This window comes from Buteo buteo, chromosome 26 (assembly GCF_964188355.1).
Source record: "Buteo buteo chromosome 26, bButBut1.hap1.1, whole genome shotgun sequence".
In the NCBI taxonomy this organism is placed as follows: domain Eukaryota; kingdom Metazoa; phylum Chordata; class Aves; order Accipitriformes; family Accipitridae; genus Buteo; species Buteo buteo.
In genome coordinates this window covers 17,342,739-17,412,487 of record NC_134196.1, presented here as the reverse complement: position 1 = coordinate 17,412,487, position 69,749 = coordinate 17,342,739, and the positions used below count along the sequence as shown (strand labels likewise).

At 51.0% G+C, this 69,749-nt stretch overlaps 1 protein-coding gene across 1 annotated transcript; it reads left to right on the top strand.

The window, feature by feature from the left end:
* The first annotated feature begins 40,686 nt into the window (after positions 1 to 40,686).
* LOC142044844 (electroneutral sodium bicarbonate exchanger 1-like) lies at positions 40,687 to 69,407 on the top strand. Its single transcript, XM_075057763.1, has 25 exons — positions 40,687 to 40,728; positions 47,953 to 48,148; positions 48,856 to 49,002; positions 49,459 to 49,594; positions 49,810 to 49,970; positions 50,905 to 51,090; positions 51,199 to 51,287; positions 51,420 to 51,577; positions 51,956 to 52,043; positions 52,549 to 52,695; positions 52,853 to 52,944; positions 53,278 to 53,452; positions 53,589 to 53,722; positions 54,265 to 54,510; positions 54,615 to 54,720; positions 56,544 to 56,657; positions 56,996 to 57,157; positions 57,776 to 58,027; positions 58,834 to 58,902; positions 59,463 to 59,618; positions 59,718 to 59,769; positions 65,426 to 65,584; positions 67,595 to 67,929; positions 68,501 to 68,833; positions 69,381 to 69,407. Exons 1-25 carry the CDS (start codon positions 40,687 to 40,689, stop codon positions 69,405 to 69,407), a joined length of 3,762 nt encoding a protein of 1,253 aa, XP_074913864.1.
* Positions 69,408 to 69,749: the final 342 nt, after the last annotated feature.

The following is a 69,749-nucleotide window of genomic DNA, read 5'->3' as shown; positions in this document are numbered from 1 at the left end:
TCGCTATGCAAGATATGCGGTAACAGCTGAAAAATCAGTTATAGAAGCCAATACCTTGCCGAGCACAACTTCAGCTCAGAAGGCGGAATTAGTGGCTTTGACAAGGGCTCTAGAATTGAGTAAAGAAAAGAAAGTAAACATCTGGACTGATTCGAAATACGCATTTGGTGTGGTCCATGTCCACGGGATCTTATGGAAAGGGAGAGGATTATTATCCTCTCAGGGGTCCAACATTAAATATAAGGAGGAGATTTTGCATTTATTACAAGCAGTACAGAAACCTAGTGCAGTAGCAATCATGCACTGTAAAGCACATCAATCAGGGAACACAAAAGAGATTGTAGGGAACAGATTAGCAGATAAAACAGCTAGGGAAGCAGCCAAAAGGAATACTTTACAATTGGCATTGATTCCCACAAGAACTATTGCATTACCAAAGGAAAAACCTAAATATTCAGAAGAGGATGAGAAATTGGGGAAATTATTAAATGCAAGGAAAAATCTGGAAGGATGGTGGGTGACATCAAAATGACAAGTAGTGGTCCCACCATTTGTAATGAGGGAAATAGTGCAGACAAAACATAAAGAATGTCATTGGGGAGCAGAAGCATTAGTAACCTTTTTGAGAAGGCAAGTAGTATCAGTGAAAATGCTAGAAATAGCTAAAATGACAACTGCTACATGTGAAATATGTTTGAAAAACAACCCAGTAGTAAAGAAAAAGGTCCAAATGGGGATATTGAAATCAGGAATGGAACCAGGGGACTATTGGCAAATAGATTTTTCAGAGTTACCTCGACAAAATGGGTATCGATACATTCTGGTGGGGGTTGATACTTTTACAGGATGGCCAGAAGCCTTTCCCTGTCAGACCAACCAAGCCAAGGAGGTCATTAAATGGTTATTACAAGAAATCATCCCGAGATTTGGAGTACCTATTGGAATCTCTTCTGATCGAGGTTCCCATTTTGTTGCAGAAGTGGTCCAGGGTGTTAGTAGAATTTTGGGAATTACATGGGATCTACATACACCTTGGAGACCACAATCTAGTGGAAAGGTGGAAAGAATGAATCAAACATTGAAAAGACAAATTAGTAAAATATGTCAAGAAACCAATTTGAAATGGCCTCAGGCACTCCCATTAGCCCTTTTACGAGTTCGGGTCCAACCAAAGAGTGGGACACTGATTAGTCCTTATGAGTTATTGTATGGAAAACCTTATGAATCTCCTGAACCAAATTTGAGCATACATTTAAAAGGAAAACAAGATGTGTGTGACTATTTACTTTCTTTAGGAAAAACTTTAACTGCGCTGCGGAGTGCGGTTGTTTAGAGCAGACCTCTGTCTTTGGAAAATCCGGTACATGACTTCCAACCAGGTGATTATGTCTATGTGAAGACATGAGCTTCTGAACCTCTACAAGAACGCTGGAAAGGACCCTTTCAAATATTGTTGACTACTTTCACTGCTGTCAAGATTGCTGAATCAGATGCATGGATTCATTATTCAAGAATAAAGAAAGCACCAACAGGGAATTGGAGGTCTAAGGAAGTTGGTCCTTTAAAACTGAAACTTTATAGATAAGTTGCTATGTACTTGGGAAAATAATTGTGTAAAGCTTATAATATTAGGGTTACTATTAGGGATACTGTCAGGGGCATTGATCCTCTTGTGTGGTATAGGCTGTGAATATTTCCTCATAAGTTGCTGTAAGCGTAAGATACAAAGCAGATGTAAGATTATAAAAGTAGAATCATGAATTGACATGGTAAAGGAATAAGTAGTGTGAGGTAAACAAAATGAGGCGATTATTGCTTAAATTATTAATCTTGATATCAGTCGCTCCTGGGATGTTGATTCAGGATAATCTAGTTTTACAATTGATTCAGGGTTTTGAAGAAGAAAATCAATCATAAAGCTATGATTATCCAAGTTATTGACATCAAAATGGACAAACAATCCCAGAGCTTCTTTTAGCTTATAGTGAATAATTGATAAATTACAGTGAAAGTACTGAAGTGATTTTCAAAACTTTCAAAGGGGGGAAATGTTACCAATACTTGATAAAAGTTGAAATTTTTCTTAAGTCAGGTTTGGTTAAAAGGGTAAAAATTGTAGAAAATAGGGGTTTGAAGCTCACAATAGCTATAGAAACTAAGGAACATACAAAATGTGCAGTATGCAATCATAAAAGAATAAGTCTTGTCTAAGATCGGTTAACCATAGAAATTTTGACAGATTTGTTAGGTTGTAGTGTTTTGTTTTAAGAAACTAAGAGAGATTGTTATGGACCTTAGTTCCGTTGCTTAGAAACCCCACTTTGATCAAGATTCCAGTTAGTGGAATTAAGTAAGATTAACCAATGAATGTTTTAGTATAAGAATATTGATAAGGTGGTGTGACTGAGGGCCAATCACTAGAAACGTTAAATTCAAGAATTAACATTGAATGTACTTTCATGTAAATCTAATACATGATGGCAAAATCGTACTGCGCAGAATCCCATAAGAGAGGTCAACTCTCGGACAAGGTGAGGAAGACTATGGAAGACCACCAGAGGGCTTCTGAAGACCACCAGAGACTTCACCACGCCTGCATAAAAGGACATTTACATATGCTAATGATTTATCGGACAGTTGATGATTATGTATGACATTTCCCAGGCATCTAGTGAATATCTATAACAGGTGTGTATTTAACCTGCATGATCAAACCAGACAGGTGCACACACTAGGTGGAGGGATCCCTTGTGTGCCCAGCGCTGCAATAAAGGAGTGCCTGCTTCTTAACTTCTCATTGCCGTTAAGGAGTTTTATTCCGGTTTTCGGCGACGTTACCACCCGGGACCCCCCCCCAGCTGTTTCCAGTGTTTTAAAACACACCGCAGAGGTGATTTTTTATGGAGTTCACTTGACTGTCCTGTTCCCATTATCAATACCTTCAGTATACAAAAATCAGAAAGTCAAATATCAGAGCCTAAGTCAAAATACCAAACAGAATCAATCAGAGATCTAATGTCATATCCAGAATCAATAGTCAAATACCAAAGCCTTAATCAAATTACCGAGACCAAACCAAATGAGTATCTTTGCCTTCAACCAGCGAGACGAATACCCTTTACCAGAGGAGTACTTCTACCAGAATACCAGATTTTTAAGGATCCTTTTATATTTCTTCCTTGCTGACTTCTCTTAGTCGGGCTTACAGGTAAGAGTACCAGACCAGAATACCAGAACCAAGTTAATCAAAAGAATGCCTTTAAATAAAATCTTACCAGTGGCCTTGGCTTGTGAGCCCAGGGAACAGGGATCAAGGGTCTCCCCAAGAAATCTCAGTGCCAGCTGGAGGTCCTGCGATCCCAAGTCCATCGAGTCTCAGAAGCCTCGTCCCATCTGGGTCACCAAAATGACACCGAAAAGCTGGTCGAAGAAACTCTCAAAGACTCGTTTTGGCGTTTTAGAAAGCAGGCATTCTTTATTGCAGTGCTGGATGCACGGGGGATAGTTCCACGTAGCGTCCACACCACAGCTTTAGCACAAACAGGTTATACAGAATAAGTAATTGCATATTAATCGAATTAGTGTACATATACATAGAAACGATCGCAACTGATTATCTTAGTACTGCCTACATCCGATCATGCACAATGAAGGATCCCTTTGAGTCGAAGGGCTGCTTTTGCGACCACCGACCCATTGAAGTTCTTGCTGGCTGTCCTTGAAGTCTTTATTCTTGTCCTTGTTCTTTGATCTTGAAGCTTAATGCAGCTTCAATCACATGTGGTCAGTTTCAGCATTGTTCTCATAGTGTACAGGAACATCTAGTCATAAGAGCAAAGAACTGCAAAACTTATGAAGATTTACTAGTTAGTCCCTTGACTACACTCTTGTAATTATCTCCCCAGTTACCCTTTGTCTCTTGTTTCAGCCATGATTTTAATGCATGATCATTTATCAAATCTCACTTAGTCATCTAGCAGCAAACCAGTTTTCATAGAAGGTACAAAATATTAAAAACATAAAAGTTTGAACGAACCACATGAAATGTATGGACATATGCTATCAAGTTCAGTTATACACATTCGATTTCCAAAGTTCTTCCCCAAAACTATTACCGGGAGTCGCTTATCTCGCACAGTTTCTATCGGGTTGAAGTTCCCCCACTTCGAATTAAAGGTCCAGTGTTCTTTTCTTCTACAGCACATGCCCAAGGGGGGGGTGTGTGTGTAAGTGTTTTGGTCGTGAATTGAGTTGGTGGTCTGATCTGCCCCTGCTGCCTTTACCTTTCCTCCGGTTATCCAAGATTTTTGCTGACTTCGTGCCTATTAGCAGCTTTTCAGCTTCTCGGCGCCTCCTGGGGTAGGATGGTCCCTTCTTCTCAGCCTTTTCGTTCTCCTTCAGGGGCCCAGTCGTTAGCAAGGCATGCCTTGTACAGACAAAGGATCTCTTATTTCACAAGACCTCTTCTTAAGTAAATCCCTCCTTCAGTCCATGGCTTCTCTCTCCAGTCCATCCTCTTTTGTTACTGTGAAATATGTTCATCTGATTCGTGTCACTATAAACAATGCTAGGGCCGCATAATAAAATGTGACCCTCACTGTCTATGTAACCTTTAACCATTTTGTGGATCCTCGTCTAACCGCAGGCCGGGAGGAGACAGATGATACGTGCATAGTTCGTTCTCTTTTTGCCAGCCCAGAGCCGGTTTTGTTGTGAACTATCCTGGAGGAGAACTGAGGCATTTGGATGTGTGTTTGGCCTCAGGGATTGCAGTGCTTGGGATCTCGATGGGCCATTTGTGGTGTGCATTTGTTGAGGGGGAGGTGTCTGTTGTGAACTTGTTTGGGTCCTGGTGACCGCAGCCGGTGCTGTGCAAGGTGAGACCAGTTTCTGGGAGAACTACTGCACCCCCACAACCAGGAGGTGGAGAAGAACACTCCTAGTATGAATATGTAACGAGCGTTGGACTACAAAAGAAGCTGTCTTGTTTTTCGCGGCGCGCGTTGTGGTAGAGCAGAAGCTCCCGGCGCGCCCAGCGCTGTTTGCTTGCCTTTATTCATTGAATAAATTGTTAACTTTGATTGGAATCCTGTTTGGGACTAAATTCATTTATAACAGTTACTCCTTTGGAATCCAGTAAGATGGAGGCCTGCTGCCCCTCTGCTGAGAGAAGCCTCTTGACTGAGGTAAGCACCGCTGCAGCCCTTGGCTGCTCTTCTCGGGATCTGCTCCCTCCCTGTTTCGGGGTTGTTTGTGTGTGTGGCGGGTTTTTTTTTTTTTTTTTTCCTTTGTGTGGCGGGGGAGGGTCCGCAGGGCCGTCTCCTGGGAGAAGCTGCTCGAAGCTCCCCCGGCTCGGAGCCGGACCCGCCTCTGGCCCAGGCCGAGCCCCTCAGCGACGGCGGTAGCGCCTCGGGGAGAAGAGATTTCAGAAGGGGAAGGCCCCGTGAGGGAGTCGGGGGAGTGGGACGTGAGAGGAACCCCTCTGCGGATGCCGAGGTCAGGGAAGGAGGAGGGGATGCCCCCGCAGCCCGCGGGGAGGCGGCAGGCTGTCCCCCCCAGCCCGTGGAGGGGAGCGGGGGAGCGGATGTCCCCCAAAATGGCCGCGACTCCCGCGCTGGAGCAGTCTGTGACGGAAGGACTGCACCCTGCCTGTGGAAGGGACCCGCGCTGGAGGAGTCTGTGAGGAACTGCAGCCCGCGGGAAGGACCCACGCTGGAGAAGTTGGTGAAGGGCTGTCTCCCGCGGGAGGGACGGACCCCCCGGCGGAGCAGGGGCCGAGCGCGGAGTCCTCCTCCCCCTGAGGAGGAAGGAGCGGCAGAGACAAGGGGTGAGGAACCGACCCCAGCCCCCGTCCCCGTCCCCTGTTCCCCTGCGCCGCCGGGGGGAGGAGGTGGAGAGAGCGGGGAGTGAGTGGAGTTGAGGCGGGAAGGCGGGAGGGCTCCCCGGGGGGAAGCTGTTCTCAGGCTGGGTTTTGCTTCCTCGTAGCCTTGTTGTGATTTGATGGGTAGCAGGTTACGTTGATTTGGTTTCTTCCTCAGGTTGAGCCTGTCTTGTGACCGTGACCGCGAGCGGGGAGTGATCCCTCCCTGTCCTTGAATTTGAGGAGCTGTAAGTCAGGTCTTCTGTTCTTCAGGGGTGGGGAGGAGATCTGACTGAAGGGTGCTAATTGTACTTTGTCAGTGGAGCTAGGCTTACAGATGAGGATGGGTTCTCTGAATGACATGCAAGAGGCGCCTGGTGACTCTTGGAAGTAAGTGTAAAAAGGCCATCCATAGAAATATTTTTGGCATTTGAATGTCTGCTGGGAAAAGTTGCAATTTCAGCAGAAAAGAAGTATGTTTTTTTGATAGGCGCCCTTCAGTGATATCTCAAATCTGTAATTTAAGCACTAAGAAACGCAACGATTACTATTGTATTGATTTGGTACTTTGTGTTCTGGTTAGTTCTTTGGCTTCAAATACAGGTACGCCAACACATGCTAAGCTCTAAGTTGATGTGGAGAGGATGGTTTTTACTGAGATGTGAAAACTCCCTGTTCTGTAACCAAATCTTTTTATGGGAAGCATTGTGGTCTTGGACTTGGAATGAGCTGAAAGTTAGTGCTTATTTCCACTTGGAGCTTTATTTTGGGTTTTCAGGCTTAATCCCAAACTGGTGGTGATGCAAAGGTAAAAAGATGAGAGAGCGTCTTTGTTTTGCAGACTGCTGAGAGGCTGGGCAGTAGGCCTATGAATGTATTTTGCTGACTGTCTGGTTTTGCAGGGTTTAAATGACAGAACTGCTTGTGGAACCCCATTATCGGTGGGCTGACCGGCAACCTCAAGGCAAGGCCAAAGCCGACCATCATCAGTGGCCCGAGACCTCCTGAAGAAAGCTTAGCAGATGAACTAGCAGCAGTGGACAGTCCTGAGGCATTGGTGAAAACATCTTTCAGGTCTGGCGGATATGAGCTTACTTTTGTTTATCCTTGAGAGGATATGTTTTTAAGATGAAGTCTGCAGTGTGGGTTTGGTGGGAGAAATCGGTCCCGAAGGATTCCGCAGTGCTGCGTATCTGTACTGAACAACAGTGAAAAAAGAGGTCCATAAGTAATACTGGCTGGACTTGTCCTTTACTTCTCTGACCTCGTTAGCCTTCCTAAAAGATGAAGAACTAGACAGATATAAAGTCTGTAACTAGTCAAAATGGTCAGGAGAGACAGCTCACTCTAGGAAGATGTCTTTGAAGGTTGGCACTGTTTCTTCTGAAAGTGGTTTAGTGGTGAAGACTTGCGCTTTAGGTCAGATGATGTGCTTTATTGATGCGAGGGAGAGCTAACCCTTTTCCTGTTGATGTGATGTCTTGAGAACTGCCTAGCATTAATTTATTTTGCCAAGGAGAAGGATTCTGGCCAGGGGCTTGCAAGCAAGCGATCGCTGCTGTTGTAAAGTGTGTGATAGATCTATTGCTGGGTTTTCCTACCTCTTATTTAATCGTGTGGACGTACCGTTGTCCGATGTTTCTTGGAGGCATGTTTTCTGAAAATGATTTTCTCAAAGTGAGGTAAACTGGAGACGCCGAGTGATCTTTGACCAAAATGTGAAAATTGGCGTGCCCAGCAAAAGCGGAGTGAGTGGCAGAATTTATTTTTTCCAAGTGTTTTTCGAGCCTTTTTTTGGTCGTTGTTGAAAACCTACGCTCTACTTTTCTTTTCTAGTACACATACATGTGTGCAAGCATGAAATGGTTTTTGCTTTGGATAAATTTCTCTTGACTCCCGTGATTTTGATTATACCTCAGTCTGTCAAACTTATTTCAGTCTTCGTAGAATTGTGATTTTGAAGGCGCTGAAGTTCAAGTCATTGTATTAGGTGGTAATTTCAGATACCTTGTTTATGCTGCTTGACATTTAAAAACATGTTACCACAAAGTGAGTTTGTCAGTCTATATAAATGAATCCCGTAATTCCATGGAGCGTTTTCATCCTTTAATATTTCCATTGAAATGATTCAGGACAAGTGTTTCAGAACCTTCTATGGTTTTATGGTTTTATGGTGAGCCCTGGTATTGAATGGCTTTTAAACACTTTGTGTCTCTGGTATTTAAAATGTGTAATTTCAAGAGATCTAACTCTTTTTCAGCTTTCACTTCTGATACCAGATTCTGGGTATCTGCAGTCCTTAGGTTGCCGTCGTCACGATAATTTCAACCTTTTTATATGCCCAAATAATGTCAGAGCGTTTCAAGTGGCATGATTTGATCATGTGAGTAGGGGTGACTCTTGGAAGAAGTGAGCTTGTACATAGCATGAAGGGTTGGAAAATGTCATTAAGCAAGATAGTTTTGCTCATGCAGTTTAAGTGTCTTTATAAACATTACCGAACCTTTGTATTTCACCAGTAGAGCAATTACTGTACAGTGTGGCATTTTTGGAGGCTTTTATAGATGGGAATCCAAACAAATTGTTGTTCCAAAGTAAATTTTAATTGTCTAGTTTCATAAAGAAAGGAAGCCCCGTGTGCGCTTGAGCTGTGCAGGGGAGTGGAAGAGAAGAGGGTACGTTGCAATTACTGTCTAAAGACACGAGAAAATAAAAACACTGTGGTGTTTTGACTGAGTTTGGGATCTTGTTGATATTATGGTGCAAACTGGGGCTTAGGAGGCAGTAGCATCTTTTGTATGATGGGCTGCATGTTTGATTCATCAAGGTCGTCTGTGGGTGGTGATCTTCAAGTGCTTCCGAGACAGAGTTTGCCTGGTGTGTCTGAGGGTAAGTGATTGCCTGGCAAGCATGGGCTTTCCTTGTTTCTTGTTTACTAGAGGCTAGTGGAAGATCTTGCTACCCTGTTGCCTTTTGGGGACTGAACTGTACTTTCCAAGTTGTCCGGTTCAGCATGTCTTAATTGGGAATCTGGTGGCTGAATCTCAGGGGGTGCGTGGGGCCACGTTGGGCTTGCATGAACTGGTTTTACAGAGAGAAAAACCAGGCCTTGCTTTCGAACGTGACTGCTACGAACTGTAAAATGCAGCGACTCCCTTGCTAGTTCTGATTCACTGCTGTTGGAGCAGTGTATGGCGAAACTATCCCTTCCATGCGCAGCTAGAAAGAGAATGCCTCTCCAGTGTCAAAGGAGTGATGCTTGCTTGTGATTGCATATCTGTTTACGTGAATACATACAAGCAGCATGAAATCCCAGCTGCCACCTCTTGTATTAGATCTTGTTTTCTACTGTGCGGTACTTATTGTTCTGTAGCTTGGAAAATTAGGAGGAGATCTATGTTTGATTTTGTTCCGCTTCCAGATATGAGCTTGAAATGCATTTAAACCTTATGGAAGGAGGAATGTGACTATTTCAATCATTTTGGTTGTACTTTTCCTGCGGTAATAATCCATCTTTAAGATGTAAAGCAAAACCCAAATGAAACCGACCCCCTCTCTATACCCGGCATAAGTCTAGTGCACGATCCCTCCCTAATGAAGAAGTGTTCCGAAGGGTCTTGATTGTCTTATACAATTATTTTACTATCTCTTTTCTGAAGATACCAAGAACCAGCCCCAGATTGGTCTATGCAAGGCTGATTACCTTTCTAAAGAGAGAATTGAAAGAGTTTGTAGTATCATCTTGTTTGGAATATTGCAGTGAGGGAGCAGTTGTAAGTAATTTTGTGTCTTGACTAGTTCTACTTCTCCAGTGCTTAAAATGTAGATTTAAAATCCATTCTCACTGGCATTTAGTCTGTTTGCCTAGTAAAGGCAGGGGAGGCCCCAACTGGAATTACATTTGAAAATACAGTGGACTATGGAGAATGGTGGATTATCCCCTTTTGACAAGGGAAAAAAGTATCATGAGACACATAGAAGTGATTAGCTTCTTGGCCCACACTTTATGCAACAAACCCGATATATCCACTGTCTTTCTTTGCACCAAGATGCAAGTTCACAATTACAGGGGCTGTGATGCCTTTCTTTTTGAATAGCTGTGCGTGGATCAGCATCCATGTACGTACAATGGTTGGCAGTGGCTGTGGACTGATGCCAGTGTGGAATATTAGGTGGTGGGCGTACGGCCTTGTCCGGGCTGCGTGATCTGGTTGTTGGCTGGAGATGTCAGCGGTTGCCGACACTGAAGCCTGTAACTCAGAAACTCTCTTCCCGGATCTGCTTTTTGATCTGCTTGGTCCCTGTAAAGAGTAGTGGTGGTATTGTTCTTGGTAAGAATTAACAGTGGTAATTACTGAGCTCTTTGGGAGACTGTGTAGTAACTTTACAGCCTGCTTTAGCTTCTGTGTGCCGCTGCCTGGCAGCGCTACCCAAGCAGGCATTTTGATAATGCTGGGCTGGCACCCAGCAGAGGGAGCAGAGAAACGAGAGACAGTTTGGGTGCTGTTCTCCCAATACCACCTAGAAGTTTGTGGAAGTGCTTTATATTGGAGGGTAAGAGAGAAACTGCTGCGTTTGTCCCCAGACTGCTGCCTGGAGTGAACCAAGTCACCAGGGTGGCACTGTTCCAGCGGAAAACTCGATGTGTCCAAGATGTCATCATTTCTGCTAGACTTGATTGGTTTTGATGTACGGGAGAGACGGGCTGTTCTTTTGAGTCCGAAGACCCAGGACACTGGATTGGGGTATATGACTGCGGTGGTGCTTATGGGTTGTAATGGCTGTGCTGGATCTTGTGGCAGGAGAGATCCCATGGTACAAGGTGACGGTGACATCCAGGGAGGAGTGGAGATGCTCGCCTGAGACAAAATGTTCAGTGCAACCTGCCATCCTGGTCCAGGGCCTGTGTGACAGCTGAAGTTGGTCTGGAATCGTGGAGTAGTGCAGCTGGCTCCATCTAGCACGTGGGGGCTTGGGGCAGCAGTGATTCCAAAGTGATCAGCCAGGGTAGCAGGCAGCTGAAGAGTCAGCAGGTGAGGCAAAGACCCTCTGTCCTGTAGCAGACAAGCCTTACGGGATACCTATGTAGCTATACTGAACTAGGAAGTGATATATATCATCTGTTACTGAGGCCATATGTCCTGGGAACCAGAAAGGCACATTGAGTTCCTTCAAGGTCAGAGTGTTTTTAAGCTCAAGGCTTGCATGGGTTCTTAATTGCTGTCACCTTTCAAAATACTTCTAGCTTGAGACTGGTAACACCCCTGCTTACCTTAATAGCTGCTTTTCCTGTGTCAGCTGCAAAGTTTCTTTATCTTTCCAAGGAGGGTTTGCTTTGCTTCCCTTATCTGCTTCTGTTCTGCTTTGGGAGTCTTAAATGGCCCTGGCAGCTAATCTTCCTGTATTTCGGGTTCGGTTGTGAGTGATGTAAACTGTTGCTCATGCCAGCGACTGGCCATTTGATCGACAGGATAGAGAGGATGCTGCAGCGCTCCAAATGCGAAAACTTCAGTCACAGCACCGCGTGCTGGGAGTCAGCCCACGAGGCTCAATCATGTGGGTCAAGGTGGCATCAGTGGGAATAAGGGGTACGAGCCAGCCTTCCCCCTACCTTGCCTGAGTCCTAGCAAGAGCCCATCTCTAGTGAGCTGGTGGAGAGGGACCTACAGGACTCCTTTAGCACCTCTCACGTTTTGACACTCTCTGGGCAGCACCGAAGCTTGGCTGTAGCTCCCTAAGCTAGTATGTGAGGTCTGAAAATCAGAGAGGGAGGTGATGCTATGCGGGAGAGCTGTGACCATGACCGCAGAAGAACAGGAGTCGAGGGCTAGTCGTGGGGTAGAATAAAGCCCGCCTTCCCTCCCAGGTCTCAGTATTTGTTTATTGCCTTTTTCATTTGGATTTTCTTCTTCTTTTTTTAAAGAACACACAAAAATGAGAGATGACTCTCACTTGCCCTAACTTGTTAAAAAAAAAAAAAAAGACGACATTTTCTCATTGTTTTTTGTACCCATCTACTGCAGATTCAGGTCTCGCTAAACGCTAAAATGTAAGCAGTCTCTCTGAAAACCACCCTTCTCAACATCTTTTTCAATCCAGACTTGTAATAAGGCACTTTACTTGCATTAAAGTTAAATTCATCGGTGTTGTATTCAAACCTGTTGCTTGTTCCTGTTATTTACTGGTAGTCATTATGACGAATAAGAAGGGAAAAATGTTCTGTTCCTTAAGGAAATGGCTCCCATATCATTTGTCTCTCTTGTCTCTTCTTTTAATTGTGGCTCCCTTCTAGGTGCATGTCATGCTTTGTGAGAGCTGTGCACTATTTTCTTGATGGATTGAGATTTATGAGTCAGAGGGAGAATGATCAGAGGATAAAGATTTATGCCAGTTACTGTTCAAAGGCTGCATTCTCTCTCTATTTGCGTATATCCACAGGGGTCCAGGAGGAAAGTGTTTTTTCAGGCAGTTGAAAGAGAAATGGACTTCTCTGTCATTTGGGTTTGGGGTTTTTTTTGGTGTCCCAGTCTTCTTGTTCTTCATAGGATAGATGTATTATTGATGACAAGCAAAGCCGGAGATTCTGTCCCTGTAAATATCAGACACATGAAAAGACCCAAGTTGAGAAATTCACATGGACTGTGGAGGCATGGAGGCAGCAGTGTTTTGGGATTACCATATTCCCCAGTGGATATCTGCAAGTGTTGCACAAGAAAGAAACAACACAGAGAAAATGTAGGATGTGACTGATGCGCCGCTATCCCACGTGCTGCCGAACAGAGACAGTCTGTGACTTCTGTGTCCAGAGCGACTGTTTATTAAGGAGAAAATGTACAATTGTTTTGTATCTCCTTCAAGTGGCTTGGATTACGCAGTTTTGCATGCTCACAGCAGCATAATTCCTCTGGGAATGTCCACCCAAGGAGAACCGATGTGGATGTGCAGAGCTCTGAGGTGTCCTGAGAGTTGTGGAGTGGCAGGGCTGCAAGGCAGCAGGAGCATTTCTTTGCTCCCACACGATGCAGAGGCTGCATGCAGAAATATAATAGCAAATTATAGATCTTTGTGGGTCCCAAGCAGCGTGAAAAATCTGCCCGTTGTCCTTTTAGGCAGTAGTGGGGTGGAGGAAGAGATCTCCATAGCCATACCTGGTCTATGGGTTTTTTCCATGTGGGCAATGAAAGGATGTGCCTTGGCATTTTTGAAATCAGCATTTTCTGCTTGTGTGTTTTTCCATCCAGCCTGAATTTTCAGTGATATTGAAGCATCTTTTTACCTTCCCTGGTAATGGAAAAGAGTCTACACTGGCACATATCGCATTGTGCCCACCTCAGGAACATTGTGCTCGGTGAAAGACCTATGATGTAAATGAGCATCAGACTGGTGGATTTACGGGCAAGGAGTTGCACATACAACTGGACTGCTGTAAAACTTAGAGATGTTTTAAAACTAAAAAAGTGTTTTTAAAACCTGAAATCTGTTGTTTGTTTTGAGTGGGCCCATGTTTAGAGGTGGAAATTTTGAGTACAGTGTAAACCAGTTGGAATTACAGAAATGAAGGATCTCACCCAACTGGCTTACCAGTGGTGGAGATGTAAGGATAAAAATGAAACAAATTGCAAGTTAACCTCTTAACACTTTGTTATACGTGTGACAGACAAATCACTGATCTACCTGTGCTGATTCCCATTTCTCTATGATTCATGTGCAAAACCTCCCACTCTGCAGAGTGCGTGAAAGATGGTCAGCCTTTCAAGCCATATCACTGTGTAATCTTTGTATTAATCACAGAACAATAACTTGAAATAACATTCAGGGTAGGTGAAAACAGCATTGGACTCTAGCCTTTCTGTTGTCATCTTCACCTCTGGAAAGAAACTAAAAGTCTAAGGTGTGTTGCAGTGAAGCTTACAACTTGCAGTTGAGTGAGTAGGTGTATACTTGTTTTCTCACGTTGAGGTATGTTTCTTCAGCTATGACGTAAATAACTGATCATTTGAAATGAACACGTGCATATGTATTTTATAATCTGAGGTGTGTAGTTACAGGACAGTAAGTTCCATGCTGGTGGATAGCAGTATAAAGATAATATACAGCAGGTTTTTCCAATAGCTCACCTAAGTTTATGACTAGAAGACTTGCTTCCAACAATTACAAACTGAGATTCAGAAGAAAAGAAGCCATCAGTACAGTGTGAAGTATTTTCAATGCTAAACTGTGTGCCTGTGTTTTTCCTTTGGAGGCAGGGCTACAAACCATGCAGAAACACACAAGCATACTTGAAGAGCTGCTGACATTTACTACTTCCTAGTAATTTCTTCTGGAGAAACAAACAAAACCCCCATCAAGCCAAAACACACCCTAAGGGGCAATACACTTGTATTTGTCAAGTATGTACAAGTGGAGAAGGACTGTTAAGTACTCAGCTCAAAGGAGTCCTCTTAGCTGCAGATTTTTGAAAACAGTTAATAAAAGCGGCAGCTCTTGCTCTTGAGAAGAGTACTGTCCAGTTTCAGAAGGCAAATCCTCTTCCGCTTTCTCCCTTCTCACCCAGTAAATTCACTGTATCGCGTGCATCTTAGTCCTGTGTTTGTCCACGCTGTGGACAGAGGATGCAGCACCCATCCTGGATGCACCAAATGAGACTGTTTTACCCACCTCGTTAGCCTTTGCACAGGCATTGTCTCACAAGTGCCAGATTCTGTATGTGTGGGTACCTGTGGGAATCCGATGTATACCTAAGGATTGACCAGTTGATGTTGCCAAAATGAGACAGTATTCAAAGCGAGCTGTGATGAAAATAGCCCTACTAAGGTAAGTTGCTTTAAATGACTATGCCTATATGAACGAGTGAGTATTGATAAGCAATGCAGGTAATTAAGAAAGTGTATAAGAAAGGTCTCTGTGCCTACAGAGTGTCTGGCACAGGATGCACGTTAGGCACCTATCCATCAGGTAATTTTAGCAGAGCTTGCACTAAAGCAGACTCTTTTTTATTTTCTTTAAAACACTGAGCTTTATTTTTGTTAATACATCTGCCAAGGTTTTGATTAATTTTAGAAGTTCTGATCTCTAATTTGCCTAGTTCTTCAAGCTAAAGAGAACAAGCTTAATCTATGAATATTTACCTTCTGCAACGTGGTAATGCTTTCTACGTCAGCTTTTATGGTATGCAATTTAATTATGGAACAGCTGCATAACAGCTTGACTTAAGATCAGTTTTACAGAAACAGGACAACTTTAGGAATACAGATACGTAGAGCGTATCAATGATGGTTTACTAACTGAAGGGGACATGCAAGAGCATGCTGTGAAATATCATTCACAAAGATATTTCTAAGTGTACTAAGGTGAAATCGTACTGTACTCGGTGAGCAACCTCAAGTAGGATCCATGGTTGTAGTGCGAGGCAGAGGGGCATATGTGTAAAAGCGATGAAATCATACCCCAAGAAGTTATAAATAATAGGGAAGTTTGGTTAATGGGTGTAAACGGTGAATATTGGCAAACATAACTGCAATACTCTTTCTTGGGAAACGGAGAATGAAAGTAGCTCTGCTGCTATTTTGTTGCGAGTTTCTTTGACCTGTGAATCAGCCTGTTGAGCCACAAGACAGCTCTGGAGTAAATTATTGGAATTAAGTTTTTTCAGTTTTTCCCTGGTGCTGTTCAGAGCAGAAGGGATGAGATATATACATAGGTATGTATGTTCCAGTTTTGATAAAATGCATTTAAATCTTGAGTGTGTTAAAACTTTGGTCTCGTGGGGAGCAAAGCTTGGGTCAGTTAATGGGTTCTTGGGTTAGATGATGTCTGTCTGGCATTTGATAGCATTACTTGAAAACCAAACGCATGATTTATTTATCCGCTTTAGAGAAGCAGACCTATAGGAACATAGGAAGGCCGAGAATTACATGGACTGCGAAGTATTTTATTTGGGCTTTTGTCCAAAAAACCGCTGCCTTTTCAGTAAACTGATAAGATGTAAGGGCTCAAAAAATCATCGAGAGAGTGAGTCACCCAGACGGAGTGGAATTCTACCAACGATGCGTTCTGTGGTAACTCTAGTAATATGAGAGGTAGTTGTACCCATTTAGCAGTGCTATTTTTATTTCTTTAAAAAGATGCTGTTGCCTCGTACTGGGAGGAATCCAAGTCCCATAATGGCCCAACATTCCAAAAGTCGACGTGGGGAAGATCAGCTAGTGCAAGTAATTAATCAACAGGCAATACCTGGTGAGGGTGTGTTGGTACGGCTGGTGGAAAGCGCTCTCTCTGTGTGCAGTGGACAGTCTCAGCAGTACCCCGCTTCTTTGGAGGCAGAGAATGACACTGTCGCTCTTGGCATCTGTTTTGTCTGGGATGTTTTTAGAGGAAACGCATTTGAAAGTGTACTGGCCTGCTTGCACGTGCTGGAGAGGTAGCTTATGGCTGTTGCTTCCTTGGTCAGGAGAAGGAGGCAGCAGTGCTGTGCGTGGGGTAGGTGTGTAAGCAGGGGGTGAGCTGGCAGCAGGGCTCCTGCCTGCGTACTCCAGCCCCAAGTGTAGCCCTGGCCACAGGTGTCCAGATGTAAGTGTGGGGGCACAGCACGGAGGGAAAGGCCTTGCCCCTGTTGCCCCGAGCTCCTGATGCACCACTGCCTCGGCAGCCTCTGCTGCTCGCTCAGAGCCCTTCCGCAAACCCCACGTGTCCCCCACGTCCTGTCCCAGACTGCTTCCCACAGGGAGAATCTTCCCGCCCCGCTCCTTCCAGAAGGTGGAAGGGGAGTGATTTCGGAGACTATAGTCGCTAATACAGACTTGCCCAGCGAGTCGTCATCGCAGGCGTCTTTGCGCCTCGCCCTGTTTGGCAGCCCCTCACTGCAGAGCCCCTCACCCTGCTGCAGAGCCCCTCTTCTGCCCCCTCCCAGGCTCCCGCGCCTTCCAGCTCAAAAATCCTGTCTTCTCTTCCAGCCTCAGCTCCTGGCACCGATTTCCAACACTCATCTACCAGCTGTACTTAGAAAAATGTCATTCAGACAAGAGCCCCGCAGCTTAAAAAAAGAGGACAAGGCTGAGAAAGATGGACCCCTTGTAGACTTTGTCAGGCCCTTTATTCATCCTGTGATTAAGGTTGGGGTGACAGAGGTGTCGAACTCTGCAGAAGAACATTGCTGCTGTGGCAGAAGGTGCTTCCGAGGTAGGAGACATCTGGAGCCCGCACGAGCGCTGTTTGGAGGGGGGGCCAAGGGAAAAGGTGTTGGAGAAAGAAGGATGTGTTTCTGCATCTGGTGACCTCTGTGGGATTGTGCTTGTTGTCACAGGGTCATTTACTGTGTTGTTTCAAGGATGAGGTCTTCGTGCTTTTAGTCGGTTAGGAAAGCAGCGGTACTTTGGCTTACACTTCACCTCTTGTTTTTTCTTTCATACTATCTGCGCAGAGAAGGCACAGGCTGGATTTAAACTGGGGCTGCTGTTTTCTCCTGGAGATTGGTGAAACTTTCCTTGAACAGAAAGCAAAAGGAATTTGTTGGAGCTTTTGCAATAGCAGTGATGTGTCAAGGTTAGAAAAAGTCTAACTGCGAGCGGCAGAGGAATGCACTGAAGACGACTCAATATGAGTGATAGAAGTGATTCACTTTATTTGCACAGATAGGTCATATTTATACAGCTTACGATAATTATGCCTACTAGTCCTAATATGATTGGTACATTGCTAATGTTTATTCGTTACTAAAACACACCTACTTGTGGTTTGCAGCTATGTAGGTTCCGCAATTTTCTCATGGGAACTTTCTCAAAGTTGTCTATGAAACCTTGCCAAGGTCACAGTGGATGCAGTTACTTATCTCATTCTTCAGCATCCAGGTGTTGCTTGTCAGGACAGGCTCTTCTTATCTTCTTTTTTCCCAGCGCACAAGGACACAGTATTTTGTAAACTTATGCTTCGTTCCCACATAGCGGCTGGATTGCTCACATGCCTTTGCCCAGCCAAGAAATCCTCAACATCTAACTATGCATCAGGCTCCAGGGTCTGGTGGTACAGGAGAAAAAAGTTTGCCTGAAAATCAAAAATGTTGTCTCTAGAGTGCAGGAATGCGTTTTCCTTTTGACTGTCATGGGAAATGCAAAGCCAGGAACTGGCCCAGCAGTTAACTGATTTGGGGCTTGATTCTTCACCCTTATGCTGAGCACCTTATTTCAGAGGGCCTATTCGTGAAAGCAGCAGTAGTGCTCACAGAGGAGGATGCTGTTCTGTTCAGTAGAGTGGGCAGAACTATCCCTTCTGAGGCTGCCTGAGCTACTGCTTGCTTTGGAAAGCAGCACAGCAACCTTCCTTCCCCTCTGCTATTTTCTTTGTGGGATTTATTTATTAAAAGTGAACCGAAGGATGTGCTGTGAACAGCAGATTAACATGGCTATGCAAATGAAGGCCTCTGGTGTTTGATAACTTACTGAGTGAGTGTGATTGCCTGGTCACCAGCTGTTAGAGTGAATCCTGGCTGAGAACAGGCAAAGGGGAAAGTCATCACTAGATTAAATAAGAAAAAAGCAAATAAACCCATCGATAACTCGCCAACAAAATACTTACCTCCCTGTCATCCTCAGGAATCCATTTCTTGTAGTTCTGCAATTCACTGTTTTCTCTAGCTGAAGAAATGGTGTCATTATATTGAAAAAAAAAATGCTGAAAGGATATATCCATTAAATAAAATTTACATAGAATATCTTTGTATATAATGTTTTTTTTACCCAGGAATATGAAAGGTACCTTCTTCTAAAACAGCATGGTTGTAGATTAGTTCATGTATTCCTAAATACAGCTAAGTAAGCTGTCAACTTAAAGATTTGTCTAAGTTAGTAGCATTTCTCTTAAATACAGCCTGTTAATGTTAGCATAAATGAACGGAAGGAGATAAAGAACGCTGTGCGCAACTGTGACACAAGCTATGTTCAAGTGAGACTACTAAAAGAATTAGTAGCCTCAAACAGAAAGGGGGGAACTGATAGCATATTTCCATACATTCTGTATGGTATGTCTAAATATTTTGATGGTTTGAATATTTTGTACCAGCCGTGGAAACTGGTTTGCTGCTAGGTGACTGTAAAAGTGAGATTTGGTAAATAATTGAAGTTTGATTTCACCAGAGCTCTGATTGTTAAAGTCACTTTCCTTCGCCGTTTTTTTAAATGATGGCTGCATCAGCCGGACGGATGGCACTGTCGAGGGGCTGCAGCTGAGCACCCCTGGTGCTGCTCCAAGCCTGGATGTCTCATCTCTCCAAGGAAGCTGCACCCAGGAGCACTCTGCCACCTGCTCTTCCAGACCCGGTGTTTCTCATTCAAACTGAGATGACCCGTCGCGTTGAGCCGCGTGCAAGTAATTTCTATAGGATTGGCTTAACATGCAGTAGTGCTGTCTGCCTGCGCACGGTTGGCTTCCACCGCTGGTCAATGGGAGTCTCTGCTGACAACTAAAAATGGAATTGAATGGAAGGGAATTGCAAGTCAAAAGGGCCCTGTAATAATTTTAGAGTGCCTGAGGCACCATGCTGAAGCCCTGGCATTATAAATAAGGGTAATGTACTAGAGACTGAATTGCAATCAAAGCAGCTGTAAGAACGTGGAGTGTGCGCTGAGCTTCTTTAAGGTGCGTGGAGTTACATTATGATCTGTAGGCAGTGCAGGCAAATCAATATTTGCTCACGGACGTATGTAGGGACCCTAAAGCCTGTGATTAGAAAGGCTGAAGGGATGTGGGGAATGTGAGATGAAGGCTCCAGAGCCAGGAGTGAGAGAGCTGTATTGGAGCAGCCCGACCCTCTGGTTGTCTCAAAGTGTTTCCAGGGGCTGAACGGTGGAAGGGGCTGACTCTGTCCTCCCGGCTCACCGCGTCTCATCTCCTGGACCGTCTGTGTGATGATGCAGTCTGCTGACCTCTTGCTGCATTTCATGGTAATGTTTAAAAAAAACCAAACCAACCGCTGTTTATGAATAAGGTTGGTGGGAGGATGGGAAGAATCCGAATGTCCTGGGTGAGCTCACTGTTCCTGACATAAACTGGAGTAAATCCAGTACTGTCAGTGGGCCCGTGAGTGTTAACAGCAGCTCATGGCAAATTGCACGGGCTGCCCCAGAAGGGCTGGAGCTGAGTCGGAGGGTCAGGCAGGGGAAGTGTAAGGGTTGGCCTTGGTGCCTGCCGAAGCTGGGCAGATGCTGTGGGCCACCCTTGGGACAGCTGGTACAATGGCACGGCTTGAATAGCTCGATGGTGAGGCGTGATGGCAGGGAGGAGAGCGAGCGCTTCTTGAGTTGGGACTCACTGTCTGATTTCAAGTGCTGGTGGCTGAATTTACCAGCTCAGTGCCTTTATTCCCTTATAACCCTCTCAGCCACCATGGGCTGCGTGTGTCCTGCTTTGTGCCATGTGCAGGATGACAATCCCTTTTTCTGCAAAGGTGAATGGGCTTGGGAAGAACACCAGTTAAAGGGTGCCACGTACTGCTGCGTTTTGGGTGCAGACATACCCACAAATCTTGCTCCCACCAAATTGCATCCTGCAGGGAGAGTTTTGCTAGTAAATGGGTGTAAATGGGTGCAGGCAGACAAGGGGAGGAGGGTCCCTGCCTGGCCTGCAGCTCCCTCCCTCGCCATTCTTGGGGTGATTTGGGGTTATTTTGCTGTGTCAGTGAGGCAAAGCTGGGCTCTCCGGGGCTGAGGTCAGTGGGACCTGAGGAAGGCTGTGATGGTCTTGAGGCTTTGAAGGGCTCTGCAGCGAGCCCCGTCCCCGCTGGAGGGGACGCTGGTGGGGTTCAAGATGAAGGTGTTGGAGCCCTTGCTGTCGTGTGTGCCCGCGTCCCCCCCGGCCCCCAAGGTCTGTCGTTGTCGCAGGGGCTGCATGCTGCTTTCTATGTGGGGCCGTGCCCGTGAGTCCTGCAGGGACCTGTCTGTCCTGGCTTCCCCACCAAAGGGCTGCTTCCCCTGGGGAAGGGGAGAGGGGAGTCGTCCGTGTGCCGCCCCACCGTTGCCTGCCCCGCTGGTGGTGACTCGGCCCTGGGGGTGGCTTGGTTCCCCTCGGGGCTTTCCCCGGCTCGGATCTGGGGCTCAGCAGGGCTTTTGCACCTCTCGGGTGCTGTTTTTTGGTGCCCCCTGCTCTCCCTCCCCCTCCCACACAGGCAGGGAGCGGTTCTGGAGAAGGAGCTTTTAGTTGAAAAGACAAGAGAAAAGGTCCCATCCAAGCTGGTCTAACCCCTCCCTACCCCCCTCCCCGACCTCCCCTTCAACAAATACCCACGCCTCCTCTCCCACCCCCCACTCCCCCCATCTCCATCCCTCTCACCCCTGTCTAATCCCCACCCCCCACACACACCCCCACGTTGGCTGCAAGAGCCCTGCGCTTGCTGGGTGGCGTTGGCAAGGAGCTCTGCGCCTGCCTCTTCCTCCGCTTGCCTGCCGTGGCAGGTGGGGATGGTGGCAGGTCCATCCCGGCATCCTCTCACAGCTCCTGGGGCTCCATCCTGATGATGTTGAATATTTCTAGGCTCAGCATGATGTTGCTGAGCTCGGGGATGCAGTAGTCAGGGGTGAGCAGCTCCTCAGGCAGCGAGAGCGAGCTGAAGTCGCGGTTGGGGGTGGCTGCTCCGGTGCCACCAGTGTCCCCGGGCATAGAGCTCCTGCTGGGAGCATCCTGGTTGACCCCCACTCCATCCGGGGAGCAACCAAAGAGCACTAGGGCCTCTTGGAGAGGCACTTTCTCAGACGCTGCAAGTTCACCTACAGGCTCCCCAAGGGCTTGATTGTGGGGGTCAGCGCAGGGGCTGGGGGGGACGTCACTGCCTGGGGGTGCCCCCACATGGGTGGCCATGCCACAGGTGTTGATCTTGGCCAACGGCCCCTCGATGTCCTTGTGGCCGGGGATGGGTGTTGGCATCGCTGGGGGGGCTGGGGCCATCCCTCTCCCCTCTCCGCTGGTGCCAGCAGGGTCCCCAGGCATGGGGCCGCTGCTGGGACCATCCTGGCTGACCCCCACTCCATCCAGGGAGCAATCGAAGAGCCTTAGGGCCTCTTCCAGGAGCATCTCCTCGGACACTGCAAGGTCGCCTGCGGTGTCCCCAGTGGCTTGATTGTGGGTGGCAGCGCAGGGGCTGGGGGAGACATCGCTGCCCAGGGGTGCCCCCACAGGGGTGGCCGTGCTGGGGATGTTGATCTGTGCCAACTGCCCCTCGATGTGCTGGTAGCCGGGGATGGACACTGGCAGCTCCAGAGGGGCTGGGGCCACCCCACTCCTCTGATTTTTGTAGGGTGCGAGGTATTGTGGTTGGCCCTGGGGGGTCCCTGGGGCTGTCCAGGCCAGGGGGGCCCCGCAGCCCCCGGGACCCCACAGGGCAGCACCCAGCAGAGAAGCGGCGCCTTGGCCGAGCGTGGCGGTGGCCGGTGGAGGCAGGTGGGTGGTTGTCCACTGGATGCCAAAGACCCGGGGATCGAAGAGGCAGCCACATGGAGCCCTCTGCAGACCTGTGTGGGTGAGGGGGAGCCGTGCTGGGCCGGGGGGACTCTCCAGGGGCACCCGCCGAGCCGGCCCCCGATGGCCGACATCCCCCAGCTCTGGGCCAGGGGCGTGGGGAGCTTGTGGCTGGGGCGATCCCCATGGGGTGAGCTGCTGTGCCGGTGGGACGGGGTTGCAAATCAGGGAGGAGGCTCGCGTCTAGGAGGTGAAATGGGAGAGGTGGCCCCAAATATTTGGGGAATTCTCTGCAGATGAGCTTTCCTGGGCACGCACCGCCCAGGCGAGGGCAAGGATGCTCACCGGGGCTTGCTGAACCCCCATGCGAAAAGTGCCGGGGGAACGGGTGTGATGGGGATGGCGAAGGTGCCAGAGCAGACTGGGGTGCCATACCTGCTGGTGGTGCCTGGGGGGCCTGGGGTGCCTGGGCTGCAGGGAAGGGCTGCTCCCACGCGGGCAGGCGGCACAGGTTGGCTGAGCCTAAAAGAGAGAGACAGGAGTGATGGCCGGCGGTCACCTCCGCTCTTGGTCCCCAAAAGCATCCCTGGCCTGCAGGGGTTGTGGTCGGTCCCTACCTTGAGGGTAGAAGGTTTTGGGGAGCACGAAGGGCTGGAAAAGCTGGGGCGCCGGGGGGCCCCAGGGCCCACGCGGTGGGAGCTGCACTGGTGGCCGCGCCATGGTCCCTTCTGGCCGTTGGCTGCCAAGGACTCTTTGGCGTCTCCCCGGAAGGAATGCGGAGGCTCCCTGTGTTCCGCCCCACCCCCAAGAGCCTCCCCAGCTCGTCCTGGGGAGGGAAAGGGTTAAGGGAGGCTGGGGTGCCCCTGGGGCCTACAGGTGGCTCCCGGGGTCTGCGGGTGCAAATCCTCTTTGCTTTCAACAGTATTTTTCCGGTGGGGGAAGAAGAACAAGTTGATGCAGCCAAGCCGAGCGGGGACCAAGCTGCAGCCGCAGCCTCCTTGCGCCAGATGGCAAATGCATTTGTGACTGTTGCCCGTGCTTCTGTTCGCTGCGTTGACCGGAGCGAGGCAGAAATAGGAAAAAGGACCTCGAGGGCGCAAAGGAAGGTCACGCGGTGTCGCTCGGTGGCACGCTTTCCCCCAGCCCTTGCTCCAGTAGTGCTGTCAGGTCTTTTAGTCTCCTGATGGGAAAAGCAGCAGCTCTGGATCCCCCTCGGAGGGGGCGGCGCTTTCCCTGGGTGCGTGACACCCAGGAGGAGACGGTACCCACCGCCGCGTGCTCCCAGAAAAGCACTGGATTCTGCCCAACGTCCGGTGTCGGGGTGCTGGGGCTGTTTGCGCTCTACGGGACCCCAGGGATGGGGCTAGTACATCCCCTCCTCGTGCTTGGAGGATTCGGCACTAGCAAGGACACCCTGGTACCAAGGACACAGGCCTCTCGCTCCCGCTGTGCGAACAGTGTGTGGCCTGGGGAGTCGGGACAACTGCCGTGAACCGGAGGCCAAAGATCTCTCCTGGCCTGTATCCTGTTAATCAAAGAGATTGCACTCTGTTTGTGAGGCACCTCTGGCTGCAAGATTGTGCAAGGCCATCTGCTGCGTAACTTGTGGCAGGGACCGATGCTGGGGGTGTGAAGGCAAGCGCGCTTCTAAAACCATAAAACTCCGTTTCATTTCAGAGCGCAGCTGAGCCGCCCCGCTCCTCAACACTCTGCCATCTGCACCGCTGTGGCTGGGACCGGGCGGTGCTGCACATCCCAAAGGCCACCAAGTCACACCCGCGTCCCTGCTGCTTTGCCGGGAGCTTCTGCGATGCGAGCGATGTTCTGGGGGCTGATCTCTTGGACTGCAGCTACGCCATCCCTGACGGGCAGCTGGTCAGGAGGGTTGTGTCCCAGGTGGAATTCCAGCTCTCTGACGAGAACCTGGCCAAGGATGCTTTCCTCCTGAAACATGTCCAGAAGAACAAGATGGGCTTCGTCAGCATCAAACTGCTGACGTCCTTGAAGAAGGTAGGCAGCCCGTCGCGTTGGCCAGCCGGGGTGGGAAGTGGCCTCCACGTGGAGGATGCCTGGGTGTCTGGGTGTGCTCTGGCTGTCTGCGGTGAGGTGGACGGGGAGGTCCAGGCTCTGCTCAGGCTGCCTGTGTCCCGGCAAAGCGCTGGTGGTGCAGAGCTGGGCCCTGCTCTCTGCCTTCAACGTGCTGCAGCAGTTTGCCACCCAGGGAGGGTGGCTGGGGAAGCGGTGAGCAGTCCTCAAACCCCAAGCCCAGGGCTGGCTTCACCTCTTCTGCCCGTGGTTCCCCCAGGCTGCTGTGAGAGAGGAGAGCTCGTCCTCCGGCGGTGAGGCTCCTTTACGTTTGGGTTTGGGGCTTTCTCTTTTCTTTTGTTTTTCATCACGACTAGATGAATGAGCAGCGCAGTTTATTAAAGCAACGGTACAGGTGCTTTTGGATTGCCCGTGATAAATAGACTGTCTGCAAAGCACGTGCAGGTGGCAATACAGTTGCCTACAAGCGCATGAAATGATGAAAGAAAAGAGCTCTAAAGAATTCTAAGTTTCCCGGGGAAGCACTCGGTACAGCCGAGTGTTTGAATCTCATGCAATAGGCATCCCTGTGGCGGGGGGGGAGAGAGGCTCAGCTCATCGACTGATCCCAGAAGTCAGCGATGTCCTCCCGACTTGTCTGTGATGGTGTCTTCCCTGACATTTCTCCTCTCTTAAGCCCTTTTATGTTTTCTGAGTTTTTCGGTGGAGCTTGAGTGACTCTAGTCATACATACCTTTCCTTTGATTGGTATAAAGTTCTCTCGGTTTGCTTTTAAAGGTATACGCTGGAGAAAATTCAGAGCATGTGCTCAGTGGGGGGGTGGTCGCACCTTGGAGGTGGGTACCTTTGGGGGTGGAGGTGTGTTTTGGTATTATAATGAGCAGAGTTCACCCAAAAGACCTGCTGTTGTGTGTGAGTACCCCAGAAGTGGGCACGTGTGATAGAAACCAGAAGTGTAGGGCGTTAGCTCGACAGAACCGCCGTTATTTTACCTCCTTGCTTCAGTGGATTCAATGCAGGGACCAAGCGCTCTCATTCCGATCGTTCCGGTTGCCTACCCCTGCGATCACAGAGCCTGGCCGCGGGGTCTCGGCTCCGCTCCACCCTCCGTGTTACTTTTCAGAGTCAGCGTACCAAGCTTCCCCGGTGTTGCTGACGTCCAAAGTTGCAGGTCACGTTGCTTAGGGAGCCACCACGGAACCGATCCTTTACGTGTGCACTGCGTTCCTCCCCGGAGGTTCACCTTCCCTTGAGGGGGCGGCGGGAGGCGTGCGTCGTACCGACAAGTCACCTCCAGCAATCATTGCACGGGCTGTCGCTGTGCCCAGGAGGCCCGGGGGTCTCTCCCTGCCCTTGGCGGCCATGCCCTGGGCCCAGCTGCTGGGTGTCCCTGGCGCCTCCTCTGCCACTCGGCTCGCAAGGAGACGCCTGGTGCTGTTCCTCTTCTGTCGGGTCATGGCAGGAACCAAGCGTGCAGCGCAGAGACCGCCCTTATTCGCCGTCCCCTCTCTGCGCCAGAGCTACAGCCTATGTGGCCCCGCAGCCAGGAGGAGCAGGGACTTGATGTGGCTGGACACAACCCCTTTTCGTGGGGCGTAAGGGGGGTGATTTCGGCAGCCGCAGCCTGGAGGCAAGCCAAAGTGTAACCAGAGCCATAGGTTGGGATGGTGGGTGCCAACAGCCCGCCACGGAAGTAAGTCAGGCTTTGAGAAACAAGTGCGCGGAGGTGACCCCGGTGTGGTGGAAGGAAAGGTTGGTGGTATTCAGACGTGGACCATTTGGATCCGTGACCAAAGGCCAGCCAGGCAAAGGACAGACAGCTCTTCCAAACTGTCAAAATAGCCCATTGCTGCTATTGCCGTCACAACCCCTTGTCCCACTGAAACCCAGCTGTGCAGCCTTTCTATTAAACACACCCACTGGCCGTGTTTATAGGGGATACCAAAGGCGCTTCAGCCATGGGTGAAACTTCCACAGCTCACCTGTGACTTGAACCTTTCCGAGAGTTCTTTGCCTACCTCGGTTTGTGGGAAGATGTTCAGATCTTATCTGAAACCCTGGCAAGTCTCCTTTTCCTTTAGGATTTAGTATTTTGAGTACTGAGAGATTAAGAGAGGTACTCTCCTTGCCATTTTGTGCGTTGGTGCCAAAATGGATCTGTACCTTCAGACTCTGTAAATGAGGGCATCTAGGCCACAGACGTTCCTTTGGTTGTGGTGCTGCCAGAGGTGAAAGACAGGGGTTTGGTTCCCTCTGCAGGAACTCTGCAGAGATGTAGAGAGCATGCACGGTTTCCTCACCGTTCCTTACCAAGGCACCAAGGGACATTTGCTACCACACTGTCAGGGGAGGTTTGGACTTGACGTGAGGAGACATTTCTTTCCCAAGAGGGTGGTCACACCCTGAAACAGGCTTCCTGGAGAGGTGGTGGATGCCCCATGCCTGTCAGTGTTGAAGAGGCTTTTGGACAATGCCCTTAATACCATGCTTGAACTTTTGGTCAGCCATGAAGCGGTCAGGCAGGAGGACTAGTAGGGACTTGTAGGTCCCTTCCAGCTGAACTATGTTACTCTCACTCAGAATGTGAAAAGAGAAAAAGAAACAGGTTTTTCCCACTGTGTTGGAATTTGACAGAAAGTAAATTAAAGATGCCTTGTCCAAAGTTGCACAGCAGTTTAGCAATTGCATTTCAAACCCGTGTTTTGGTAGTTGAAGAAATTACACTGCCAATAGAGCTGTTTAGGAAGAAAAAGGAGTAGTTTTGCGGAGGATGTGTGAAGGGCTCTAGAAAAATATCTTTAAAGAGTCTGTGGGTGTTTCCCATGGAAAGCACTGATTTTGTTTGAAAGCTAAGGCTCTTTCAGCTTGGGCATCTTTTAGTTTTAGAGCAAAACCTTAGTATTTCTCAGAGGAAACAGGAACTTGTACAAATTGAGTCGAATCCTCAGCTTCCTATTTAAAAATGTCTTTAAGGGAAATGTACTATCAGGCCACAACTGTGCAATGGCATTAGTCCCTAAATTAATCCCAGATGCATACCAGTTCACAAGGAAGCCATCTACTTGGTTGTCTGATTTATGAAATCTCCCCTGGCCTGTAAGGCTCACATTGAATCCCATCCTACCATCACCTTTAACACACTTGTTTTACCCATGATTTATGCTTCATAAAATGACCTTCCATAAGTGTTAGCAACTCCAAGTCAGCACCAATTCTTTTGATAAAAATAACCTGCTACGATTGTCTGAGCAATCATAGTTAAATTATACCACCACTTCCATACAGTTCTGTAACAATATTCCTCTAGTGGTTCTGATACAACAGAGCTTCTTTATCTAACAGTTAATGGCAACACCCATCGATAAGTAAGGAACACATAGATCAATATACTTTTCCAGGGGAAAATATTTTAAAGACTGTCCATTAGTAGAAATCAAAAGGCAAAACCCCTCAAAGTCTGGAGGAAGATGCAAAAGTGCTTCTTTGCAAGAGGGTTTTCGTCCACTCTTACTGAAGTCAACTGAAGGGAAGATCTGAATAAAGCCACGGTGCCTTCTCCCACCCGACTCTGACCATTCACCGAGATCCAGTGCTTAGCGCTGTTCCCAAACAGTTTCCACTGAGACTGGATGAACTGTCAGATGCTACCAAGATTTATAAGCTTAAGCTCCCAGTCTCTCCTGCCCTTTCCACATCCACTTCTTCCCTTTCTGATAAGGCATGAATCATCATCAGAAATCACTCTCCAGCCCATTAACAAACTAAACATTGCACAGGCTCGTAGAAGTACACGGGTGACTATTGTTACATCTGCCTCCATATTAGAGGGATCAGCACTGTAAAAATACCTGCAGTCAGCAAATATTCACGTTGCATTTATGAGCATCTTCATTCCAGTACACCCATTATGAAACAATATTATCGTGGTAGGAAGGCTAGGTAGGTATTCCAGCAAGGAAGACTGCTTTGCTGCTATATTAATACCTTATATTATAGTGCAATAATCCTGTGCTCTACAGAGTCTCAGACTGGTTCATTGGAGCGGGGCGGGGGGGAAGTGTATGGCTTTAAACAGCTTGCAGTATTGGGTCAAAAAAGGCACAGATGTTGCAGCAAATCCTTGAAACAACATAAACTCACTGTGCTCATCTGAGCCTATCCAAAAAAGTATTCACCGTGGCCAGACCAAGGGTTCTGTGCTGTGCCTGGCTAATTCAACAGCAGGGCACCCTGTTTGGGAGAACCACTAATCCTCAAACGTAGCATTAAAGAAGATGAGACCAAGGCTACAGAGACTTTTGTGAAACTGAGCATAAGAAAAGAATCATACCTTCCTGAGCCTCAAAAGAATTTCTGCAAAATCTTAGATATTTCTGCGATGACTTCAGGAGATAATCTTACAGCAAGTGACTCCTAACAGAGTTTTCAGATGCCTTTAGGAATAAGGAAGGACTTTAGTAATCTCTCACCCTCATATGCAGTCTCGAGAAAGCATATGCCTGAGAAACAGAGGAAAACCAGAGTGAGGAGATGGGGAAGTCGAGAACGTTATTCGCAGTAGCTGCTCTCATTTGACCGGATCAAGACTGGCAGAGTGTTAGCAGAGGTATGGAACAGATGTGAAAGCCTCAGACGTTTCTGCCCAGCGGGTAACACTGTGGGATGTAAACGGTAAGGCTGCGTGCATTTTTTTCGCAACACAGTAAAAAGTGAAGTTAAAAATACCAAATCCACCAGACCGAAAAGATTTCCATCCTACTCAGGTGATGAGAGGAAAAAATCCTCTCAGGAGATTGAAAGAGAGGTACTCCATAAACACGCGCATCTGTGGTTCCCAAGCCCATCGTTCAAAACTTCTGTCATCAGTTTATTTTCTCCCATGGGTCTTCTCCAATTCAGTAGCTGTCACTCCAGTGAAAACCGCAACGCAAAGCTGACATTTATTGAAGGTGGGCAGGGCCCTGTGAACTCTACTGTGGCACTGCAGACAAATCTAAACATCATCTTTACTCACAAATTTCCATTCAGATCAGTGAAAGCAGAATTGCCTCTGAGGTGTGGGAATAATAAAGAGAAAATTCTCCTTTCGGTTGCACTTAAGAACAGGCTTGCAGAGGCACTGGTGGGAAGCCTGCTGGAAACCGAGGGGCCATGTGGAAGTCAAGGAAAGCAGAATATGCTTTCCACCACCTAGAGAAGGAGCATCTGGATGGGGGAGGAGGAGCAAGCAAGAGAGGAGGAGCTGAGACTTTGCCAGAAGAAATAGGAGGCCCCTGTGGTGCTGACCGCCCAGGAGTGCTCCGGGATGTCACGGGGAGGCTGGCACGCTGGTTCGAAGCACAGACCGCTTTCCCCTGCTCCTTTTCCACGCGGGCACCAGGACACGGTAAAGCAAAACCCGGGCAAGGTCAAGCAGGACTCGAGTGGCACGAGTGAAAGGGACAGGTGCCCCAGTGATCTTCTCTTCTGTCCTGCCAGTCAGAGGTAGGGGTGTGTAACCGAAAAAGCCAGTCGAAGAAACTCTCTGAGGCTCAATTTTGGAGTTTTAGAATGCAGGCATACTTTATTGCAGCGCTGGATGCATGGGGGATCGTTCTGCCTATCGTGCATACCGTTACCTACAGCAAGGCAAGCTTATATTGTTCTAATCGTATACTTATTTATGTTATCCTTGACATAGTGTCCGCCCTTTGGGCATGCGCAGTGTGGCTCATCTCTTTTTCCTAGTTAGCTGGCCTCGGCAGGTTTTAATGGCTGGATGCACCAATGTCTGTCCCAACGGCAGGTGGGGGACAGGGCTCTGCCCTTCGTGAGACCCCCAGCCCCTGGAGTGGCGGCTGGAAGATGGGTAGGTCAAAGGACCCTGATGGGAGCCCTGCAGGGCCTCATCCATTGGACCGACAGGCACCTTCCCTTGTCACACAGAGCATCTCATGGGCTGGAAAAGGGATGCTCTGGAGAGTTTCTGGCAAATCTCTGGAGAAAAGCTTCTTCCCGCCCCTCTCCCAGGGGCTTTCTTGGTTCTGGTGCCCTTCCCAAGGACAGCCCCACAGGTGGGTGCAGCCAGCATGGCAGGAAAGAACAGGCAGCAGCCACAGCGGTCAGCACGGCAGGAAAGCCAAGGATAAAGCCTTATCACCCAAGTGTGATAAAGCCTTAATAACCAAGCGTGCTGCTCCTCGGACAGGAGTATTCCTGCCTAAGCTCACCACACATTGCATTTCCCTGTGGCTTTCGGCAGGATATGAATGGCTCTTCAGTGCCGGTGGTCGCTCCCCTCTTTCAGTGAAAATTGCAGATTTTCTTCCTGTTGGACCCGCCTCAGTTCCAGTCTCTTGGGGGTTGAAAGCTGGCACAGCATGGGTGCCAGAGACGTTCCCACAGCTTGGCTGGCGTCCACAAGGAGGAGTCTGTCTTTAGCCACGATGGTCATTTCCAGGGAAAACAGCTTGTTGTATTGACCAGGACCCTACGCGGACAACAGAAGAGCAAGGATGCGGCCGTTTGCCACAAGTCCAGTGGAGCAGGCTGCTCAAACACAGCCCACGGTGACTTTCTGTGCCGCTGGGCCTGTGGGGACAAAGGATTAAGCCTGAATTACCTGCATGAAATAGAGCTATCGCTAGCCTCGTGCAACGGCACCCAGGAGCTGGTCCTGAAAACCACCAATCCAGGACACGGAAAGCTTTTAACCGCTGTGGCTATTCTGGAATAGACTGTGCCGTGTGCATCCATTTCTATTAACAACCCTTCTCCTGCAGCCGCAAAGGAGTTTGAGAGCTTGCTTATGGCTAAAGGGGGTTGGTGACCTGGGACGGTGGCTGAGGCTTGGGGCTTGCATTGCCTGTGACCAGCTATGAGCACAGAGTGACAGAGGAAAGACTTTCCCTGGGGAAGAGGCACCATGGAGTGGCTGAGGTGGAGGAAAGCTTCGCCCCGGTTTTGGCTGTAGGTGGAAAGCTCTGGATCAGCACGAAATTCTACGTCTCCTCTACCATGGCACAGGTACCGAGTCTTCTGTTGGTACCAAGTAGAGGCAGAATGTCAGGCAAAGTGGCTCATCGAATGGGAATGATCTAGGGAAATTTACTTGGCTATTAAAAGCCCCATTGCTCCAGAAGTTGAATCTTTTTTCTCTAGTCCTTTTTTTTTTTGGAAGGGGGTGGCGGGAGGGGCATGGATAATTTATCTTCATACCTACAAAACCACGCATTGTAGCAGTCAAGATGGAATACGCCTTTCTCACGTACCTTTTCTTTTTTGAACACGGTGAGTTCAATCTGCTGATCAATAGCCCACTGCGTTCAATAGACGCCTTGGATTTCTATCCTTCGGCTCAAGAGCTAGACACAACCTTCTGTCGTTGGTGTTAGCACAATTAATGCAGATAATCTGCTATCTTCTCCCTAATAATCTAGGCTACATACTACCTAACAATCTATGCGAGAGTACAACCTGATCCAGTGTTACACGCAACATCAGCACTGTGAAGAGCTGTGACATTCAAATGAAAAAGGAGACATTTTGAACACCTTGTAATAGCTTGCAGGAATACAAAGGGGAAGCACTGTGTAAATAATACCCAAACCAATATGGATTTTTCCCCTAAATTTCTGAACCTCCTGTGACAAGTGATGGCCTATCAAAGTGCATGTCTGCCCCCCCCTGCGCTGCACCACGTGGGATCTGTTCACATTCCCTGGTCTGGGAGATGGGGCAGAGCGGACCCTCCGGCAGCTTGCAGCTTGTGGCACAGAAGCGGGAGGAGAGGCTCATGCGCCGGAGGGTCCTGCTGTCAACCTGGAGGATCTTGACAGGCTGGAGAAAGGGGCTGACAGGAACCTCCTGTAGTTCCCCAAGGGGAAGAGCAAAGTCCTGGAGACCTGGGGACGAAGAAGCCCTTGCGCCAGTAAATGCTGGGGGACACCCAGCTGGAAAGCAGCTGTGCAGACACCTGGGGTGATGGTGGACGCCAAGTGGAGCGATTTCGAGCCAGAAAAGTGCCCCTGGGGCAAAGGCGGCTCCCTGCCTCCTGGGCTGCAGGAGGCAAAGCGTTGGCAAGAGGTGGAGGGAGACGGTCCTTCCCCTCTGCTGGGTCCGTCCAGCCCGCCCGGGGCTCCCCAGTGCCAGGCAGAGACGGCCATACTGGAGAGAACTCTCACCCACTGGGTGGGTGCCCCTCCCACTTTCCGTTGGGCTCAGAATGTTGGTCGCTGGGCTCGGAATGTTGGTCAGTTGGAGCCCACAGCCACCAGAGACAGCAGCACGGAGCTGTGCTGGCACGCAGGAGCGCTGGGAGGAGGCAGGATCCGGCCGAGCAGCACCTCGCCGGCACCGGCACCTCGCCTCCCATCCCCGCTGTCGCCGAGTGGCCTGCGTCCTTGGTCCACGGCGAGGGTCCTCCTCTCCCGGGCAGGATGGGCCAGGCCAACTGCTGCTGCGGCTCCAGGTGGGCTCTCCCTGTGCCTCGGGGGCACGGCCGGGACCCGCGGTGGCAGCGGCCTTTCTCATGCCCGCCGCTCTCTGCTCTGCAGGGAGGCTCTCGCCGACGCCGAGCTGGTGCTGAGCGCGGACGTGCGGCTGACCCGGGGCCGCAAGAGGAGCGAGAGACGCCTTCTCCTCCTCCAGGAGGAACTGGTGATCGCCAAGTTGCAGTAAGACCCTCAGAGCCCAGCTGCCTTTCCCCCAGCCGCCTTTCCCCCAGCCCTGGCCCTGGCCCCGGGGCAGGGACACCCCGGCACCAGCCCCAGGCCCCGGCACCTTGGTGGGTGCTGGAGGCGCCCATCGCTGTCCGTCCGTCTGTCCCAAGGGCAAGTGGGGGACGGGGCTCGGCCCGGGGGGATCCCCAGGAGGTCACCTCCAGCTCACCGCCTGCCTCTCCTGTCTGCTCTCTGCAGACGCGGCACCAGCGTGCGCCCACAGCTCCGCCTGGCCCTGGACCAGCTGTGGGTGCTGAGCGGCGGAAAGGAGGCAGCGGGGGACGAGGAAGAGGAGGAAGGCGGCGATGAGGACAGGACCTCCGTCATCCTCGTCTGGTCCACCGGCTCCTGTGTTGCCGCTTTTGGGTGAGTCGTGGTGCCACGTCCCATGGTCGGGCAGGAGAGGTTCACAACCGTGCCCACGCCATCCTGTGAATGGCCTCTGCCCTGCGTGCAGAGCCTGGGCAGGGAGCGGGAAGCACGCTGGCAGGGAGGGATGGGGGCATTGCCAGGTCCTGCATCCCTTGGTGCCCTTTGGGTCCCCAGAAGAGAAGGGCAAAAGCAGCTGCTCTGGCAGGACACGGGGAGCCAGGGCTTGGGCAGCGTCTCTGTCCTGCCCCACGGGGCTTTGTCCCACTCCGGCGTCCTTCCCCACGGGGCAGGGCTGCACAGGCGCCCGCCTCTGCCCACGGGCTGGGGGGCAGCGGGTCCTGACGCTGGTTCTCCTCTCTTTCTGCAGCTCCCGGGCGCTGAAGGAGCTGTGGGTGGGCACGCTGCTGGGGTAAGCCGCGGGGATGCTGCAGGCACAGCCGGACGGGGGAACACAGCTCCCCAGCTGGGGAGAGGTGCCCTCGCAGCTGCGGGCAGCTCTCGGGCAGAGCTGCCTCACAGGAGAGAAGGGGCAGCTTGGGGCTCAGCCTGCTCTCTCCCTGTCCCTTGCCGGTGCACAGGACACCAGGAGGAGCCAAGAGAGCCCGCGTGACCCGTCTCCCCTCCCTCAGACCCCTGGAGAAGGAGCTGAGCTGCCGCCACACCGTGAGTGTCTCCCCGGTCTGGGCTCTGTCCCCGAGCCCTGGTCCTGAGGCATTGCTGCTCACCTTCCTCCGCTCCTTCTCTCTTGCCCAGTGGAGGACATTCAGCACCAGGAGCCTGGAGAGGCTGATGGAGGGCCAGGCAGAGGTGAGAATGGCTGCCTTTCACCCGTCTCTGGCTGTGCCGGCGTCTGCGGCCAGCGGGGTGAGCTTGTAAGGCAGAGATGGAGGGAGGGAGCGTCCCACGGTGCCACTCGGGGAGCGTAGAGGGTTGGGGAGCCACCAGGCATGCCAGCACATCCTCGCTGGCGGCGCTGGGGGGAAGCCTGCCGTGTGGGGCAGAGAGCCCAGGAGGGCAGAGGGTCCCAGCTCTGCCGCGCTCAGGCTGCTGGTGCCGGGTGGCAGCTCGCCGGTGGCCCTTTCTGCTGCGGGGATGCTCTCTAAGCGCAGCCTGCTTCTTGCAGGATCGTCCCAAGCAAGGGCAAAGGCCACCGACAGCCCCATCTATCAAAGCTGGGGGACTTTGCGGCTCACCAGGTGAGTTCTGGAAAGAAGCACATTGTCCTGCAAATGGTTGAGCTGTGCTCACTTGTCCTTTGAGTGTCTCCATGCAGGTGCGGCACCCCAAGGGAGGACGTCACCTGGACGAGCAAGGACACCTGCTGGGCAGCAGCCGCTGGATGTGGTTCTGCGGGGACCCAGAGCCTCTCCTGCTGCCCACAGTTTGGAGGAGGGCAGGGCGAGGGCTGGGACAGGTTGTCCCGGTGGCATGCCGGCTCTCAAGAGCTTCCGAGCTGGAGCCGCTGAGCTGGAGCTGTGGTTCCAGCTGCTGGCTCCCTGCCCATCCTGCCTCAGCCCTCAGCACCGTGCTGCAGGCAGGGCAGGCTCCGGGAGTGCTGGCCCAGCTGTCTCCATTGACACGCTCTTGCTCCATTTTCCTTTTCGGAAGGAGGGAACACCATCAGGAGGAGGAAGAGGATGGGGCTGCCCTGGCCCTTTGCTCATCGGAGGACCCTGGCCGCTGCCCAGGCGCCAGGGCAGGTGGGCTCCGGCTGCAGCAGGGCGCTCTTTGGCCAGCCCCTGGCAGCCCTCTGCGGGGAGGACGGCTCCCTGCCCCGGCCCATCCAGGTAAGCCAGCCTGGGCAGGGGGTCCCCAGCCCTCCCTCCCGCTGCTCCAGAGGGGAGGTGGGTGTCCCCAGGAGCTCCGGGGATGGGGGATTGGGCCCTTCACCCCCAGAAGACGCTTCTGGTGCCAGCCCCCTTTGCGGGGGGCAAGGAGCAGGATCTGGGGCAGTGCTTTGGTCACTGCTGTTGGAAGGCAGCTTCTCAGCCAAGCAACTGTCCTCCTGCCCCTCCTGCAGGAGATGCTGGCTGTCCTGCACAAGGAAGGACCGTCGACAGAAGGGATATTCCGAAGAGCTGCCGGCAGGACAGAGTTTCGTGAGCTGCGGGAGGCCCTGGACCACGGTGCGGATGTCGACCTGGGCAGCCAGCCTGCGCTGCTGCTGGCCGTCATCTTGAAGGTGAGCGCTTCTGACCTGCAGCTGGAAGAGCTCCTGGCTGGCCTGGAGTGTTTAGAGGCTCACCTGGAGCCCCTGGCATTGCAGGACTTCCTCCGAAGCATCCCCGCGAAGCTCCTCGTGACAGACCTCTACGAGGACTGGATGGCAGCGATGCAGAAGAGCGGCAAGGAGGAGAAGGTTGAAGAGCTGAAAGCGTAAGTGTGGGCAGCAGCCTGCCTGTTGAGGAGGGACTGGTAGAGGCCTGGGACTTGCCTGAAAAGGGACGGTCTCCTTAAAAAGCTGTGTCTTCTGACAGCTTGCTTTTGCTGGGGTGGGCTTAGATTTCAGGGGAAAGGGCACGGAGAGGGAGCCTTCCCTTGCCTGGGCTTGGGTGAAATGAGGAGCTGGGAAGCAACGCCGTGCTTCCTTCCTGAAGCGCAGGAGCACTGGCCGCTGGCTGAGAGCACCCGGAAAGCTGCGCAACCCACCTGTGTTGGGCAAGCTTTGGGGACAGCTGTGGGCAACATCTGCTCTATTAACGTTGAGTTCCTGTTCCCTCAGGGTGGCCGAGAAGTTGCCTGGAGCCAATCTCGTCCTCCTCAAGCGGCTGCTGGCCCTCCTCCAGCACATCGGCCACAACGCCTCCAGCAGCAGAATGACCGCCAGCAACCTGGCCATCTGCCTTGGGCCAAATCTGCTGAGCCCACCTAACGAGGACGTGCTCCCCCTCGAGGCCATGCTGGCGGTGACTGAGAAGGTGCGCTGTACTGAGCAGCCGGCTGCAGCCTTGCCGGCCCATCCGAGCTTGGCTGCTCAGAGGTCCCTGGCTGCCTCCTCTCTTGAGCGAATGCTGGTGGGGTGGCTGCCTGCAAGAGCAGCCCCACAACCACAGCCTCCTGCGCAGAGGCAAGGGTCGGGAGTGGGAAAGGCTGTGTGATACATTTTCAGGCACCTGGGTTGAGACTGAGGGTTTGATGTGTGCAGGTGAACGTGCTGGTGGCGTTTCTCATTGAAAACTGCGGTGACATCTTTGTGGAGGAGATGGCTGGCCGCTCCTGTCCATCAGCCGGGGAGTCGGCAGCCCCCATGGACAGAGCCACAGGTATGAGGAGGAACTGAGGGCTGTCCCAGGCTGGGGCTTGGGGTACCAGAAACCTCAATGTCGAGAAGACAGCTGGTGTAGGGCTTTGGGTGGGTTTTGCTTTAGGTGTGCTTTACTTCCAAGGAGTCACTTTGCTGCACGTGCTTTTCCTTTCTAGACCTGCATTTGGAAGAGCAAAGTGGCCCTGCAGGCAGAGCAGACAAGGACCACCAGGCAGAAGCCTTGCTGCACACACCACCCGCTTCTCTGCTGGATGTCCTCAAAGAAGCTGGGGGAGACGCGGTGGTGGAGTCCGAAATGTCAGAGGTATGGCAGCTCCATCAGGGGCTACCCTCCTACCCGAGACACGGTATCCCCGTGTTTGCTGAGCTGCCAGAAACGAACCGAGTGTCACACACCCGTGTGAACCCTGTGTTCCAAAGTGAGGCCCTTGGAAGAACGGGCTAATGCAAACCAGCCAGAGGGATCTTCTCTGTAGGGCTAAGGCAGCATTTTGCCAAACAGTCGCCTGCTACTCCAGGGTGTCCCTTGCCACCTGCTGACTCTGACATTTCTGTTGTAGGCACCCGTTGCTTTGGCTCCAGCCACCCCAGGGAGCACAGTAGACTCCCTGGGATGCACAGAAGGACTAAAGAGCGTTTCAGAGGAAAGAAGGTGAAATGAGTCAGCTTTGGGTAAATCAAGAACTGATTCTAGTTGATCCTGGCTTTACCTACCTAATCATACTGTGGGATGGAAAGGTTTGCAGGCTCCCCCCAGGAGAAGGAAAACGGAAAGAAAAGAAAGAGAAAACAGGCCTGGGCAGAGGAGAAGGAATGCCAACGAGAAAAGAAAAGAAGGAAGAGAGAAGGAGATGGGGACTTAAAAGAAGCAGGAAGGTCCAGCAGGTCAGGAAGCCCAGGTGTGTACCAGGCTCTGCTGCCCATCTTTCCCAACTCTCAGCGCTGCTCCAAGTCAGTCCGACCCGCTGGCAAGGGACGGTGCTGCGCGGGGCTTGGAAATAACTCCATGGCCGCTCCCCAGGGGCTCCCCATCGAGCCCTGCTGCGTGGCACAGGGGCCCTGTGCATCTGTGCACGCATGCAGGTCTCCAAGTGCATTACCCGTGGGGATAAGGTGCCAGAGCCATCCCCTGGTTGATGCCAGCCATAGCTCTCTCTTCTGGGCTATGAACAATTCCTCGTCAACGGTGTTCCCCAAAGAAAGGGGAACCAAGTCATGCCTATTCCTGCCTTCATGGGTTTATCAGTGCTCTCTGACTCTGTCGTTGTAGGTGCCGTTTCCCTGTTACGGGCTGAAGCCCTGTGACTCCCGGGCCCGCCCCCCGCCGCAGTTGATGTTTGCAATAAAAGGATCTTTTCTCTCTTCTGAGTGTGTCTGCCATACGATATTCTGGACTAGGTAGATGGGGTTTTGTGGTGAGTCCTCGGGGAGGAGTCTGGGATCTTGCCTTGTCCCAGCATCCTTTCCCGCAGGCATCAGGGTTGAGTTCAGGTGCTTTAGGAGTGAAACCAAAGCACAGACTCACACAGGAGGGTGGAGGTTGGAAGGGACCTGTAGAGTTCCTCTGGTCCAACCCGCCTGCTCAAGCAGGCTCACCTAGAGCAGCTTGCCCTGGACAACGTGCCCTTGGGTTTTGAACATCGCCAAGGACGGAGACTCCGCAAACTCCCTGGGCAACCTGTGCCAGTGTTTGACCACCCAGACAGGAAAAAGTTGTTTTCTCATGTGCAGCTGGAGCATATCATGTGTTTTCATTTGTGCCTGTTGCCTCTGGTGCTCTCAGTGGGCACTCTTGAGAAGAGCCTGGCTCCCTCGTCTTCATTCCCTCCCAGCAGATTTAGAGAGATAGATAGATAGCTAAGACACCCCCCCACACACCCCCAGGCTTTCTCTTCTCCCCACGGAAGTGTGCCAGCTTAAAAGCAGCAGGGAAAAGTCGGCTTCCTTGAGGCTCCTTGTTTTGCAGGTGACCTGGAGACGTGAGGTTCCCCTGCCAAGCTGGCCCAGGGAAGAGAGGCGGAGGGCTGGAGGGCACAGCTGGACTCCTGCTCCTGCAACAGCAGGGACTCGCTGGCCAGAAATGGCCCCGAGGACCCCGGCAAGGGGCTGTGCTCAGTGCTGCAGAGGAAGGCGAACCCCCCCGGGACCTGTGCCAATCTGCCCGGGGGAAAAACTCCTTCCTGAGCCCAGCCCTGGTGCCCCGAGCAGGGTCCGGGGAGCTCCTGCGGGGGAGCGCGTTTGGGGTCGGCAGCCAGGGACCTAGAGAGTGGTTTTATGAGTGTGAGTGAATTTGCTTTTGCAATGAGATGTGTACAGGCATTGCCAGGGCCTGGCTTTACTCTGGAAGTGACTGTTGTTAGCTGCTGCAGAATTGAAGAGACTGTGCTATGAACACCACGCCAATTAGGCTGTCTCCAGACCTGAAGCTGCATTAAATCTCGTGCCACACTAGTCTCCTTTTTCCTTTGGAGAAGTAGGCCGAGTCTTTGAAATTCTGCCACATGACTTTATTTTGGGATGAATTGAAATGCAGTTGTTTCTTTAGCTTTGCTTATTAGCATTCTGCTGGAATAGTGTCAGATCCAGGAGGATTAACCTTCCTCCTTGTTTTGTTCTCTGTGTTGATTTTGGAGAGGAAGGCGTGTTGTCTGTCTTGTGGTGTCGTGTGGTGTTCAGAAGATGCTTGAAACGTTGCTCTTGTCTGTGACCGAGCTCTTTCCCTCAGCGTAATCCCTTTGGACAGCACTGCCAGTAGTGTGCGTACGTTTCTGAGCAGCCTGCAGGTGTTTGATCTCCCGATGGTAGAGAGAGCACTGCATTTGTTTGAGTTTGGCAGCCTGTCATCGCGCCTTGCTTTCTTCCATTCTTTCCACCCTCTTCCCCTCATCGCCGCTTCAGCGTCCCTTCCTGAATCGTACTTTTGTGTCCCTGCTGATTCCTGAAGACTTCATGACCACAGCATAAGTCTTGGGTGGGTGATATCTGTCCTTCTGCTGTGGCGCGCTGTGTAACTCCTTTCATTAACTTCTTCCATATTAAGCAAGGAGAGGGCCTTTCTGAAGAGGAAGGAAAGTTCTCATCTCTGACCGAGTTCTGGCTGGGGCCCCTGAATGTGGAGGATATGAGAGTGGCTGCCTGCCAGACCATATACCAGCGAATACTTGCATGCCGTAATTCCTTACACTCCACCCTATTTCCTTATTTCCAAGTGACACTTGTGCGACATTTGTTTACTTCTTAATGGGTTCAGCTTTTCTTTGAGACCTTCTCTCTCCCTGTGCATTGTATTGTGGGCCGATACCTGGCAATGAACAACTTTTGAGAAGCTGGCTTACAAAAGATGTCGTTAATAGGTGCGAACACAGTTTGATGCAGGCAGTACCCAACTCCCAGCATCACAGGGCCTAGCTCCAATGCTGTGAAGGCCCGTTCCTCTGCAGGTTTGCACTGTGGAGGGGATTGAGAGACACGTCCTGCCGGTTCCTTCTTTTAGTCCCTTGAGCAGAATGGCATTGCGATAGGCTGGAAGAGAGAGGTGCTGGTTTGAGGGCACCTTGTCAAAAACCCCAGTCCTAAAGGTTAGTGAGGATTGACTGAAAAGATCTGATCTCTCATCCTTTGTATCCTCAGATGCACAAAATACAAATGGGCAGAAAATTGAAAAGGAACAGTCCTTGTGGAAGACTGGATGTTTTTTAAGAACAATAAACTGGGAATTCATCTGCCTGCTAAGTATTTTCTCTGTGCAATGGGAATGATGTTTTGTTGTTGTTTAAACTCTTACAAGGAACGTAGCTCTGTTGCTTTTTGGCTGGGGTGGGACTAACTCTCTGTTTGTTTCACAGCGGTCTGGATCTCGACACCACTGAAAGTGCTGTCAAGGAGTTAGAGGTAGGAGATGAAGCAGGTCCACGGGAGCTTAGCTGAATGTTAGGCTGAGCAAATCTTTTGTTTGTTATGGGACGGAGGACGTTTTGTCAAATGCAGCATTTCAAGTGCGAGTAATGGGGAACTTCTCTAGAGAGTACGAGGGTGAAAAAAATGACGTAAATGAAAAGTGTCATCAACAGGCAGCATTAGCGCGAGTAATGCTTTTATCAGAAATACTTCAAAGAAGCTACTGCCTGTTGAAATTGGACAAATGAAAACTCCTATTTGTGGAGCTCGTTGCACTCCATGCCTTGCTGGTTCCTGTTCAGATTCGTTCTGCAGTAGCACTTTCCCGTGGTTTCGCTCTCAGCCCCAGACCTGACCACTGCTTTGAACTTCTCAGGCTTGACTAGCTGTCAGACCCTCCTAGTTTTTCAGGAGCTGTGGCAGTACTGGTGAGCTAGCTTGATAGCAGCTAATCTAATGCTCAATTGCATGTGCTTTCCTCATAGCTGTGGGAGCCAGGGGACGTTCTTTTAATGACGCCATTACTTTGTGGCCAAGCTCGGTGACAGCTGATGAGTTCTGTTGTTGTCATCTTCTTCCTGAGACAGAAGAAAGCCCCTGCCATTCCCGAGGAAATGAGACCAATATACTGCCTGCTTAAAAATGCTCCTGTTAGTTAAGTTTAAACAAATCTTCAGAGTACAGTAGTAGCATTGTAAATAGTATTGAAGAAAGTGTGCTGATCTTAACTGATACAGAAAATTATTGGTTCTTTTTTTTTTTTCTTTTTCACTTTTGAAAATACTGAAAGGTATTCCTAGAAAAAGTTTCCCCTTTATAAAGCAGGAGTTTGTTGGAGCTGAATTACAGTTCCTTTGTAACTGAATTGGGTCAATATTCTGAAAAAGGGGAATATGTTTATTTTTGAAACAGGTCAATACTGCATGTGTTGTGCTGGCAAGGAGGAGGCTTCTTAAATGTAGAACTTCTTAAATTTAAAAGCACACCTCCACTCTCCATAGTAATGCTTCCATGTTAATTCAGGGTTAAGATATTCATTCACTTCAGTTTCTGTGAATCTGTTAGGGCAGCATGCTCTGAGGTGATGGGAGGGAGCAGGGGGAAGAAGGGGAAGAGGAAAAGCAAAATATCTGGAACCTGCTCTTCCATGACTCCTGCAAACTGCAATGTTATTTTTTTCCCAAGCCTGAAAACTGTACTTGACAGTGGAATTGTGGCTATCTTGTTAATATTCTTCCTTCCTTTCTTATTTTGGCCTCTCCAGGAAGCAATTCGAGTAATCCTCGGAAATCTTGATGATTTACATCCATTTTCTACAGACCACTTCACTATCTTTCTGTGTACCCTTTCTTTCCTACTTGTAAAAGAAAAGATCCAATGACTTGTATCTGTTGGGCATTGCTTAATTTGACATTCCTGCCTAGTAGTGCGCAGATCTTTAGCTGGAGTACGAGTCCTTTGAGCTTTGCAGTTTTACACTAGCTGAAGATCCTCCTCAGTTGTTGCCTTCACCAGAGAACTGATGTACGTAAAAAGAATGTTTTGCAGTGTTTTCAGATGGCCACCCCTGCGTTCCAAATCTGATTTAGCCAGAGAAAACAAACGTGTATATGTAAAGTCCCAGGAAGCCCACGTAATGCGATTGCAAGGAAAGCTAGTGCGTTGTTTCAAAAGGTTAATAAAACGTAAAGCGCTCCTTACAGGCGCAGCAGTGTTGGCCCACTAGTAGAGAAGACCGCAGTAGTTTTCTTGTAAGGTACATTAGGATTAAACATTGTAGTTGCTGTAGTGTAAAGGGTTAAGAAGAAGTTACTCTCCTGAGGCTGTTGTTGCAGAGAAAAGTAAGTTAGTTGAAGGAGAAGCCTTTTCAGTCCTAAGGTGTGTCAGTTTGTGAATCGGATCAGGCCCTTTGGCATCATCACCTCCCGTGATTCCGAGTGCCCAGGAGTAATGAACACCCACGTGTTTCCGCCTCCAAGGCATTCCCTTCCAGTCTCGGCAGACTGCGTTATTGCCACCCCTGGTCCTAGCAGGCAAGAACGAGATCATCCTCTTTCCCTGTCAGAAGCTGGTATGTATGAGAGCAACTTATTCCTCTTACTGCCAGGAAGAGAAAGTAGCCCAGAGCATTGTCAGAGAGGAGGCACCCAAACAAACGAAGCCTTGTTGTTGGTTTGCTTCGCTAAAGCGCAGCCAGTTTTGCCTGCGTGCTTGAGGAGGGTTTGATTCCCGAGCTTGTATTTCTAGAACTGGGAAGTCCATCCACCTGCTCAGCCAGCACCGGGCCCTGCGGAGAACTGCAAGCTCAGAGGCCTGGCGTGATGAGTTGTCCTGCAATCTGTGTGTCGGGCTCCTCGCTGTAGCATACCTCTTAGTTAATCACCAGCTGTGGGAGTCCTTGAAGCCAAACTCAAACAAACAATTTCATCCCTTAAAGGAACTGATTGCGTCAGCGTTTCATCTAGGCAAATCTTGGGCTCCATCTCTGGTCCTCAGGATGTTAGTTTCTGCTAGCAAATGGAGTAAAAGTATTCATGTTACCTGTTTCTTCCTGAGATCAGAGGCACGTAAGGAGACTGCTGCCTGGCATCACCCATTCTTGCACGCGTGAGCTCCTAGGTGTGCGAACTGCACCCCCAGGAAGGAACGTCTGTAACTGTGGCGTTTGTCATGTCAATTATCTTTTGTCCTCCCATTTTGAACTGTGAAGTGAATGTAATGACGCTACTCCTGTGAATCCTAGTCCTTTTCAGTTTTTTAAAAAATTACTTTTTAGTTAGGAAAGCTGATGAGGTTTTATTCACAGGGTTGGGAGCGCCTGGCATGTTGTTTCTTGCGGGAAGATGTCAGGACTGAAGCCAGATACAGTTAAGGAAACACAATGCTATTAATGCAAGCAACTGATGGGAGAGTGTCACCTGGGTGAGTGTTTCTTGTAATGTGTTACTAGCGCTTTTTCACCAAGTTCATACGGACAGATTGTAGGTGCTCCCTTCTGCATATACGTTCAGTGTGGTATGACTTTTGAAGCTTTACAAGAGGACTCCTGCTCCTTTGAAATGTTAGTGCTATGTTCTTAAGTCTTATTGTTGTTCTCAGATGTCAGTAAATGGGAGAGAGTATCGAAGATGAGATTCAAACATGAGAATGTCCACCTCGTGCCTTATCCCTACATTTGCACGATGTATCTAGAACTCGGCTCTATTTCAGCACGGCGTATCTTGTGGTAATTCACTATGGTTATGTTTGGATAATGTCTGGAAACATCTATGATCTATGTCTTGCTTTTCCCTTTCCCTTCCTCCACTGTGTCTTTGAATGAGAGGGAGCAAAACTGCGTGCGGTATGGCTGTACCATGGATTTGAAATAGAGCATAGCAATGTGTTCTCTTTTGTCCTGTATTGCTTTTTTTGAAAATGTCTGGAATTTCTCTTTGCCTTTTCACCCACTGCTGACTCTTCAGCTAGTATTTTTATGAAGCAATGCCCAGTGGCTCCCAGCCTTCATTCTTGAATGTCGGTAACTAGGCTGGAGCCAGCACATATATATATGGAACATGTGTTTTTCTTCCTTATGCTTGACTACATTTGTTGACGTTGAATTTCACGCTCTTTGTTTCTGTTTTCCTAAAGAAAGAATGCATTTGTTTTTCTAAATAATGATAGTAATAATGGTAATAATGTCTTTTGTATAATTAGCAAATGTTGTCACCTCCCTAGTGTCTCATTTTCCAGGTTTTCTATGAATTCCCTGAAGAGCCTCAGGCCCCAGCTGAGACCTCTGTGGGACTCTGCATTGAACCTCCTCTGTTGTGAAAACTGAGGTTTTTTTCTTACTGTTTCCTGTTCTGATGATTGGTCCCTGGGAAAGGCTGCAGCTGGTCTGTCTTGTGAGCACTTAGTAGATATTCTGGTCTCCCTTATCAAATGGACAAGTAGTCCAAAGCAATTGTCCCCATCCCACTGGCTTGTGTTATTCACAGCCAGGAATTCTGAAAGAGCTGTATTTGCAGTTCTTCGGTTTCAAGATATCATATGCAAGTCCAGCATTGTTTCTAAGTCATTTATCTTGTTCTCAGGACGTGTGGTGCAATGCAAAAATGTACTATAAAGTTGGTTAAAGAAAGTCCAGTCACCAAATATTCACCAGATTTTACAATACCTCTGTTACAGGTAAAGAAGTAAACAAGGGCAGTGATGAGCTTTTAAGTTGCGTGTGTGGTTCTCTTTTGTGTGTTGTTTTTTTTTTTAAAAAAAGTGATATTCCAAGTAGTCTGGAGAAGCAGAAGATATATCTAGGCAATGCTGTAGTTGTCCTGTTTCTGGGTGTCAGTCAGGCAGTGTAAGGTGGGAGTGAATTCTCACCTAGAACCATCCAAGTTGAGGGAAACCTTCCTGTCAATTCCAGCGGACTTTGAATGAAGTCCTGCCTGAGGACATGAGAGCCATGCTGGCTTCAGTTAAATGTGTTTTCGCCAAGTCTGAGCTGAGCTGTCAAATGGTTTCTTCGCTGTGAGAGTCTGTATGAGGTCAATAGTGCTGAATAATGAAGTAGTTTCCTAAGTGCTGCATGTGTCGAAAACAACCAAGTTAAGCTTCTTTGGAAAGTAGTTGTTTAGTGAGATCTCAGGGTGGGTTTGTTTTCAATACAGGTAAGTGTCTGAAGATGGAGTGAATTAGTGAAGGTGTCCTGTCCAAATTCCCCCCGAGGAAATCCCGCTCTCTCTGCTAGCATTACGTTCCTGCTAATTATGTTCCTAGGCCCTCCTCTAAAAATGGAGCCAATAGGATGTCCTGGGAAGCAGTAGTTCTTCTTTAAAACTGTTGAGCATAATTCTCTGGATGGCCTCTCAGTGCTTACCTTCTGTTTGAATAAGGCAGCTAATCTTTTATTCCTGAGTCATTTTTTGGTTTTTGTTGTATAAGCCTGGACAATGTTGCGAAACACAGATGTATATTAAGTCTGACTTTTGTTCTAAAATAGAAAAGTCAAAATCAAATTTTATCAATACCAAGTTTGCAATGTTTTGAAGGTCAAGAGAAGAAAAGAAGTGTCAGATAGTGCTGCAGTGGAAGAAGTGGTGAAGAGGAGAAGAGTGGAAGTCGGAGCGGAGGCCTCATGCCCACAGTCGGGTGTGGGCAGGTCAGTTGACTACAAAATAGTCTTCTGGGGCACATATCGATGTTTTTGATGTCTCTTGCACCTTCCTCGTATTTCATTCCTGTGTAACCCTTTGGCCCATTTGTCGTCTTCCTTCTCTTCCCTAGGTGACAGAATCTAAGCAGCATTGCCCACGTTTGGGGAAAAGTTGTCCTGTGCTTTCAGGTTCCCATGCCGTTAACTAAAGCTCTTCCCCTCTCACTCCTTTGTGTTAACGTTACCTGCAGAATCACAGCGGGATGAGAACTGGGCGGCTCAACAAAGCGGTGCACTGGCTTGCACACCTGAGGCAGGGATGACAAGGGAGGAACTGGGAAGAGTTTTCTAGCTGCCTCCCAGCCTGCTCCTCTGAGTCGGCTGATGACTGCTGCCTCTCGGCTTGAGGCAGAGATCTCTGTCTGTGGCTTTCACAGAACCGTTGAGGTTTTCGGGACCTTTGATATCATCGAGTCCAAGCCCTCCTGCTCAAGCAGGGTCACCCAGAGCAGGTTGCCCAGGACGTGTCCCCTCAGGTTTTGAGTGGACTCCAAGGGTGGAGACACCACAACTTCTGTGGGCAACCGGTTGCAGTGCTCGACCACAGTTGCAGTCAGAAAGTTTTTCTTGTGTTCAGCTTTAATTTCATGTTTTGCAGTTTGTGCGCTTTGCCTCTTGTCCTGCCAGAAGGCGCTGCTGAGAAGAGCCCGGTTCCCTCTTCTTCATTCCCTCCCATCAGATGTACATGGATAAGAGCTCCCTGAGCCTTCTCCAGGCTGAAGGGTCCCAGCTCTCCCAGCCTCTCCGCATATGAAAAGTGCTCCAGTCCCTTCGTCACCTTTGTGGCCCTTTGCTGGGCTCGCCCCAGTGAGTCCCAGTCTTGTCCTGGGGAGCCCAGTCTGGACAGAGCACACAGACTGGCCCCAGCAGCCCTGAGCAGAGGGGAAATGATCCCCCCAGGCCTTGCTTTCTCATTCAGTGCTGTCTGTAGGTACATGCATAAATTTGCATGTCTGAGCAGCCTCTCAGGCTGTTGTTGCTGGAAGGGTCTTTCATTCCGTCTAGCTGGCGCTCTAGGCTTTCACCTGTCTCCTGTCTTTCTGCTCTTTCTTCTTGAGCTCTTGGGGTATTTCTCATGGAATGTTAAGTGGTTAAAACGTAACACAAGACATGGTTATTCAAATGCATTTGTCTCTTGTTTCTCTGTGCAGCCTGATGAATATCATGGCACTAAATGACTCATTGTTATTCCTTGTATTGCAGATAACTAATTCTTGTTCCTCAGATGCAGCTGTCCTAGGCGGGTAGTATGTTTCACCGGAACTGTTGACCCAGGTGGAAAAAACAGTCTTCTTGGTTCTAGCTAGCAGCCAGGATAAACTACTGTGTAGCAGGGTTTTTTTCTGAATCTACCCATTGATCCAATAAGATATTCTTTTTCCCTACCGTATTTGTGCCTCCTGTTATCCTCAGGATGCTAGAGCTTCAGCTCTACTGTTAGAAAGAAAAAGAGAGAAAACATGATGCTGCTAGTGGGCTTTGCTTCTCAGGAGGGTGAACGAGCCTGTGAAGGGTTTTCCTTCTGCACACTTTTGAGCCTGACACCTCTCATGCAGGAAGTTTCTCTGTTCTGGAGAGTTTTTGCTCAAAGCAGAGCTGGCTTCTCCCCAGGCACTAAGTTTTCCAAGCGGGAAGGCTCTAGGGGTGCATGGCTTTAAGTAGCTGCCTGGATCCGCATCATAGCTTGTGATTTCACAATGGTCCCTATTGTGTCTCTGGAGTTGGTGCACACTGGGTGCCACTTAGCTCCTCCCGTGAGGGCTACTCCATCAGTTCCTGGGGAATCGGGCCCCCTGACTGACCTGGAGGTTCAGTTGTCCCCGAAACCCAGTGACTGACGTGAGGATGAACCCAAACGGGGGTTACAAAATGACACTTCTGGAAGAGTTACAGGTAGCACGGCCGGGGCTCAAAAGTGCAGTTTTGTGGGTTGGGGTTGTTTTTTTTCCAGTTTGGAAATCACTTTTTTAGACAGGAACCTCAAGAACAAAGCAGGAGGTGGGTTTTTTTGGTCTGAAACACTCATCCCTCTCCTGCTGTATTAAAGACGTCCAGACTCTCGTGGTATACAGTAGAGGTGATGTTATGGGCTGTTTTATTTGCGTATGGGAAGGAAAACCTCCTACAAGTCCGTGGTTTTAGGGCTGTGCCTGAAGGAGGAGGAGGCGGCACGTAGAGGCGTGATGGCTCGTGGACTCGCGTGGACGCAGGGGTGGGTGATGGCTGGGAGGACGTAAGGGAGCTCTCCACCCCCAGCCCCAACTTTTCCCTTCTTGTCGTTGCTAAACAGAGACATGACGAGGAGGCAGTGATTGACCGGGGAAGAAGGAGCAACACTGTCAGTGTTCGCTATGAGGAGGAGGAGTTGGAAGGTGAGTCTCTGCTGAGATCCTGGTAGAGGAGCCACCAGCCCAGCGTGTTTTCCCATTGCACAAAGTCTCTCCTGTGTGCCTTGTCGGGTGTCACATCACGTGCAGCAAAACGTGCCGCGCTTCTCAATGAAGCAGCACAGTTATTGTCACGTTTTTTACTATTACGGCTTTTTAAACGGAGGGAAAAAGCCCCCCGGGAGGCCACGGTGTGAGTTGTAGCCACAGGGCTCGATAATTCACGGCTTTTTTTCTCGCAGAGGCTGCTCCTGGCTTGGAGAGGTCAGGAGAATCATTTCAGGGCTGCAGACGCGGGGCTGTGATTTTCTTTTTTTGTTCTGGAGTTCATTACGATGGGACTGATTTGATCGTCTCTTGTCGCCTCGTGCCATACAGAGATTTTGAAAATAATTAGCTTGTGTTGCTGCTTAATGAGCAAGTCTGAGTGTTGTCCAGCCGAAGCTGGAATTTGAGAAGAGGTCCAATACTTTGGGGGCACTTTTAGATGACCCAGAGCCAACACTTGTTGTTGCTGTGTTGTTGCAAAGCTCGAGTAAAATAGGCTTGGAAAAAAGGAGGTCCAGTGAAAATAACATTCAGGGAAGCTGGCGTTGCTCCTGGGATATATAACCGTGGCTTAGCAAGGCACCGGCCACCTCAACCATTGCCGCAATGCCGAGAGTGCTGCAAAAACCGCTGCTTTTTCGCAGGCCACCGGACCCTGTACGTGGGCGCGCGGATGCCACTGGTTAGGCAGAGCCACCGGCATCACCGACGCCACAGCCAGAAGCATCGGGAAGGGGAACGGGAGAAGGACTCTGCCCCGATGGAGCAGGGCTACCACTGTAAGTCCCACCGCGGCATTCGCTAAACTCCTGGGGGCAACGTGGGCGCTGGGGCCTTCTGCAAGCAGGTCCCCGTGGATAGTTTGAGTGAGTTGCTGTTCTTCCGAGGGAAAGTGGCCGTATTGAGCAACACCCTCTTTTTCCCAAGTTTTCTTTTTTTTTGTTGTTTTTTTTTGTTTGTGTTTTTTTTAATGCAGTTAAATGCATAATGGGTTTAGGCTCGTCTTCCTTAGAGGGATCCTGGCTTTAAAAATGGCAATGTGGGGAAGGAAAGCAGCCCATCATCATGCAGAGGTGGACTAGATGCTTCTCCTTCTCCACGGCTCTGTGCAAGCCCAGACAGATGCAGAGGAGAGGGGCCAGCCCAGTGTTTATGGCTGCACTGGTGCTGATGGCCACTTTGCACGTGAGCGTGACGAGCTGTGTTCAGGCGCAGTAACGGGATGGGTCTTTGCCTTCTGCCCCCAGGCTCCCCGTCCCAGCGGGTGCAGTTCATTCTCAGGAGCAAGGAGGACGAGCAGCACCTCTCTCACCACTTGTTCTCCGAGCTGGATGAGATCTGTGTGAAAGAGGGCCGAGATGGCGAGTGGAAGGAAACGGCAAGGTAAATCCCTGCTGCTTGGCTGCGGTGGGAGAGGAGTCCCTGCACCGGCAGCGCCCGTGGGCTCTGCTTTCTCCTCTCCAGGACGCGAAGCTTTTGCAGCTGCAGGTGGCGGCACGAGGAGCCTTCTCCTCTTGCCACCCCGTGGCTCTGTCAAAGGGGTTGCAGAGCTGGGGCTGTTTTCTTGCAATGGGGCTGATCGCACCCGATGTCCGCAGGTGGCTGAAGTTTGAGGAGGACGTGGAAGATGGCGGCGAGCGCTGGAGCAAGCCCTACGTTGGCACGCTGTCCTTGCACAGCCTCTCCGAGCTGAGGAGCTGCATCAGCAACGGGTCGGTGCTGCTGGACATTTGTGCCAACAGCATCGAAGAGATTGCAGGTACCATGGGCGCTGCATCCCTCCGGGAACGGCCGAGCTCAGCTCGCCACGGTGCTCTTCACTCCCAAATCAAACCCTGCCCCAATGGCACGTCCTTTTCCAGAAGTGCCACTGTGTTTTTCTCATGAGCTGTTTTTGGATGTAGACTGGGCATGCAACAGTCGCACCGTTTTTTTATTCCAATGCAGGGTCCTTTTGAAAGCAGTTTGTGGGGTTGGAGAAGCCACTAGAGAATATTCTGCAGCCAAAAAGGAGCGTGTGTCAGGGCTTAGCAGGCTGCTCTTAGAAATACAGAGTCTGCGTAAGAGCTGAACCTCCTTAAAGGAACTATTTCTTACAAGCTGTTTCCTCGCATTCTTTTTTTTGCTTTTGCCTTAAGATCCAGCATGTAAGAGTTTTAAGGCAGAGTTTATCTGGCGATGACCAAGCAGTGTATTTCTGTGGGGAAGATACTTGAAGTTAATTGCAAAAGCCGCTTTGGAGAAGTTATCTTTGACTGGCGGCAGGTCTCCATTCAGCCCTTTCAAGGGCTGGAGAAGTCGGAGCCGTTCTTAGCACGTTTCTCCCTGGGCTCGGCAAATTGCACTCGATCAGCACGGGAAGCTCTGGGAACGTCTGTGCTATAGATCGCTTATAATTTGGGTGAACGTGTAGAGTCAGAAAGGCCAGGTCGGGCAAGAAAATTGCGTCATTTAGAATGGGAAATATTTATCTTAGCGGAATGATGAATAAGCACTTGGGTGCCATGTTTCTTAGCAGAAGAAAATTCTCGTTTTGGCTGCAAAGGCTGAACATTATTAAAAGGCCTTGCTATGCAAGGCTGAGCCGGCATTAGGGTGCAGCCTGTGTGGCACAGCCTTCCCTGGGGGCTTTGGGGGTCGGGACTTGTTGGGGTTTCTGCTCTGATGGCTTTGTTTCCCTTTGCCATCCTCAGATACGATCCTGGCCCAGCAAGAACAGTCCACGGAGTTTGACGAGCACGTGCGGGCGCAAGTTCGAGAAGTCCTTTTGAGGAAGCACCACCATCAGAACGAGAAGACAACCAACCTTCTGCCCGCTGTCTGCTCGTTTGCTGATGTGAGCAAGAGGCAGTCAGACCTGCACCTCCTCTACAAGCCAGGTGAGGCTTTCTGCAGGGCTGTGGCCCCATTAGACTTGTCCGGGCAAAGGAGAAGCGTCCCAGTTGCTCCTCGTCCATCTTTCTGAGTGTCTTTCTTTTTCCTACCAGCCCAAACAATCACCTCTTGTCCTTCTCCCACCGCTGCAGAAGCTAAAGATGGGGTGAACCCTGAGAGCAGAGCAACGGATTTAAGCAAGGTGAGACACTCGTAGCTTTCTCACGCCTTTAGGGCCAGATTTGCTCTTGCAAACTTGGCTGGAGAGTGTGCTGCAGAGCGCTGTGGGCTTTGCTTTTGGGGTAATTGCCTGAAAATCGCTTGTCGTGCCCAGGCGGAGCTGCACTTCATGAAGAAAATTCCCACCGGGGCTGAAGCATCCAACGTGCTCGTAGGAGAGCTGGATTTCCTTCACCAGCCCATCGTGGCATTTGTCCGCCTGAGCCCGGCTGTCCTCCTCTCGGGCATGACGGAAGTTCCCATCCCAACAAGGTGCGAATGAGAAGCGCAAATTTTTTCCGTAAAAAAGACACCCAACCAAAGATCGAGTTGCAGGCATCAGTTTGGTGTCCCAAGGGAACAAGGCGAGTGGGAGGGGGAGCAAGCACGTTTCCCCCACCCGCATCTCCTCGCCTTCATTTCTCCATTCCCTGCTGTAGCTTTTAAACCCATCGGCCAATTGTAATGAAAGTTGGCCCCCAAATGAAATTTGCCGTCGGTTTTGAAGAATTTCAAATTCATCGTGGCGTCGCTGAGCCTACGTGTCCCGTCTTGAGCCACGCTCCGGGCTGGGAGCTGCCAGGGCTTTCCTTGGGTGCTCTTGGAGCAAGGACACCTTCTTCTCTCTCTCATTTTGTTTTTCTTGCCCAGGTTCCTGTTTGTTTTGCTTGGACCAGAAGGAAAAGCCCATCAGTACCATGAGATCGGCAGGTCCATGGCCACTATCATGACAGATGAGGTGCGACAAGATGAGATAGCTCCGGGTCATTTTTGCCTTTCTTCAGCTCTCCCTGTCTCTGAAGTAGTGAGGAAGAGGATTTGCTGTCCCAGCTGCCCGCAGCTCTCCAAATAGCCCAGCCCTCTTTCTCACCCCGAAGCGAACACGCAGATTTGCATCACCCCACATCCTGGAGGCTGAAATCCCACCCGGGGTGCATCCTGCACCTCATCCTTCTTGCCGGGGTCCCCAGCACGCTGTCCCCAGTGGTGGCATTGCCAGGGCCAGTCAAACTTCTCTTGCTCTTTAAGCAGAAGGGTATGGTGTGCCATGGGGGACGGGGGCCTCGTGGGGGAGATGATTACAAATGCCCTGACGCACAGATTTTTCCTTTTGGGGGAGTATTTCCTGCCCTTTCCAGCAGGAAATTTTGGGGAAAAAGCCTTGCGTTTAGCCAAGAGCTTATTGCACTGGTTAGGACCTCCGAGCTGGGTTGTCCTCTCACCAGGTTGTCTTCCATTGGCAGGTTTTCCGTGACGTTGCCTATAAAGCCAAGAACGGGGCTGACCTCGTGGCTGGCATCGACGAGTTTCTGGATCAGGTCACGGTCTTGCCGCCAGGAGAGTGGGATCCATCGATCCGAATCGAGCCCCCGAAAAACGTCCCTTCGCAGGTGGGAGGCGCGAGGGGGACGGGCGGGACGGCTGGGGATGCTGTTCAGGGGCCCAAATTCACAAGGTCCCACTCTGACACAGTCACAGAGCCAGACCAGAAGCAAAACAAGCCAGCGGTTACAAGTCCATAGCTTTATCTTACTTCCATTTTAACAGGAAAAAAGGAAGATGCCAGGAGCTCTTGACGACAGTGCTTCTCACAGCACGCTGGAGAAACACAGTGGCCCTGAACTGCAGCGGACGGGAAGGTGGGAGCTTTAATAGTTTGGGTTTTTTTTCTGTTTGCTTCTCAAATCTGAGCATGCACCCTCCCTTCTAGCAGGTCTTTGGGGTTAGCTGGTTCAACGAAGGGGCTCCGCATTGCCAGCTTGGTCCCCTGGGCTGGGCAGGGGGGAGATCTGGGCAGCTGGGCTCAGCCCCAGCCATCACCATTGCACGCAGGTTTCCTTGATTTGGGAGGAAGGAGAGTGCTTCTTTTTAGCCACGAAAGTGACTCCGTGCTTCTGATTGCCCTTCTGCAGCAAAGCAAAGTCACCGTGTTCCTCCAAGAGAACAGACTCTCTTCTTTTTCCTTCCTGCAGGCTCTTTGGAGGTTTGACCCTGGACGTGAAGCGGAAAGCCCCGTGGTTCTGGAGCGACTTCCGGGATGGTCTGAGCCTGCAGTGCCTGGCGTCCTTCCTCTTCCTCTACTGTGCCTGCATGTCCCCTGTCATCACCTTTGGGGGACTGCTGGGGGAGGCGACCAATGGCCAGATAGTGAGCACCTCTCTCTGTTGGGGGGCATGGGGGAGGATAAAAGTCAGGCCAAAGTCCTCGCTGCAGTGAATCGGCTTTGGTTTTTGTTTCTCCCTAACGATTTATTTACTCACGGCTGCCTCTCTTCCCCGGACAGAGTGCCATGGAGTCGCTGCTGGGCGCGTCCATGGCCGGCGTGGTGTATTGCCTCTTTGCCGGCCAACCTCTCACCATCCTCGGCAGCACCGGACCCGTCCTCGTGTTTGAGAAGATCCTCTACAAATTCTGCAAGTAAGGCTGGCTGCCGCAGCTGGGTGCTGCGAGAGCCTTCAGAAGGGGGCAGTGATGGAGAAAAGATGCTTTGCTTTGCTTTTCTGTTTCTTAGGGGTAGTTGCTAGATTTTAGTGACAGTCCTTTTGTTGCTATGGCTTTGATGGGAGATAAACCACCCTTATTGCCATAAGGTTTATCATTAAGCCCCAGCTTGCTGGCAGCAGGTGACTGGGTGCAAACCCAGCTGGTTTCAGTGTCAGGGCATCAGGGTGATGTGGGAGAACACCACCTGGCCCAAGAGGGACCTGACCTCAAGCAGCCTCCAAGGTGTTAACACAAGATCCTTGTTCAACAGTGGTAACTAAATAATTGGCCTCTCCTCCTGTGGGTCTACACCCTGCACCACAGCCCCGAGGCTCTCTGTAGTAGTACATGGAAACTGCATTTCCCATCCGCAGCCTTGACACGCTCCAGAATTGCTCCCTGTTTTCCCCGAAGGCAGGCATGTCTCAGGGCCTCTTGCTGGCCTTTGCAGCCTTTGTTTCATTTTGCTTTCCCAGGGAGTACACGCTCTCCTATCTGTCTCTGCGGGCGTGCATTGGGCTGTGGACCGCCTTCTTGTGCATAGTGCTGGTGGCCACCGATGCCAGCTGTTTGGTGTGCTACGTCACCCGCTTCACGGAAGAAGCCTTTGCCTCCCTCATCTGCATCATCTTCATCTACGAGGCTCTGGAGAAGCTGAGTCACCTGCGAGACACCTACCCTGTGCACATGCACAGCAAGCTGGACTTCCTCACCAGCTACTAGTGGGTTTTTTTCCCCCTGAGAAAGCTGCTGCCCCTTGGCAGGAGCTGCGGGCTGCACCTCCATCGCCTTTCCCTTACCCCTGTCTTGGCTTCTCTCCTCCCAGCTGTAAGTGTGAGGCACCGACCCATCCCAGCAACGAAACGCTGCGTTTCTGGGCGAGCAACGGGATCAACGTGTCTGGCATCGCCTGGGAAAACCTCACGGTGACCGTAAGTGCCCCGAGCCACTGCTTCCTCGCGCCGCGGCCACGGGGTCCAGGGGCATTTGCATGGTGCAAAAGTCAGAGCCCTTCAGGGAATGATGGGCTTCAAACTGTGCTAGTGCTGCTCGGAAAAGTCCTTGCTTAAATCTAGCGTGTGGTTTGTTAAAACCGCTTGGTCCTCGGGAGGAGAGTCCACCTTGTCCCAGTCTACCTGGTCCCCAACGTTGTGGGTAGGTAGCAAGTGCCCCCCTCAAGCCTGTTGCCGGACAGTATTTCTGACTGGGAGGAAGGTTAAGTAGTGGATGGTTTGATTATTGTAGAAGTTGTAGGTAGGACTTAAGTTCATGCTTGAAAGGTAGTAATTGGCCTCCTTAATGGGTTCCTAGTAACTCTGGGCCTTGCTTTCTCGTTCAGTGCTGTCTGTAGGTACATGCATAAATTTGCATGTCTGAGCAGCCTCTCAGGCTGTTGTTGCTGGAAGCAGAGCCCGGGCCTAGGGCGGCAGGCTCTTATGGTGGCCTTCATCCCCTCTTGGCCAGGTTCTGCGAGCCCTCCCCTGGGAAGGGACGATTTGTCTCTTCTCCTCCTTTCCTACCATGGTTGTCTTTAGCCCTCCTTCCCTCTTCCCTCTCTCTCTCTCCCCAAGAGTTTCCAGTGTTTCCTTCCCCTCTGGTGTCTTCTTTAGCCACGATTGCTCGAATGGCAGGCAGAGGATGTGCCGAGGGTGCGTGGTATGGTGTCCCCTCACATCTCGTTTCTCCGCTCTATAGTTCGATGTGTCACTTGTTCAGCTGCTGCTGCTCATTACATATAAATCTCCATTGGCAGGAGCAGTTAGAGGGTCGTGGATCTTGGACCAAGATCCTCAAAACCCCCTAGCTACGCGAGGTTTCCCTGCCGCACGTGCACTGCCTTTGTGTCCTGACGCTCTGTTTCTCCAGGAATGTCGGCATTTGCGTGGGGAGTTTCAAGGACCTGCCTGTGGACGCGACGGCCCCTACACGCCTGATGTGTTCCTCTGGTGCTGCATCCTCTTCTTCGCCACCTTTGCCCTGTCAAGCTTCTTGAAGAAGTTTAAAACCAGCCGCTACTTTCCAACCAGAGTAAGTAGAAGATGGTGGCCAGCGTCCATCTCCACACTCGTTTCCCAAAATGGCTTTCCTGGAGCACTAAGCAGTATTAGCCCCGCCATGGTCAAGCTGGGAAACGTTGGCCTTGCAGGCCAAGCTCTCCAAGAGCTTGGATGTCCCGCACTCATTTCCGTGAGTGCAAAATCATCGTAGCATTTCCCACCTGCCTCGCGATCTGCCCCAGATTGAAGATTTTTGGGGTTTGATTTTTTTTAATTTTTTTTTTTTTCCCCCTCCTCAGGTAGTAGGAAGTCAGGTTTCCCAAAGTTTTGGGGGTTGGGGTTGTGGGTTTTTTTCCCTACCTTCTGCGCATTATGTGCTCGAGCGGAAAGTAGATTCGAATGAGGAGGTTCCTTTTGAGGACTAAAGGATGCCTCAGTGCCTTGTTGCCGTTGTAGCTGTGAGTGTAGCTGTAGTGGCAGACATCTCTTTTCTTATTTTTAATATTATTGTTATTATTTTTAGGTTTTGACTTAAACCAACCCTTGTCCGCCTAATTAAGCTTTTTTTATTATCTGACACCAGATCTCACGGGGACAAACACAGCAACAGTATCTAAGCAAGGGATCAGGCTGCATGTGCTCAGAGGGGTGGTGGGATTTGGTTAACCAGCCTGAATGTTGTGGATGTCCGCAACTCTTGCATCTCACGTTACGGCCCTGTTTGCCATGCCCCTTTCACCTCTGGTTTCTCGCCCCAGGTACGGTCCACGGTGAGCGACTTTGCTGTTTTCCTCACCATCGCCATCATGGTGCTCCTTGACTTTGTGGTTGGGATCCCATCGCCAAAGCTCCAGGTCCCCCACACGTTCAAGGTAATGGGGTGTTTTGGCACGTGGGGGTGCCACAAGGTGATGCCGGGGCAGGGCAGGGCTGAGTCTGGAGGAGATGCTGGTGGTGTGACCATCTCCTCTTCCACCTCCAAGTGCCTTGCTTCCTCCTGGCAACGAGAAGATGGCCCCAAAACTAGATACCTACAGGAGAAGTACCTAGAGGTGCTTGCAAAGAGGAGACTGACACTGCTGAAGCCCACGGGAGAGGGGGACATGAAGCCAGGGCTGGGAGGTGCTCTGACACAGGGAGGGAGGGGAAAAGGAAAGCCAGTGGAGTGCCTGGGCTGGGAGACGATGCTGATGTGTGGGCTTTGTTGCAGCCTACCAGAGACGACCGCGGGTGGTTCATCAACCCCATAGGACCCAACCCTTGGTGGACGGTGTTGGCTGCGCTCGTCCCAGCTCTGCTCTGCACCATCTTGATATTCATGGACCAGCAGATCAGTGCCGTTATTGTGAACAGGAAGGAGCACAAGCTGAAGGTAAGGGCCTGCGAGAGATGACCCCGGCCCCAGCCCCTTCTGGGCTGCAGGTCTGGGGAGAAGCTCTTATTGCCGATGCTTTCTGAAGGCATTGGTTTGGGACAAGGTCAGGCTGCGTGGCAGGATGCTCTCCTGGATTAACGATGATGCAGGGAGCAAGTGACAGGGCAGTTCAGATGAGCAACCTTTTGGAGGAGCAAATTAATCTTGGAGCAATATGGAAGCGCGTTTTTGTTTTGAAACGGCAGCGGCAGCAGGTGCGGGGAATGCATTGTTTTGATGCGCTGCCAGGGATAACTCAGAGTCACACCTTCCTCGCAAGTGGTAGAATTTTCTTTGTGAGTGAAAAAAACGGTTTGGTGGTTTTGGGTTGTGGGTGGGGTTTTTTTGGAGAAGTATGTATCGCACAAGCTCCCCATATCCCTTGTGTCTGAACTCCTGCCAGATTTTCATGCCAGGTGCTTGTGCAAAGCCTGCGTACACCCTTACTTGTTTCCATTTCTTGTTTTAAATTCTGAAGAAGTTGACCTGTGCTCGAGCAGGGTTTGAGTCTGACTTGCGACGTTATCCTTGCTCTTGTGCTATGGGATGCTCTGTTTCTTGTTTTCCTGCCTGCAGAAAGGATGCGGGTACCACCTGGACCTTTTCGTGGTGGCCGTGATGCTGGGGGTGTGCTCGGTGATGGGGCTGCCCTGGTTTGTGGCTGCGACCGTCCTGTCCATCACCCACGTGAATAGCCTCAAAGTAGAGTCTGACTGCTCAGCTCCAGGAGAACAACCCAAGTTTCTGGGGATACGAGAGCAGAGAGTCACTGGCTTGCTGATCTTTGGGCTCATGGGCTGCTCCGTCTTCTTCACTTCCGTGTTAAAGGTGAGAGGAAAATGCAAACCACCCGACAACCGCGAGCTTGTTGGAGGTTACAGAAAAACAGTCACCTCTCTGCAGGCCTGAGTAGTTAGTTGTGGAGCGGAGGAGGAGGGGGTGATCCCAACCCTTGGGGCTTGACCCACGGTGGGAACCAGCCTCGGTTAGGCTTTGCAGCCCTTCGGGCCCCCGTTTGGTGTGCTCGAGGCAAGCGAGCAACGCAACTGCTTGAATTTTCGGGTGTCTTTCAGGCCCGCCCATGTTTATGGGTTACAGCTGAGCATATTCAGACCAGCATGTCTGCTCTCTTTCAAACAGGCAGCCCTTTACGGGCTGCAATTTGCTCCCCAAATGCCCCGGAGCAGCTGTTCCCAGGAGCTAAACACACTGAGGTCATCCCCGTGGGCTTCCTTGCACGTTCCTCCCACAAAGTAATCTCGTCTCTAGGCTAAAAGGAGGCCTGTGGCCTTTGCCTGTTGCCCCAAGATTAGGCAGAAGTGTTTTTCTACCGCCACAGAATGCGGCATAGGGTAGCACGGGTGAAATCGCCTATTTTCCTCCAACCTTTCTGGAAAATAGGAGTATTCTGAGGAGAGGTAAGTCCAAAGTTCAGCCTAAAGCAGAGCCTTAGCTCACTCGTGCGCACAAAATCTTTAATGGTTAAAACCTGACCCATCTGTAAGCCTGAATGGAAGCTGGAAGGCTTCCAGCAATTTTAGGCAGTGCCTGTGGAAGAGGGTGGTAATACTGAAAATGCAATATGGAGAAAGAAACGATTGCATTCTTTTTTTTTTTTCTCTTTTCCCCCCCAGTTTATACCAATGCCTGTGCTTTATGGCGTCTTTCTCTACATGGGTGTGTCGTCGCTCAGAGGAATTCAGGTACGGACTCTTTTACAGCGTGCAGCATGTCGTTTCCCTGGTATTTTGTCTCCGTAGCAGCAGGGAAAAAAGCAGTGGCATGGGAAAAACTTCTTGCAGAGCAAGCAATGAAACTCTTTTGTGTAAGAAAAAGATTGGTGGAGGCACAGGAGGTATATAGGGCTGGGAGGACCAGGCAAGTTCAGCGCTCTCTGTTTCAGGGTTTAGGGCAGGTCAGTGTTTGGTTACGTGAAAGCGGGGGAATTCAGTGCAAAGGGAAGGCAGTTTCTGCCACTGGTGGAAATCCTCGCTGGGGGATTCAGTGGGCCGAGAAATGCTAATAATGGAATGGCACGGAATAGTTGCCGTTTGGTGGGCAGCTCTCAGGGGCAAGCCGGTTGATAGATGGAGCGAAGGGAAAATGGGTGCTGCTCCCAGGAGGAACGCGGTGGGATCCAGGATTTCTGACGGCAAGCGAGATGCTGCAAACCGCCTCCACGTCTCGAGAGGGCCAGAAACTTGCCGCAGTCCCAAGGCGGCAACCTTTCCCTTTTATTTTGCAGTTCTTTGATCGCTTGAAGCTGTTTTGGATGCCAGCGAAACACCAGCCGGATTTCATCTACCTGCGGCACGTGCCCTTGCAAAAGGTGCATTTGTTCACGGTGATCCAGCTGACCTGCCTCGTCCTGCTCTGGACCATCAAGGTGTCCCGTGCCGCCATCATCTTTCCCATGATGGTAAGAGCTGCCGCCGCTCAGCAGCGGGGTGTTTGCAGCGTTGGAGTGAGAGGTGGCATCGTCTCTGAGCTCACCGCATCTTCCCTCTTATTCGTGAAGGTTTTGGCTCTCGTCTTTGTCCGGAAAGCGATGGATTTCTGCTTCTCAAAGCGCGAGCTCAGCTTTCTGGATGACCTTATGCCAGAAAGGAAGAAGAAGTTGGACGATGCCAGAAATGAAGCCAGAGAAGAAGAAGAGGTAAGGCTTGCTGGGTCCTCGGGGCTGGACATCTCCGTCGGGCTGTGAGGTTGCCTGTTTCTCTTACAGCTTGTCTGGAAACGTTGGGGGAAGATCAGCACTCAATCGAAATAGATCCCAATAGCCTGGATCCCACGTTGTAACCTTTGTTTCCTCAAGTAGCAGTGAGCTGAACGCTTGAATACAGGTGTAATTTTTAAAACGAGTCGTTTTTCACAAAGGTCATTATCATTACGATGATTATTATTAGAAGGTGCTGCTGCTGCTGCTGGCAAGATTTGCTCATAATCGTGTTTTGAACACCCAGTCCCCCTGCCCCAAAACCTTTGGAGTGAACGGTTTCTACCCTGCTGCACTAATACCTATAGCTGCCAAGGGGCAGAAGGGGAGGGCAGACTGCTAAGTTTGTGCTGGGCATTCAGCTTATCTCCACTTTGACCAAAGACAGAGAACGTGATTTGTCCCTTTTTTACCTCAGGAGTCCAGGAGGGCGATGGAAGCTGCTGCTGCTGCAAGTTCAGTTCAGCTGAACGTGGGGAAGACCAGTGACATGGATATCCCAAAGCAAGGCAGTGACAGGTAAAGCCCCACCAAGCGCCAGGACCCCCGGCAAGATTAGCTTGAAGGGGTTTGGCAGAGTTTTCTCCACTTGCCTCTTTGTGGGGCATCCCACAGAAACCAGCAGGCAGCTTGGTGGGAAAATCAAATTCGGGGGCAGGGCTGCAGGAGGTGATCGCAGGGCTCTGACCCCAAGCAGAGTGGCTGCAGCACTCGCGTTTGACCCCCAAACCTTGCATCATCAGCGCCTTTACGGTAGCTGGAGTTCCTCATACTTACACATGAGGAGTTGCAGGCGTGATCTGTACCAGCAGTGGCTTAGGAACCCGGACCAGGGCTAAACCCCAGCAAGAGCCTTTGCACAGAGCTGTTGCTCTGCAGCTCCCCAGCTTGCCTCCCAAAACTCCTCATCCAGCAAAACCTCCCATGCTTATGCGCAGCTTTGATTCTCAGGGCTCCGCTGTTCCTCTTGCTGATGCTAATGCCCTTGGTGGCATCAGTTCCCATAATCACGGATTGCTGTGTAAAATATTTATTGCAGGACTGATCCTTCTGAGATTATTATCCTGGATGAAATGTCACCAACGACTGTATGGAAGGCTCTCACTTTGAAGACAGAAACCCTTTGAATCCAGGGAGGAAAAAGGTAAAGGATTGCACACGAACGTGTCCGTGCTCCTCTGCAAGCGACGGTGCACGCCTACGCTTTTCCCACGCTTTGGCCGGCAAGGCTGAGCAAACAGCCTGTCCCTGGGAACAGGCAGTGAGGACCGTGGCATGCAAACCAGCTCCTCTCTGCTGGGGTGGTCCCCCAAACAGGGCTGAATCAGCAGCAGCTGGCAGGTCTTCCACTGATGATGCTCTCCCTCTTTTTCTCTTCCCTTTGCCTTTCCCCACTCCCGCTTTTCACGTTTAGGAATCTTGACTTGGAAGGAGAGGAGCGAGAGCGTGACTCGGGGATGTGCCAACGCAGACAGAGGGAGAAAGCGCTTTGTTTCAGTTGGAGGATTCCCATTAAAGCCATGCAGATGTTTTCAGTTATCCTTGGTGTGCTTCAGGCATTCAGTGTCTCTAGACCAGCAAGCTGAGGCGAACGTCACAGTCAATGGGAGTTTGGTGGTGTTAAGTCTGTGTGCGTACGTGTGCGTGTGGGGGTGTGGGTTTGTAGTGGTAGAGGGACTGCTACTGCTTTATCATTCAGTGCTCTTCTTTTAATACCTAATTCCTCCGCTTTTTTTTTTTTCCTCTTTTTTCCAAATGTAAACTGGGAATGTCCAAAATAATTTTCTGTTATATTTGATGCATTCTCCACTTTCTTCTTCATCACGACCGGGTTTTTGGTCTGGTTTGGGGTCCTGGCTTTAATTCACTCTTCTGTCTCTTACTGGTACGAGAGGGATGCCCTCTGTGGCAGGGCAGCATAGAGAGCGTCCGAGCAGTTGGCCTAAGGTGAAAGAGAAGCATTTGCTCCCTGCGCTTCAGTTTTACCTCTCTTGGTTGGTTTGGTTTTGGTTTTGGTTTTTTTGCTTTGGCTCTGCCATCAGCCTGGGAGCTGCAAAATGCAGAACTGCCACCTTCTTGTCCCCTGGCTGTACACTGCATCTAAGGGAGCACTTCAGGTATTTGATTTTGAGTACACCGTATGGTCACAGGAGCGGCCAGATGAGACCTGGGGGGGGCTCTGTGTCCCTGGGCTGCCCCCTCTGTTGTTCCTCCACTTTCCTTCTGTATTGGGTCTGGCTGAGTTGGAGTTCTTTTACCCCATAGCAGCCCTCGTAGTGCTGTGCTCTGTACTGGTAGCTAGAAAGCTGTTGATAACACAGCAGTGTTTTGGCCATGGCTGAGCAGTGCTGGCACAGCATCAAGGCTGTCTCTCTAACATTCCCCCCCTCCCCAGTAGGCTGGGGGTGGGCAAGATCTTGGGAGGCAACGTAGCCAGGAAGAAGGCATACAGGCAGCAAGAAGAGGCATCTCGGTAGCAAGTAAATCTTAGGTCCCTTCAGATGCTGGGGACCCTGCGTTCATGCAGCATTGGGCAGACCCCAGATGGATTTTCCCTTGGCACACTGTACAGATCCTGCCTGTGGAGAAGTTCCTCCTTTTGGCCATTCACGGTGTTATACAACTTTTCTTAGAAGAAAACAACTCTATGCGTAAAGGATGTTCACGCGCGGACTTCTTGCTGCGCTTTAGATAACGGCAGGGCCGCGCAGGTGGCGTAATCGCTGGTACCAAGCAGGAGCTGCCTGGAGGCTCCTCTGTCACAGTCAACCAGCTCCGTTTATCCTGCGGCCAAGGGCCATGTGTAGGGACACAGCCTGAAGGCCACGCCGTACGTACGGTGCAGCACAGACCTGCACCCGCTCCGGTGAACTGTTAGGTGGATCCCCAACTCCTGGAGGTACAGTGATCTCCCAGTCAGGATCTCTGCAGCAGGCTGTTAAACTGCACGGTAACTTGGGAACCAGAGAAGATCCAGATCTGGAGGGGATGGTTAACCACAGGGCCTCACGTTGAACCTCCTCTAAGCTCGTCCTGTGCTTCCAGGGTTCTCGAGCCTCTCGGGGGGCATCTCCCAGACTGGCCGGTGACTCCCAGCTCCCTCGTTCCTGCCTTCCCCTCCCTGCCTGCCTGCCCCACTGTGGCCCCTGCAGCAGCACTCAGCTGAGCACCCTCCGTTGCTCCTGGGGAAAGAGCGTCCTCCTTGCTCTCCGTGGCATTCCCCCAGCACACGGTGCTGTAGCGAGGACAAGGCAGTCAGATACAGACACAGCCTGTTGAACAGAGCGTCCTGCACGCAGTGCTTCCGATAGAGCAGCTCAGGAGCGAGGAGGTGAGCTGGGTGTGCTGCCTCTCACAAAGAGCATTTGACATCGGCGACCTTCCCCGCTGGACCCTCTGCAGCCTCTCTTTTTCCCGATGTTGTAGGTGTTAGGTTGTGTGGTTAAAGGTTCATCTCCACAAACACAGAGGAGGACAAAGGAGCAATGGCAGGCAGGGGAACCCCAGGGACCTAGGCAGAGGCAAGGGAGCACCCTGCTGTGGCTTTTCCCAGGGCTGTCGCAGGAGAGGGATCGCCCAGCTTGTCTGGGTATGAGGCTCACCAGACAAGTATTGACTCTCCCTTGCTCACCTCACAGACTGACGGGGGGAATGCGCTTCTGTGGCCATGCCCTGCCTCTGAAGCCCGGCCGTAGACAAAAAACTGGCTCAAACTGTGAAGGTTACCAGGCAAGACGTGACTGGGTGCACGTGTGTGGCAAGGTCTGTGCATGTGAATGTCTGAAACTGGATTCTGAGCTGTCAAGCAGAAGCCTGCTTCTCGCTACACGCAGCCAGCGTGGGCTGGTTGTAAATTTGGGTAACACCTGGAATAAGCAAAAGTGGCATGTCCCGAATCCTACAGTTAATGACGAGCTAGGAGAGAGAAGCCTTAATTCGGAGGCTGATCAGGCATTGTACTGCTCCCATAGACAACTTAGATTGGGAACACTGGGGGCGTGGGGTTCCAGAAAGAAGAGGTGGTGGCAAAAAGAAGGGTTCCCAGAAAGAAGAAGGGATCTTGAAGAGAAGGAGGGGACCCAGGAAGGAAAAGGTGAAGATCCTGGCTGGAGGAAGTATCCTGGAAGTGGCGGAAGATCTTGGAGACCAGAGAGCTGCGTGGAGACAAGTGCCAGGGGATGCCCAGGGACCTTGACCAGCACCCTGCGAAACTGGTAACGGCGAGCAGCTGCACAGCAGGAACCAAGGTGATGTTCTGCCTGACCTTCCTGGACCTGCAGTAGCCTCCCTGCTGGGATAGGGGAGTTGGCTCAAGCAACTGCAGGATTCAATAGGAATGCATTTCACCAAGGTAAAGAGGACACAGCAGTGGCTTGGAAATGCTGGTTGGTTTAATGGTAAAACTGGAATTATTCTGTCAACTGTGCATTCCTTTTAATATGGACTTAATTTAAAACGGCTGCTTTGAAGTTGTTCTGGTTTCACCTTAATCGACACCTGCAATCTTCATCATCTTATCTTCTCCAACAGCGACACCACACCCTGCCCCTCCCCACCCCCTGCAAAAAAAACCCAAAACCAACCCAGGAAAAGAAAGACTTCAAGGGCAAGCTAGGCAGCAAAGTTGTGCGAGATTGGTCAAACTGCTCAAAGTTTGCAGGGAGATTGGAGCTTGCAATTCAGATGTACGTCGCTCAGCGTGGGGAGGGTAGTACGCACCTTTCACTGGAGTCAGAGGGAAAAACAGGGAGAAGGGAGCTGCAGCATAAAGAGTAAAGGACACAACATTCTTAGGAAAACTCTCCTTTTTCTTTCCTTTTCCTTGCTCCTTCGCTTCCAGATCTCCGTGGTCGCAGTTTGTGCTGCCTCACCTCCAGCACAGCGTGCAGAATGAAAAGACTGTCACAGAATTCGTCTTCCTGGGGTTCTGCAGCACCCCAGCCCTGCAGCGCTGCCTCTTTGGCCTTTTCTCTGCCCTCTGCTCTGCCACTCGGATGGGAAACACACTTGTCTTTCTGCGTATCTGCCTGGACTACTGCCTCCACAGCCCCAGGTACTTCTTCCTCTGCCACCTCTCCATCGCGGACATCTGCTACGCCTCCAGCAATGTCCCCGTATGCTAAGGAGCCTCCTTGGACAAGGCAGAACCCTCTCCGTTGCTGGGTGTGGGGCACAGATCCATCTTTATTTAATCTTTGCACTTACAGCGTGCGTGCTGCTGGCCGTGATGTCTCATGTTCGCTACGTGGCAATCTGCCGTCCCCTCTGCTGTGCCCTCATCATGATCTGGAGGCTGCGCCTCACCCTTGCCACAGTTTTGTGGGCTTTGGCATTCGTATTTGGTACACTGCAAGCCTCTCTGGCTTTACACCTGCCTTTTTGTGGCCCCTGCGAGGCTGTCCACTTCTCCTGTGAAATTCTTGCTGTCTTAAAGCTGGCCTGCACTGCCGCTCCTGCCAATAAAGTCCTGATCTTTGCTGTTTGTGTGTGCTTCTTCCTCTTCCCTTTAGCCTTAATCCTGATTTCCTCCCTGGACATCCCAGCCACCGATCTGCGCATCCGCTCTGTGCCAGGATGGCACGAAACCTTGTCCACATGTGGCTCTCACCCGACCGTGGTGGGTGTCTTTTATGGAAACGCCATCTTCATGTACGCGGGGCCCGGGAGCGGTAAGTCCTCTGGGAGGGAGACAGTTCTTTCCCTTTTCTACACTCTCGTCAGCCCCAGTTTGAAGCCTGTCATTTACAGTCGGAGGAACAAGCAGGTGAAGGAAGCCTTGCTGAAGCTTCAGAGAAGGAAGAGGGTCTTTCATTCCGTCTAGCTGGCGCTCTAGGCTTTCACCTGTCTCCTGTCTTTCTGCTCTTTCTTCTTGAGCTCTTGGGGAATTTCTCAGGGAATGTTAAGTGGTTAAAAGTGTCCTGGTTTCAGCTGGGATAGAGTTAACTGTCTTCCTAGTAGCTGGTACAGTGCTATGTTTTGAGTTCAGTTTGCAAAGAACCTTGATAACACTGATGTTTGCAGTTGTTGCTAAGTAGCGTTTAGACTAAAGTCAAGGATTTTTCAGCTTCTCCTGCCCAGCCAGGGCACAAGAAGTAGGCACAGGACACAGCCAGGGCAGCTGACCCAAACTGGCCAACAGGGTATTCCATACCATGCGACGTCCCATCTACTATAGGAACTGGGGAGTGGGGGGCGGGAAATCGCTGCTCGGGGACTAGCTGGGTGTCGATGGGCGGGTGGTGAGCAATTGCCCTGCGCATCATTTGTACATTCCAATCCTTTTATTATTGCTGTTGTCATTTTAGTAGTGTTATCATTATCATTATTAGTTTCTCCTTTTCTGTTCTATTAAACCGTTCTTATCTCAACCCAGGAGTTTTACTTCTTTTTCCCGATTTTCTCCCCCATCCCACTGGAGGCGGGGGAGTGAGTGAGCGGCTGCGTGGTGCTTAGTTGCTGGCTGGGGTTAAACCACGACGGAGACAGAGTCACAGCAGCACAGAATGGATGCTGAAAGGGACCTCTAGAGATCATCCAGCCCACCTCGGCTGCTCAAGCAGGGTCAGCTGCAGCAGGTTGTGAGTCTGGTTCTCAAAGATGCCATTGGCTGCGTTGCTCCCAGGTCGTGGAGCTTGCTTGGGAAATGGGCAATAAAGAGGGATGAAGTTTCCAGGCACTTTCTGGCCGGTGCAGTGATTTGGGGTTTTTTGGGGGGTTGGTTGGGGTTTTTTTCCTTCTGATTTCCGCTCCCCCCGCCACTTCCCAGTCTTGTGGCTGCCCAAGGTGCAGCCAGAGAAGGGGAGGAGGGTCCCTGCCTGGCCTGCAGCTCCCTCCCTCGCCATTCTTGGGGTGATTTGGGGTTATTTTGCTGTGTCAGCGAGGCAAAGCTGGGCTCTTCGGGGCTGAGGTCAGTGGGACCCGAGGAAGGCCGTGACGGTCTTGAGGCTTTGAAGGGCTTTGCAGCGAGTCCCGTCCCCGCTGGAGGGGACGCTGGTGGTGTTCAAGACGAAGGCCTTGCAGCCCTTGCTGTCGTGTGTGCCCACGTCCCCCCCGGCCCCCAAGGTCTGTCGTTGTCGCAGGGGCTCTGTGCTGCTTTCTGCGTGGGGCCGTGTCGGTGAGTCCTGCAGGGACCTGTCTGTCCTGGCTTCCCCACCAAAGGGCTGCTCCCCCTGGGGAAGGGGAGAGGGGAGTAGTCCGCGTCCCGCCCACCGTTGCCTGCCCCGCTGGTGGTGACTCGGCCCTGGGGGGATGCTCACCGGGGCTTGCTGAACCCCCATGCGAAAAGTGCCGGGGGAACGGGTGTGATGGGGATGGCGAAGGTGCCAGAGCAGACTGGGGTGCCATACCTGCTGGTGGGGCCTGGGGTGCCTGGGCTGCAGGGAAGGGCTGCTCCCACGCGGGCAGGCGGCACAGGTTGGCTGAGCCTAAGAGAGAGAGACAGGAGCGATGGCCGGCAGTCATCTCTACTCTTGCCCCCCAAGAGCGTCCCTGGGCTGCAGGGGTTGGGGTCGGGGTCGGTCCCTACCTCGAGTGTAGAAAGTTTTGGGGAGCACGAATGGCTGGAAAAGCTGGGGCGCCGGGGGTCCCCAGGGCCCAGGCAGTGGGAGCTGCACTGGTGGCCGCGCCATGGTCCCTTCTGGCCGTTGGCTGCCAAGGACTCTTTGGCGTCTCCCCGGAAGGAATGCGGGGGCTCGCTATGTTCCGCCTCACCCCCGAGAGCCTCCCCAGCTCGTCCTGGGGAGGGAAAGGGTTAAGGGAGGCTGGGGTGCCCCCGGGGCCTCCAGGTGGCTCTCAGGGTCTGCGGGTGCAAATCCTCTTTGCTTTCAACAGTATTTTTCCGGTGGGGGAAGAAGAGCAAGTTGATGCAGCCGAGCCGAGCGGGGACCAAGCTGCAGCCGCAGCCTCCTTGCGCCAGATGGCAAATGCGTTTGTGACTGTTGCCCGTGCTTCTGTTCGCTGCGTTGACCGGAGCGAGGCAGAAATAGGAAAAAGGACCTCGAGGGCGCAAAGGAAGGTCACGCGGTGTCGCTCGGTGGCACACTTTCCCCCAGCCCTTGCTCCAGTAGTGCTGTCAGGTCTTTTAGTCTCCTGATGGGAAAAGCAGCAGCTCTGGATCCCCCTCGGAGGGGGCGGCGCTTTCCCTGGGTGCGTGACACCCAGGAGGAGACGGTACCCACCACCGCGTGCTCCCAGAAAAGCACTGGATTCTGCCCAACGTCCGGTGTCGGGGCGCTGGGGCTGTTTGCGCTCTACGGGACCCCAGGGATGGGGCTAGTACATCCCCTCCTCGTGCTTGGAGGATTCGGCACTAGCAAGGACACCCTGGTACCAAGGACACAGGCCTCTCACTCCCGCTGTGCGAACAGTGTGTGGCCTGGGGAGTCGGGACAACTGCCGTGAACCGGAGGCCAAAGATCTCTCCTGGCCTGTATCCTGTTAATTAAAGAGATTGCACTCTGTTCGTGAGGCACCTCTGACTGCAAGATTGTGCAAGGCCATCTGCTGCGTAACTTGTGGCAGGGACCGATGCTGGGGGCGTGAAGGCAAGCGCGCTTCTAAAACCATAAAACTCCGTTTCATTTCAGAGCGCAGCTGAGCCGCCCCGCTCCTCAACACTCTGCCATCTGCACCGCTGTGGCTGGGACCGGGCAGTGCTGCACATCCCAAAGGCCACCAAGTCACACCCGCGTCCCTGCTGCTTTGCCGGGAGCTTCTGCGATGCGAGCGATGTTCTGGGGGCTGATCTCTTGGACTGCAGCTACTCCGTCCCTGACCGGCAGCTGGTCAGGAGGGTTGTGTCCCAGGTGGAATTCCAGCTCTCTGACGAGAACCTGGCCAAGGATGCTTTCCTCCTGAAACATGTCCAGAAGAACAAGATGGGCTTCGTCAGCATCAAACTGCTGCCGTCCTTGAAGAAGGTAGGCAGCCCGTCGCGTTGGCCAGCCGGGGTGGGAAGTGGCCTCCACGTGGAGGATGCCTGGGTGTCTGGGTGTGCTCTGGCTGTCTGCGGTGAGGTGGACGGGGAGGTCCAGGCTCTGCTCAGGCTGCCTGTGTCCCGGCAAAGCGCTGGTGGTGCAGAGCTGGGCCCTGCTCTCTGCCTTCGACGTGCTGCAGCAGTTTGCCACCCAGGGAGGGTGGCTGGGGAAGCGGTGAGCAGTCCTCAAACCCCAAGCCCAGGGCTGGCTTCACCTCTTCTGCCCGTGGTTCCCCCAGGCTGCTCTGGGAGAGATCATGCCTTAACTAAAAAACTGCAGGGAAGCACTGGTGGTGTGATGTACAGGGAAGCTGTGTCTTCTTGCCATGGTCCGGGAGCACAGGGGACCTTCTCCCACAAATCCCGAATGGGGGATATTGCCTTGCCATGACCTCAGGTTGATGGGGTTGCAGCCTGCCTCGATGAGGGGTTTAGGGTGGTCCCTGCCTGGGGAGACGCACAGTGACGCAGTGGCCCCCTCTCTCCCTCAGGTGAAATACCTGACGCATGACTGGTGACTGACACTTTACACCCTGCGGTTCTCAGAGCTGCTGGAGGTGAACGAGGAGGGCACCAAAGTGAGGTGGTGGGTGATAGCATATGTCCATACATTCTGTATGGTATGTCTAAATATTTGTTGGTTTTAATATTTTGTACCAGCTGTGGAAACTGGTTTGCTGCTAGGTCACTGTAAAAGTGAGATTCGGTAAATAATTATTAGAAATCTTATACTAACACTATGATTGAAAAAACAGACAGAAGTGTAGCCAAGTAATTAACTAGTAGAGGTAGTTACTCCTAAGTTTTACAGTTCTTTGCTCTTATGACTGGATGTTCCTGTACATTAGATAAGATTAATA

Bases quoted from the DNA above. Each gene is read 5' to 3' on its own strand.
- LOC142044844 (XM_075057763.1), top strand. From the start codon at position 40,687: ATGGGGAACTTCTCTAGAGAGTACGAGGGTGAAAAAAATGAC. The intron at 52,696-52,852 runs GTGGGAGGCGCG...CCATTTTAACAG, and splicing joins CGAAAAACGTCCCTTCGCAG to GAAAAAAGGAAGATGCCAGG. The intron at 59,619-59,717 runs GTAAGAGCTGCC...TTATTCGTGAAG, and splicing joins CCATCATCTTTCCCATGATG to GTTTTGGCTCTCGTCTTTGT.